Source organism: Amborella trichopoda, chromosome 12 (genome assembly GCF_054954075.1).
Source record: "Amborella trichopoda isolate Santa Cruz 75 chromosome 12, AtrichopodaSantaCruz75HAP2 v2.0, whole genome shotgun sequence".
In the NCBI taxonomy this organism is placed as follows: Eukaryota; Viridiplantae; Streptophyta; class Magnoliopsida; order Amborellales; family Amborellaceae; genus Amborella; species Amborella trichopoda.
Window position 1 is genome coordinate 34,614,837 of NC_142347.1, and position 54,657 is coordinate 34,669,493.

Below are 54,657 nucleotides of genomic sequence, written 5' to 3' on the forward strand. Positions count from 1 at the left end.
GTGACGGTCCCAACTCTTGCTTATTCTCCATAAAGAAGTTCCCATCAAGCTTGGAGGAGAAAAGAGGTGAAGGCCGATCTACACCCTTCAAAGATCATAATAAGAAGTCGTTTTCTTTTATTGTTGAATCATGGAAGGTATGTTTACATCTACTGTTTTGTTCTTGTTTTTCGGTAATCATGAATAACAAGCCAAAACGATTTAATTGTTTTCAGGTTTGTAAATCTGTAAATCTATAGTTTATTTTTACATCTCGTAGTCACTGCACTCGCATTTCTTTGTGCATTATGTCGCTCTACATTTATAACGATTTGTTTTTTCAGCACATTTTGAAATGGGTTTTTCTAAAAATTTAACGCCCAAACACTTCACTTGTTAAATGTTTGATTAGTTTGATTGTTAGTTTTCTCAATAGCTTTTCTTTTTGCCTTTTGTTTTTGTTTTTTTTTTGTTTTTGCTTGTTTCTTCTTCTTTTTTTTCTCTCACACACACATTATTGTTCATCACTAATGTTAATCTTTTATGATTCAACATAGAAAGTAATAAATCTATGTTGTTTAGTTTCAATAATTTATCTTTAGTGCAAATCTTCAGCTCTTATGATTAATGTTTTTTACAATTGAGATTCAGTGATCATAGTAGGACACTACCAAGTGGGGGCTATCCTGGAGGCCTTGAGGACCTAAGTCTACTGTTACTGCACAAGTAACATTCCTCCTTCAGAATTTTCCAAGGAGAGGTATGTATGCATTTTGTTTCCATGTCAATTGGGGTGACATTTTTTTTATAAGCTCTACTTCGTTTGAATAACATTTAAAATGCTAATTGTTTTTGCTTCTCTCATATTGTCTTTTTGTTGTACTTCGAGAAAAGAGTATCGAAATTGATGAGATGATTAATCAATTGGAAGAGTAGGGCTTAACTGATGATAAAAAATGAGCATTGCCATGTAGCTCTTTTGAGTATTAGAGCCTGATCTTCTTCATCAGTATCTCTGATGTGTGTCAATCAATATTGTCTTGCAGTTCTTTGAGTATGAGAGAGATAGAGATGTTGGTTGGCAAGAGAGAGGGGTGGAGAGAGAGAGGGGGAGAGGCAAGTCAATGTGGTTATCGCAATATTTTTGGGATTTTCAGTAAAGTAACCTCATTGAAAATATTTTTGGAATTCTGTACTCCAAAAAAAATTTAACATCCCAGAAGGGGGTGGGACATTAAAATCCAATTTTTGGTGGTTGAAAGTCTAAATAATTTCGCCCAAGTCATGTATGAGACCATACTCAAAATTGTAAAAGATAGGAGGTTAATTCTAAAGATAAATAGTCTCATAGTATGCAATCCTTTATAAAAATTGTTCGAAATAAATAATAAGTAAAAAATAAAGTAGTTATAAAATACATTAAAAGTCTACATAAAATTTGGAAAAAGTATATCAGAATGTGGATAAAATTGATTTATAAATTAAAACAATTTAGAAAATCCAAAAAAGGAAAAATAAACGATAGAGCACACAATACCAAAAAAACTCAAAAATAAAAAATCACAAGTTAAAAACACAAAAATTACATTGAAACATATTTATGCATCATTTATTAATATTAAAAAAAGGTTTCATTTCTTAGAACGAGGCACAATTATGCAACTGAGTCTGAGTCAACTCAGCTGAGTTTCAAAACTAGCATGGAAAAACTCAGGCGAGCCAACTCAGACGAGCCACCTTGGTGAGTCTGAATATCCTTGAGTTGGGTGATCCAACTTGGGGATTTTTAAAAAAATTCAAAAAGTTATAAAAAAAAATAATAATTCAAAACTAAGAAATTTATTTGTAATACATTTTTTTTATTTTTCTTCACAAATTGATTTTTTTTAAGAATCCATATTTTCACTATTTTTTAAACTCATCTAAATGTATTTTATTGAATTCTACTTCAAACATATTTCCCCTATCTTTTGGAATTTTTATTTTTATTTATTACTCGGCTGGGCCACTGATCTCGTGGCCGAGTCCCAGCCTTCTCCGTGGTTTGGAACACCAGAAACAAGACGATTAGAAACCCTGCCTCTACAAGATAACTCCAAAAAACCACAACTCGGCTGTAAGAGAGAGGAAGCGGCTTGACCTTCAAAGGATCACCAGTAAACAAGAGAGAGAAAGAGAAAGAGAGAGAGAGAGAGGACTGATGAGCAAAAATTTGTTTAATATACATATGATATCCTCCTCTTAAGCAAACTTTAGGGTTTGCTATTGGAAAGTGATGTCATCTCATCCACTTAACCTGATGGATGGTACGTGGTCATTTCCATTCATTTTATGCTTTCGTGGGAGCCTCTCTTCCATTCACTTTTGCATTAAAGTATGTTTCAGTTCACGGAAAAGTACACATCGCAGCCACGATGGCCAGCCTTCAAGTTTCGCCATCCCTCTCCTGGCAGATGGTCCAGATTAATCACAAACTGATGGGATGAGCGTTAGATTCTCAACTACTGTACATCAATTGTGTAGTGTATCATCGTCATCATTCATATGTTATCTCAATTATTTAGAGTTAGTTCAATGATGTATATTATTATTTAAGGTCCGCTACATTAAGTGTATAATGTATTATTGTCATCATCCAAATTTTATTTCAAATATTTAAAATTCGATCAATGATGTATTATATTATTTAGAATCGGTTCAATGAAATAATATTTCAATTATTTTTTTTTGTCATTTAAAATGAAAAAAAAGGGCACAAACACGTTGCATGGTTTCCTTGGTCATAGATTTATACCTCAATTTTATCGAAAAAAAACAATCGCACGGCACTAAGTAATGGAGAAAGTGCTGAAAAAAAAAGGTGGTGGTGAAATTGATATTCCTCGTGGACATCTTTGAATGGTGGTTCCCAAAGTGGACTGGAATACTTTTGGACCGGAAAATAGCTTGCATTTTTTAATAGGATAATTCCCCAGTTAATAAGAGAAATGATGGGATAGACAATGATTCATTAAAAGTTAAAGGTCCATTTGACATTGTTTTGGGAGACAAAACATGATGTTTATTGCTTAAAGTTAAAGGTTGATTTGACGTAACTTTGCGAAGCAAAAATAGGTGTGAATCTGGTGACTTTTTCCCCTAGTGATGCCACCAATGGCGTAGATCGCAATTAGCCTTGCATTTGTTTGTATGGATGGAAAATATCGAAGCTAAGATGGCAATCTAGGAATTAATTTTTCCTTACCCAGGTAATGGAATCATTAACCAAAACTCAACATATTAAGATGGGTGTTTACCGGTGTTCAAAAAATCAACTCGACTAAAGTACTCAGGCTTTGGTCAAGGTGAGTTATTAAAACAAATATGAGTAACTGGTTCGAGTCCAGCTCATATTTTTTTTTCAAAAAAAAATGAAGGTAAAAAATGTTTACATATAATATGAATGCCACTTTTGATCAACTATATAGTAGACTAGCGTGTTGGTTAGTCCCCTATAAATTGACCTCTTTGGGAACTACATTCTTTTGAAACTTTTATCAACCACGTAATAGACTTGCGTGTTGGTTAATCCCCCTATAAATGAATATCTTTGGGAGCTACATTCTTTTGGAACTAACTGTAAAAAAATAACATCTTTAATAGTAATGTACTATAGGGGATTCGAACCTTAATAAAGTTGAAATTTATGTATTAGGACTAACCGAAAAAGGCATTCTATCTCATCTAGCATAAATTTGAGGTATTAAATAATTAAATTGAAAAACGTGTTGTACATCTTACTCGTTCAAAACTCACCTTGCCCATAGGGTGAGGCCGAGTTATTCGGCCAAGTTCGAGTGGCCTTAGTCGAGTCTCAGAACACTGGTATTTAAATTTAACCAAGATGTTAGTAACTTTTGTTTATTTAGTTGCCCATTGGTTTCGGTGGTTTCCTTAAAAACTTATCAATTCCTAGTTTATTAGGGTAATTTCATATCGGAAAAAATTTATATAAATGTGAGGCTCTAAACAATGAAATTGGAGCTCACCTCAAAATTTTCACTAGAAGTAATTGTTTTGATGCTCAAATATTTTCAAATTGATCATCTTGACCTCAAGATGCATAGACATGAGAAAAAAAATGGATTTCAAGTTTTGAAAATAGTAGAACTTGTAATACATTTTTGGACCATCAATTTTCAATATTTTTAAGGTTTCATAGATCTGCTCAATCTACACTATTTTTTAAGCTTTAAATTTTATAATTAGAGATGAAAATATATTTTAAAGCTATCACAAATATTTCCAATATTGAAACCACATTTTTCGGCACTATTTGAAGGTGCGCTTTACTTTGATTGTGTAGAGCCTCGGCTCTATATTAACCGCACCCTTTCATATCTATCTCACCTCTTTGTCGGCCACTACTAGCCTATCTCTTTGATGGCCAGCTTTTTTTTTTTAGATAATTCAGTGGGGAAGACTGGCCCCTACTTTTTTTTTCAAGTAGATTAGGAGTGAGTTTTTTGAAGATGTTACTAGGGTGGAGTTAGTGGTGGGAATGAAACCTATGATGTGGTCTTGGATGGCCAGCTGCGAGGTACAAAGTGCACTTCAAGTTTCCTTGTGCCCCCCACACTCTTTTGACTACATTTGTCATGCTCTGCGTAGGTTTTTTTTTTAGACAATGGAGGAGTATATTCCTATGTATAAGTCCAAGTGGACTGGCTGAGTAGAGTGGATGACCTAAAAGGCCCCAAAATATTAAAAAATAAATATTTTAGCAAAATAAAATTGAGAAATGAAACTAGACAACATAAAAAGTTCAAAAAAGCTATAAAAAAATATAAAAATAGATTTCGAAAAAATTGATTAATGGTTGGATACATTTTACAAAAAACCTATAAAACTTGAATGTTTCATATAGAAGATTCCAACCATTTTTTCCTTGGTTTAATGGAGTTGGAGGAGAAGGGACGTGTGAGGGGCCACTAGAGCTTCCTTTTGATTAATGCGCAAGGCATTTGGTAACTGAAAATGAAAAAATCCAGAGTCACAACAAAGAGAGCCATTGGTGACTAAAAAAGAAAGAAAGAGAAGCAGTAGAATCTAAATCTTTTGAGAGAGAAAAAGAAGATGTAACGAATCTACCCAAGTTGCATTATTTCTACTTTATTATTTTTGTGGGTTGCCTTTTTGGAAAAGTTGTAACACGTTTTAATCATCCAGTAATTGAAATTGGTTCTTAAAGTTTAGGATTGGCACGTCAACCTTCTCTCCCTCTTTCTTCTGTTGCTGTTGTGTTCATTTTCTTCCTCTGGGTCAGATGGTTACACAAGTAAGATCTAAAAAACCAAATTAGAGTAAGACTAAAAAAAAAACAAATTAGAGCGAGGAGAGCGTAGGGGTTGAAAAAAAAGAGCAATTTACATTAGACTCTCAATAATTAAGGAAAATACAAAATGCTTCGCTTATAGCTGGAAATTACAAAAAAAGGTCGATCAACCTGCGATTTTTGTTTTTGCCCAAAATTTCTTTTCAGTCCGAGGATGGTATCCTCAAACCGAATTTGAAATATATTTTTTTAGTATGGCAGTGCCCCAAGTTTTAGGGGGCAGTGCCCAGGCAGTCCAAGGTTAAAATCCTCGAACCACCCACTGGACTAAGGGGCCTAATTATTTGAGGGGTCTGAGATCCCCATCCTTAGACCTCTGGTTTCCTCACAGATTAACAAATAAAGTGTGGTTCGAGGAGGGGGACCTCAGACCGCTGGTTTCCTCAAAGAATAAGAAGTAAAATATTGTCCTAAGATGGAAACGTCGGACCGCCTTACAAATTTTTATTACCCCCAAACATGTTTTATTTCTCCTATTTCTCTCTCGGTCTCTCTCTCAACCCTTTGTCTCTCCAAAACTTCGTGTCCTCGAGTGTTATTGCGGCGAGATTCCGACCATAGAAGAGGCACAACTGGTGTCATTCTGACGAGATTCTAGCCACCAGGTGTGTTTTAATCGGATTTGTCAATATTTGTAAATTTTGTGAAACTTGAATAATAGGTTTTTGAACTTATGTTTTTTGATAGGGAGTTGCATTGTTGTATGTTGGATTTCATTTTAAAGGTGTTTTTCAAAGGTTTCAACATATAATATCACCTCAGAAAATTACCTAAAATGTCTTAAGATTATATGGAAAATGATTTCGTCCATGAAATTTATTTTTTTGGCATATGTAGGTTTTTTTTTTTTTTTTTTTGTTCATAAATCGATCCGAAGATGGATTCCATTTTATATGTAAAATATGCATTTTGAAGCCGATACCCTAGGGTTTCTACAATCTGTAATGACACCTCTAAAAATTATTGAAAATCACCAAAATCATAAGTGAAAATATGAAACAAATGACAAATTCATGGGTGGAATAATTGTTAATGCAATTTTTTTATGACATGGGATATACTAAATTTTGTGCAATAATCGTAAATGCAATTTATTGCAGTTGCACTCTTATATTGGTGTTAGGGTGTTTTTGTTCGAAGGTACATCACATTGACTCTACAAGTCCCTCGTTTGAGTGAAAAGAATGGTCACTAATAGGGTTAGACTTGTGTGTCGTTATGGTTGTATTTTTTAACAAAATGTAAATAATAGAAAAGTTTGTTATAAGCGGGGGAATGTTAAGCCACATTGTATAGGGGAGGTCACTATTGAAGGCACATATGGCGACTATTGTACGCTACGTCCTAAGTAATTTGACAGTTATGGATCAAGAAAACGGCGATTTATTAGAATTAAACGAGGATGAATAGGTGACATATATGCCATTAGTTGCTTCTATTATTCATGTATGTGTTTCAAACCAATCTTGTGAACCAATGCATATGGATCATCAACCAATAGTAGATGACGCAAGTCCATTATGTGGTCCATCAACTAGGATCAGATAATAATTCTGATTTGTATGATTATGTTTGTATTTTATTTTCTGTATTTAATACCAATTGAATTCTTCACTCATAACTTCCTAAACAACCCATTGAACCAGTGCCCATTTCTGTTCACCGAAATGAAGTACATGCATGCGAGCCAGACTAATAGAGACCAGTCCTGACCAGGATGACCAATAGGGACATTCCACGCCCTTCAACGCGGACTCGAGTTGATCTGCTTATCAAGCAATATTATGAGACGATAACACCTGGTTGATTATCTAATATGTCAAAATTTTGTCATGAAGTACAAGAGAGATGACCAAGAGCGCATAGTTGCAATCTATGCTGAAGAAGGGTGCAAATAGGAAGTTCATGTTGCGATATAGAGGGTAGGATGTAATTGAAACAAAATTCAAATAAGATAAAAGAAAGTTTATTAATCTTTCTTTTTGAAAGAAGAATGTAACAAGCTAGGAAAATATATATTGCATGTAACAAGATAGGACGGTGTATATAGTACCATTATATTACTATTATATATTTTATGAAAGAACCACCACAAGAGTTATGTGAGGCATAATTATTTTCTCAAAAAGTTCATCTCTCTCTCTAAAATTCTTCATAGTAAAGTGTATTACTCTTTCTTTTAAAATGAAAATGTAACAAGATAGGAAGGTGTATATTGCATATAACAATATAGGAAATTGTATATTATATCATTGTATTACTATTATACATACAATAAAAGAACCACTACAAGAGTCGTGTGGGGCAGAATTATTTTCTCAAAGAGCTCCTCTCTCTCTCAAATTCTTCGGGATGCTTTTGTATACATACTTGACTTGTGATAAAAGTTTACAATTTCACAACTAATACAAGCACATGCAAGTGCAAATATACACTCACAACTGTTACATCCACAAATTACAACAACTTATGAATCTAATATTGCTTTGAAAAACTCAAAATTACAACTTAATGGTATCCCCAACACAAAAACTCAAATTATGTTACTTTGTACAAGCAGTTTTACATAGATTGTACATGTAACTTTGTTATCACCAAATATAAATCATTATCAACACAAATTCAAAACTCAATGACTCACAATACTTATGAACTCAAAACCACAGTAAATAGAGTGCCAAAAAATGCAAAAAAAACCATTAATTGAACCCTTAATGCCCGGATCACAAATTGGATATTTTAAAAACTTAGTTTTGTCTCATAGATAAAAACATGGATGACTTGAAATACTTAATGGTTTCTCAAACTATGAGAAGCATGCACGGCATATACTTACTGATTTATCACTTAAATAGGTTCAAGTTGAGAGAGGTATATGATGTTTTAAAGATCAAAACAATCGAGAGAGATGGAGACAAATCAGCTTAAAAAAAATTACATGTGAGTCATGGTATAGTATGGGGCAATTTTTTAAACACTTATGCCAACATACTTTGCAATTAATATTTTATACTTAAAAGGGGATAAGATGCTCACTGATATGTCAAATATACTTGCTCCAAATATACTTTCCTCATAAGCCTTTTGATTATTCCATAATTTACTAAAGATCTTTATGAAAATAATAAAACTTCACAAGGGTAGGGGCATGCCCTATGGTAATTTGAAAAAAGTATCCCAACAAGGATAATATACCATAGATTGGCTAATCAAAGTTTCATTCTATAAAGTTCACATGGGCTTATCCCATGAGATAGTGACACACAAGAAGCCACTATAATTTATCACTTTCTTTCATGGATTAGGGTTTGAACTAAAATATCATGGTTAGCCCTATCCCTTGGCACATGTCTCCAAATTCACATATGGGTGAAAATCCCATGTAACAAAATAATTCAATTAAGTTGTAAAATAAACTTTCATTAAAAACCATATAACTTAAATAAACAAACTGAAAAATTTCAAAGAAAGACTAGGCCCCCCTTAATTTGACACAATGGGAGGCCATGGGGCTGCCACGTGACCACCTTATGGCCGCTAGGGTTCCATGTGGACTCCTACCTCTTTGTCCTTATTCGAAATATTCCCCAAATAATTCTCAAAATGGGATTTTTGGCTTCACAAAAATTTCATAAAATTCTCAAAAATACCCAAAAAATCTCGAAATGATTTTTCATCATAAGTACACATTTTTCATCAAAAAAATGGGACAAATCATAAATGAGATCTCTAAACTTAATTCTAGGCATTGGAGTACTCCATTGAGCTAGCCTAGAATGGTGGTCAACTTTATCTCGAGTTGACCCAATGGTCCCATATTCCACAATCTTTGGCAGGGACACATGATTTCGTTTTATCAAAGTCAACCCAATCAAGCTTTCTATCACCTAGTTCTCAATGTCTTTCTAGTGCAACCATGTAGGACATAATAGAGCTCATATATAGGGGTCCTCTCAAAGCACATGTGCACTAGCTCTTCTGAGTTGGATCAAACTTTAGAAGAGTGGCATCCCATGTGATTGTAACTGCACATGTCGTGGACTCATGTCTCATAAGTCATGACCACTCCACACAAGGCCAATACTTAGAAAATTACTCAAGCTCTTTTGTACTCTTTTAGTTCTCCTAACCCTAGCTAAACACACCAACCATGAGACATACTCATCAACATTACCCTAAATCGAAGGTGACCCTCACACCTCTCTGAGAGATATCTCTCTCTCTAAAATCATAAAATACCCATTGCCTCATGCACTCGGGGTATATGAATGTGGATCCCAATGCGCCAAGTACCCAGATTAATTCTCACTCACTCCCATTGAGAGAGAGAATCTTAGCTTTAATGCCTTGGAAGGCTATATATCCAACAGTTAATTGCTCTAGCCGTTCTCCCTCTAAATTTTTAAAGTGAGAAAGATGGAACAAGAGCATACATGTACAGGTCCACGTGGAAGGACTCATTAGCCAATAGCATGTAGCCAGTGGGTTGTCAAAAAAATTAAAGCCTGCCTGACTGAAAAAATGGATCTCGATCCAAAAGATGTTGCTAATGATATTCAATGGGAACATGGTATCCCATTGACGTATATGCAAGCATGGTGGAGAAAAGAAGTCGCGACTGACATGATACATGGGTCACATAGGCAGTTGTATATAGAGCTACCCCTTTACCAAGAGAAGATATGACTCACCATCCCCAATCTATATCGTTTGTTTCTATGCTTTCGTCCGTGCATGTATAGATTTTTGTATGGCTATGGGCCTCTTGTAGTCTTAGATGACACACTCTTGAAGGGAACATATAGGGGGATATTGTTGCCAGCTATTAGCACAGATGTCAGTGGTGGTACGTTCCCCATTGCAATAGCCATTGTGGAGATAGAGGGCACTGAGAGTTGGGTTTGGTTTCTTAACTGTCTACAGAAGTGATTCAATGAAAGGCAAGATTTGTCTCACCGAACAATTATTTCAAACCAACAGAAACAAACTAACACATTTTTTCGGAGTAGGGTAATGTGGGACAGAACTTTAAGAGGTGATGGAAGAATCTTGTATTACTGACATTGTTCAGGAATGCTGCCCGTAGACTGCGGCCAGAAAATTTTAAGGCGAAGGTGTTAAAAATTCAAGAACTTAATGCTGAGGCGTATCAGTAGATAATTATTCATCAATGTAAATTCTTGGCATCTCCTTTAATAAATAAAACACTTTAAAGTATATATAGTTGGCAACAAGATACACATCATGTTAAATTCAATTGTATAAATGATCTAATCTAAAACTGACATAAACAATAATTTTTTTTACCTTTCCTTGCAACATAATTCTGAGACATGTTTGTCTTATAAGTACAATAGGACTTCGTCCTCTGTTCCTACATCACTATTTCCTCCATGCGCCATGATATCTCAAACACTAAATTTCGAATAAAGAAACAGAATTACAATATGCCTGGGTATCATCTATATCCTAAAAAGATAACTTAGAAGCAATACAGACATTTATGAGAAGAGTAAAACAAACAAGGGAAATTTACGTGCGGACCGGTTTATAAACAAAATGGCCTAAAATAAGCTATTATTGAAAGAAAGACCTATGTGATCTTTTGTCGTGGAAATACAAATTTTTTTTTTTAATAGTAATAATAACCCCTTATATTTTTGGCAACAAGATCACTCACAGATGGTCTTATTATAAACATTAGAAATTCCAAAATAAATTACACATCAATAAAATAAATCTCAACTATTTGATGCCATTGATACAACCTAATATTATGCTTGAGAATAAGAAATAAAGATAAATTAAGTGTAAGATAAAGATACCGGAGATTACCTCAACCGGGCTTCTTATACCTCACACCGAGTCATCACATCCAATGGCACGAGATCTGCGGTCTAGCTTCAATCTCGAATTGGGAAAGCTGATTTCGGCCAAACTATGTAACCACCCTTAATTCTTTACAAAACCCTAACCTCCAAAAATAACTTAAGCTTCCCTCTAATTTCTACAACCCTTAGTTTCTTCTTAGGTCTCGAGAGAAAAAGAGTAGTAGCTAGAGTTGGGGTGTGGGCCCCCCTTTGAAACTTTGGGATAGAGAGGGTTAGAGAGAGAAACTCAGAGGAAAGAGAGTGGTTGTATGCCCCTCTAGGAGAGATAGAGGTGAGAGAGGTTGTGTAGAGATTGGGTAAGAGCACCCCTATTTATAGTGAATATTTAAGTTTAGGGTTTCCCATAGTTTGCCTCTTTCATGAGATTGAATCTGTACCGTTGATCAAGGTGACTTGTGGGGTGAGAGATCTAAGTCATCCATTCCATAGATGGATCATCAACATTATGGAAGATGTTTGGACTATTATCCCCTTTTTCTTAAACCATTTTCCCATCAATATATATTTAGACAAAATAGATATCATGCATTCCATAAAAATAGCATGATCATATCACATATTCCATAAGGATATGTCAAACATTATCAAGTAAATAAATACTACCAAAAATTTTAAATAAGATAAGGTCAACGTTTACCATCTATTCAAATTGATCATATCCCTTTTAAAGCATACGTATCATATTACAAAATATGTCATGGCCGCTATATCCTTTCCAAGATTTGACCACATGCCTCACAACAAAATTATCATAATCTAAAAGACCTTGATCACAAAGAATCCAAAGGGTGGGATGTGCCACCCTTTTGTGGCACATGTGAGCCCCCATCCACATGCCACATGATGGGCCCACGTGCACTTTGGGCTCCCATGAAATTTTATAAAAAGTTTTAAAATAAAACGAATTAATATATATATATATATATATATATATATATATATATATATATATATATATATATATATATATATATATATATATATATATATATATATGAATTTTTACAACTTTGTAAAATCTATAACTGTATTTTTATAAGTCCAAAAAAACATAATTAAAATAATGAGAGATTCATAAAAATTCAAATAATAAAACTAAAATCATTTCAATAATAAAATTAACACAATTAAATTAATATGATGGGAAAAGGATCTATATGGTTTTAGGAATTCAATCTATAAATATGGGGTACTCCACCTCCAAATATAGACTACAAACCACACAAGCTTTATCGAACCGATCCAGTGTTTCCCATGACCCACAGTCCACGCAGGGGCTCATTTGCGGGTCACCAAAGTTAGGTCGATGAATCAAGGGGTCGCAATCCCAGTCTGTGGATTACAGGTCCTCCCTTAGAGACGAGTCAAAGTCACCATGACCTGATGCGACCACAGCTCTATGGTGCATAGGGGTATCTCTCGCACATACACACACCTTACCCAAAGGTGGATATTTGGTTTTCCAGAATGATCTATCGATATGCATGCCATGTGATGGAATATGAATGAGGTTTTGACCCCCGTCTCAATAGGCCTATCATCACACACACAGTCTCTCGGCTCTCTCATCTAGGCATAAGCTCCGACCTCATCAAGGGCTAACCCAAAACCCTCATCGGTTAATTCTTTATGCCCAGGTACCTTGGGTTTTCCAATCGACTTGCCTAGATCGATAAATACAGTCCGATATAAGCAAACATCATTCGCTTAGTATAGTCCTCGAAGGACCACACTCCCGCCGAGTTTATGTTTCACTATAATAAAAGTATTTCAATACACACTCATAAGGCCTTTAAATGCCACATAAATCCAACATCTCCCATTTGGCCTTTGAAGGCTTTACATTCTCTCTTCCTCACTTTCTCTCATTCCCATCTCTCTCACATGTCTTACAAAAATATTAGGGACAACTTCTTTAGTCAAAGGGTCTGCAATCATCAAATCTGTAGATATGTAGCTGATCTCGATCTCTCTCAATCTCACTTCATTTCTCAGGTGATAAAAATAAGGCTTAATATGCTTGGAGTTCTCGTGAAACCGAGGCTCCTTAGAAACATAAATAATTGTAGTGTTGTCGCAAAAAATTTGCACTATCTCACAACGTACAGGATGAAAATTAAGTTGATTAAGAAACTTCTTAATCCACACAGCCTCTTTGGCTGCTAGACAGCATGCCACAGACTCGGATTCTATAGTGGACAAGGCCACAATATCTTGTTTCTTTGACTTCCAAGAAACCGCACTCCCTTCAAGCATAAACACATACCCAGATGTTGACTTCGCATCATCTAGATCCGCAAGAGAGCTTCCATCTGAATATCGCTCTATTGATATTTCAATTCTCCCCTTATATGTGAGAGCATAGTTCATAGTCCCCTTTAAATATCTGAGAATTCTTGTAGCTTTCCAATGCTCCTCTCTTAGATTAATTTGAAAACAGCTCACCAAACTCATGACGAACGAGAAATCAGGCCTTGTCCCCGTCATGGCATACATAAAGGACCCAACTGCGCTCCTGTATAGCACTCTCTCCATGGCTCTTATATCCATGTCTTCGGTAGGACACATTTTATTACTAAGCTTCGTCTTTTTGTCAATTGGGGTTGACATGGGCTTACACATACTCATGTCAAAATTTTCTAGTATCCTCTTAAACTAGGTTGTTTGGGAAAGTTGGATAGTCTTCTCTCCCCTGTTTCTCATTATCTTGATGCCCAACACATATGAAACTTCTCCAAGATCCTTCATATCGAAGTGTTGTGCAAGGAAATTTTTTGTCTCTACTATTAGGGCAATTGAGCTACTAACAATTAGCATATCATCCACATATAACGATATAAAGACCATATCACTCCCACTGATCTCTTGATATATGCAATGATCATCATTATTTGTAGATAACCCTGTAAGAGCAATGGTCTCTTGGAATTTTAAATACCACTGTCGCGATGCTTGTTTCAGGCCATAAAGGGATTTATTGGGTTTGCATACTAGGTTCTCTTTCCCTTTCTCCTCAAATCCCTCAGGTTGGGTCATATAAATTTCTTCTTCTAAATCCCCATTTAGAAAGGTTATTTTGACATCCATTTGATGAACATCAAAGTCAAAATGGGCTGCTCTAGCTATAAGGATTCGGATGGATGGAAATTTCGCAGCAGGGAAAAAAGTGTCATCATAATCTATCCCTTATGGCTGGGTGAAACCCTTTGCAACCAACCTAGCTTTGTATTTTTCTATTTTCCCTTCAGAGTTCAATTTTTTCTTGAAAATCTACTTACAACCAATGGCCTTATGTTTTTTAGATAAAGGTACTAATTCCCATACATGGTTTTGGTTAATGGAAGTATGCTCATCTTTCATGGCTTTTACCCAGTATTCTCTTTCAGAACAGGTCAAGGCTTCACGGTGAGTTCTAAGTTATGAATTTGGATCTTCTCCAACCTTATCAAAATGTTCTCCAATATAGAAAAAATGTTCTAGGTAAAGAGGTGGTCTACTGACTCGGTTACTTCGTCTTGACTCAGGTAAAAGTTCACTTTTTATATAGAGTTCTGGATCAGGTTGAGTTGGTTTAGAAGTTTCAGGTTCAGGGTCTGGAACTACATCCTTGATTTGAGCTTCCTCATAAAAGTCGGCTTGTTTTCTACTTACCCTTGCTTCATGGAACTCTTCCTCGAAGACGTGAGCATCGTGGCTTTCAATTACCGCACATATTTCAAGGTTGTAGAATCAATACCCCATCTAGGTAACCAATGAAAATGGATTTGATAGTTTTGGGTTGCAATTTGGTTCTATTGTGATGTGGGATAAGGACATGGGTTGAGCAACCCCAAACTTTCAGGTGTTCAAGGGAGGGAGTACGACCTGTGAAAATTTCGTGAGGATTAAGTGGGGCAGCTTTTGTGAGAATCCGGTTAAGGATGTAACATGTCGTTAATACGGCTTCTCCCCAAAACTTCAATGAGAGATTTGCATGCCCCATCATACTCCTTACCATTTCCATTAAGGTCATATTCCTTCTCTCAGCTACACCATTTTGTTCAAGAGTATAAGGCATGGTGTACTGATGGATTACCCCATTTTCAATACACTATTCTTTGAAAAGGTCAGATGAATATTCTCCCCCTCTATCAGTTCTAAGGACTTTTATTTTCAGGTTGGTTTGATTCTCTACCTAGGCATTATATTCTTTGAATGGCATTATATTCTTTGAATTTTTCTAAGGCTTCTGATTTTGCATGAATAAGGTACACATGGTCGTATCGCAAGTAGTCATCTATAAAAAAGATAAAATATCTTTTTTCACTTTTAGTAATCACATTCATAGGTCCACATATATCACTATGAATGATTTTCAATGCGCTAGTAGCGCTATTTGCCCTAGTGGTATTTTTCCTTATTAGTTTTCCTTGCACACAAGACTCGCACACTTTCGATAAATCTCCCTTATAATTTTGAAGAATCTCGTCCCTTTTTAATCTCTACATTCATTTAATACTAATGTGTCCTAACCTCATATGTCATAGAGTAGCATCGAATTCATTAGGGGACAAGACATAAGCAACGTTCTCTTTTATTTCAATAGTAAATAGCCTGTCTACAAGTTGTCTAAGCATGATCACATCTTTCCTCTTCTTGACCACCACTTTCCCCTTAATAAAAGTAGTTATGAATCCAACCATAGATATCTTAGGAACCGAAACCAAGCACTTCCTCATATCAGGAGCATAAAGTGTTTGCTTTAGGATCAAGGTGCTCCCACTCTTCAGTTTCAACTCAAAATCTCCAACTCCAAGTACATCGGTCTTCTGATTTCCTCCCATTTAAATATGCTGATGTCTTGGCCCCATGGGAGTGAAAGAACGGTAACCTTCCTTGGAGTTAGTGATATGAGCTGTAGTCCCCGAGTCAAGACACCAAGAAGCTCCCTTGGGGTCAGCTAGCATAGACTCGAAAACAACACATGTTAATTCTTTGTTAGTTCCACCAGACTTGTTGAACCGACAACTATTGGCTATGTGGCCCACCTCTCTTTGCTCCCTTAATTCCAAAATCTCTTCTTTTGAAATATCTTTTCTTCTCAAAAGTGTTTCTTCCCTTTCATTTCTTAAATTTAAAAGATGGTTGATATTTTACCATATGCACAGCATCCCTTGAAGTTTGCCTCACTCTGAGATCTTGAAGATCGAAAGGTTTGATGGGACCAACTTTGCTTTATGGAAAAGAAAAATCAAATTTGTACTCTGATACCAATGAAAGAAAGACCTATGTAAACTTTTACCAAGGAAATACAATTTTTTATTTTTTAACAATAATAATAACCCCTTATATTTTTGGCAACAATAGCACTCACAGATGGTCTTATTACAAACAATAGAAATTCCAAAATAAATAACACATCAATAAAATAAATCTCAACTCCTTGATGCCATTGGTACAACCTAATACTATGCTTGAGAATATGAAATACAGAACAAGTAAGGATAAGATAGATATATCGGAGATTACCTCAACCGCATTTCTTACACCCCACACCGAGTCACCACATCCAATGACGCGGGATCTGCGGTCTAGCTTCAATCTCGAATCGGGAAAACTGATTTCGGCCAAAATATGTAACCACCCTTAATTCTTCACAAAACCCTAACGTCAAAAATAACTTAGGCTTCCCTCTAATTTCTACACCCCCTTAGTTTCTTCTTAGGTCTAAGGAGAAAAAGAGTAGTAGCTAAAGTTGGGGCGTGGCCCACCCTTTGAAACTTTGGAAAAGAGAGGGTTAGATAGAGAAACTCATAGGAGAGAGAGTGGTTGTGTGCCCCTCTAGAAGAGGGAGAGGTGAGAGAGATTGTGTAGAGATTGGGGAAGAGCACCCTTATTTATAGTGAATATTTAAGTTTAGGGTTTCCATAGTTTGCCTCTTTCATTAGATTGAATCTGTACTGTTGATCAATGTGATTTGTGGGGTGAGAGATCTGAGCCATCCATTTCATAGATGGGTCATCAACATTATGGAGGGTATTTGGACCACTATCCCCCTTTCCTTAAACTATTTTCCCATCAATATATATTTAGATAAAATAGATATCATGCATTTCATAAAAATAGAATGACATAGCACATATTCCATAAGGATATGTGAAACATTATCAAGTAAATAAATACTACCAAAAATTTTAACAAGTTAAGGTCAATGTTTACCATCTATTCAAATTGACCATATCCCTTTTAAAGCATACTTATCATATTACAAAACATGTCATGGTCGCTATATCCTTTCCAAGATTTGACCACATGCCTCAAATCAAAATTACCATAATCTTAAAGACCTTGATCACAAATAATTCAAAGGGTGGGACGTGCCACCCTTTTGTGGCACATGTGGGCCCCCACCCACATGCCACATGATAGGCCCATGTGCACTTTGGGCCCCCATGGAATTTTATAAACAGTTTTAAAATAAAACGAATTAATATATATATATATTTGAATTTTTACAACTTTGTAAAATCTATAACTGCATTTTGATAAGTCCAAAAAAACATAATTAAAATATTGAAAGATTCATAAAAATTCAAATAATAAAACTAAAATTATTTCAATAATAAAATCAACACAATTAAATTAATATGATGGGAAAATGGTCCATATGGTTTTAGGAATTCAATTTGTAAATATGGGGTACTCGACCTCCAACTGTGGACTACAGACCACACAAGCTTTATCAAACCGACCTAGTGTTTCCCATGACCCACAGTCTAAGCAAGGGCTCATTAGCGGGTCACCAAAGTTAGGTCGATGAATCAAGGGGTCGCAATCCCAGTCTATGTATTACAGGTCCTCCCCTATAGACGAGTCATGGTCGCCATGACCTGATGCGACCACAGCTCTATGTTGCATAGGGGTATCTCTCACACATGCGTACGCTTCATCCAAAAGTGGATATCTGGCTTTTTCGAATGATCTATCGATATACATGTCGTGTAATGGAATATGGATGAGGTTTTGGCCCCCGTCACAGTGGGCCTACTATCACACACAAGGGTCACACAGTCCCTCGGCTCTCTCATCTAAGCATAAGCTCTGACCTCATCAAGGGCTAACCCAAAACCCTCATCGGTTAATTCTTTATGCCCATGTTCCTTGGGTTTTCCAACCGACTGGTCTAAATCGATAAGCACAGTCTGGTATAAGCAAATATCATTCACTTAGTATGGTCTTCGAGGGACCACACTCCCACTGAGTTTATATTTCACTATAATAAAAGTATTTCAATACACACTCATAAGGCCTTTAAAAGGCCACATAAACCCAATAATTATTACTCAAAAGGATGGAATTCGGATTTTTTTTTTTTTTTGCCAAGACCGGTCCGATTTTCAAACCTCGGACCACTTTGTAACCCCGACAATTTTAATTTTTTGTCAAGTTTGCCACCAGTCCGATTTTTCAGAATTTGAACCGCTTGGTAACCCTGATATTTCTCATTTTTTGTCAAGTTTTTCCTCGCATTATTTACTAAAAAATTCGGACCACCTTATGTTCTATTGTTTTAAATAGGCAAACAATCCAATGGTTCGAACACCGGACCGCATTCTGTTCAATTTTTGTTCCTAAACAATGTGGTCCGATGTTTGAACCATCAGACCGCTTGGTTGTCTCAAATATCACTACCTTTGTAATTAATGATCATGTCAAGATCTTTCCACATCTTCTGGTTGTCTTAAATATTTCAAGAACATTTGTCTTATTGTTTTGCCTGATACCTCTCAAAATAATTGTTAGGACATGTTTTTTTTTTCTAATACTTCTCCCTGTGGGGTTTGTTAGGGTATGTTTTTTGCTTTCTAATACTTCTCCCTGTGGGGTTTGTTAGGGTATGTTTTTTTCTTTCTAATACTTCTCCCATAGACCTGCGGGGTTAAATTGTTAGGACATGTTTTTGTTATTTATAATACTTCTCCCATAGCCGTGCGGGGTTAAAGGTCAATTTCTAACTCAAACTTGCATTAGAATATTTGAGATAATCAAGCGGTCCGATGGTTCGAACATCAGACGGCATCGTTTAGTAAAAAAAAATTAAACAGAATGCGGTCCAATGTTCGAACCATCAAACTGCTTGGTCTATTTAAAAAAAGTGAAATTTGAAATATCAGACAACTTAGTCTACTTAAAAAAATGAAACAGAATATGGTCCCATGTTCAAACCATCATATTGCCTTCAGTTGAAATTTTTTGTAATAAATAATGCTAGGGAAAACTTGGCCAAAAATAAGAAATATTGGGGTTACTAAGCAGTTCGAGTTTTGAAAATTCGGACCGAGGGAAAACTTGGTAAAAAAATCTAAATTGTCGGGGTTACAAAGCGGTTCGAAGATTGAAAAATCAGACCGGGGGAAAACTCTGGCAAAAAATAAAAACATCAGGATTTCATCCTTCCGGGTAATAACGGCCTATTTTTTGGCCATTTCGTTATAAGAATATTATAAACCGATCCTCATGTAAATTTCCTATTAAACAATGCAAGCATATCTTGGATTCAAGTACACCAAAAGCAAAAAGAGAAAGGTTAAAAAATAAGAACAACTTGTATTACGCAAAAAGAGAAATCACCTACATAAGAAATGGGAATAGAACATAAATATATGCATTACATACAGAGCAATGATTTCATGCAACCATTGTATAGTAATATGATGCAACAATCTTAAAAAACCATCTTATGGCCATTTGTTTGATCCAAATTTTGAAATATACATTATTTTCATTCTAATGATGAATCATAAAAAAATCAAAAATTGAACACAACCTAGAGAGTTTCTTTTGAGCCCAATTAACATAGGCCGTTCATTTTGGTGAGATGCTTAGATCTAGGCCTTAGAAGGATTTTTGCATTTCTAATTTTTTTGGATGGCTTTATTATCATTAGATGAACAATGTTAAAAAAGAAAAAAATGATTTTGAGTTCATAAAGGCTAAGAACTTGAAATTCACAAAATGAATGGTCTAGATTCGTTTTGGAGAAGACTCATTTTGACCATATCTAAGGTTCAAATTGAACTATTTTTTTTTTTTGGGAGGATTGATTATTGAGATGAATAGAGTGTGTGTACAAAATTTGGGGTCATACAAATACTACAAACATGATTTTCTGGGAGTATCGTTGCATTATACTATGATACAACCGTTGCATTGGATCATTGCTCATACATAAAAGGATTAGAAAGAGCTGAAAGAATCAACAAAAATAATTAGGTCTACACAAAAAGAGAAATCATCTACATAAGAAATGAGAATCAAACATAAATATATGCAATACACAAAAGGATTGGAAAGCAAATGAGCTAAAAGAATCAACAAATAATTCCTAACAATCACACAACTTAGACCATTGAAAGAATTCCATATTGAAAAAATACTGCTAATTACATACGACGTTCTCCTACAAGAGCACCTTCTCATATTTGCCTATTTTTCTATATTTCGAATTATAATCACAAAAGCTTGTAGACTTGGGTTAACAAATTAGAGTAGATTAATTCATGTACTATGAAAAATCAGCCAAATTTCACAACATAAGCAATCACTCACCTCATATTTCAATTTTCTAAAGTTAAAAATCAGCCAAATTTGGCCAAATCCAATCACCCTCGCAATTATAAAGACATAGAAGAAGACTTCACTCCTCTTACAACTCAAACCAATTCACAAGAAGGTGCATGTGCTTTTGCATTATGCAAAGACAATTGTTGAATCAAAAGGCCTTTCTTTTTCATGCCTCTTTAATAATTCCTAACAATCAAAAGATTCAACTAGACACAATACACAATATTTTTTATTTTATTTTTCAAAAAATAAAGCATATATCTTCATACCTATGATAATATTCAATGGAACACAACCCAAGGAGCAGCAACTAAACCCTAAACAAACTATTGATTATAGGTTAGATTTAAAAAAAAAAAATGCCTAATATGTCAACAAACTAATTTCATGGTTTGCATTATATTAACTTACGGTTTTATGGGATTTTCGATAATTTTGTAGAGCTATTACAAATGAAAATATAACGCACAAACCTCAAACAAAAAAGACACTAATATGTCAAAAAAAAGAAATTCATTATTTGGTTGATATTTCCTAACAATTCTTGGTTCTTTTTTGAGGTGATGTTATACAATTTAGAAATCCTAATCATCCCCATTCAATTGCAACCTAAATATAGCGATGCAAGTTCCCATTGGAAAAATCCTATCTTCAATTCTAAGCATCCAAGTTTCTCAAAAAACAAAAAAACTCATCTAATTATCATAATCTCACCATAATCATGGCACCGTGGCCGGAAATCCTCATGTCGATGCTTGGGCCAGTCGATGGTTTAGAGAGAGAGAGAGAGAGAGAGAGAGAAAACGAAAAGAAATTAAAAAAACCTTTGGCTTGTTTGATGCGATCTCAGAGCGGTCCAATGGGGACATCGAACCGCCCTAGATCTAAGTAATGCTTAGTGTAGAGAGCGGTATGAGGTTCTCATTCTCGGACGGCTGTTTTTCCATATAATAAGGGACGGTCAGACAATGGGGACTTCGGACCAACATAAAACTAAGCTCTACTCAGTCCAGGGAGCAGTTCGACGTCTCCATCCTCGGATCGCTGTTTTTTTTAAAAAAAGAGAAGGAGAGGTCTGAGGATTCTAGCCTCAAAACATCTAGGCAATGCCTAAATAAAAAAATAAAAAATAAATTCAGTCCGAGATGCATCCTCAAACTAAGGGGCAATTTTGGAAAAAAATGTCGTGAATTGACCAACCTTCATTGTAATTTCCAGCTACAAACGGAGAATTTTATATTTTCCCTGTTTATTTGGGGATCGAAAGTAAATTGCTCAAGAAAAATAAAATTAAACAATGGGGGGAGGCAACATATTGAGAACAAAAAATAAAAAAAACCTACAATATAGAGGGAAAAAAAGACAACTCTAGAGAGAAACACATAGAAAGGGAGAAGCCAAATGCCCAAAACAGGGGTAATAGGCCAACATAAAAACTAGGCATATCAAAGAAGACAAATGTGGAGAAAGAAAGCAAGAGAAAAGAACTAGGACTAGGGATCTGAGGGGTCCATCATATCGTCGTCGTCGTCAGGGAAATTCATCAAAATATATTTAAGATATGAACTATTTAATATATTATGAATATCTTTTGATTTAATTTCAAGTAGCCCATCAACAAAGACATGATCTTGAGTTAAAATAGTTGAAATGGGTAAAATGTTAAATCTTTGATAAGTTATGTGTATTTTGACACATGCCTCTTATTATTTCTAAGGTATAGTTTCATAAATTTCTCTTGTTCTTATTTCAAAAAGCTAAAAGCTTCCTAGAGTTGGCTAAAACCACAAGAATGTTAATGTTTATGAGAAACCAACGCGCTCCTGAACGGAAATATATCAAGAGCCAAAAAAAATAAAACATAGGGTGCGGTTTCTATAAGGTTGCAATCTTAAACAATCCAATTAAGGCACACGTCCAAATTTTAATATAACATGTAATTTTTGTGTACAAATTTTTTAGGATTATTTCAAAATCTATTTTCATATCTAATTATAAAATTTTAAACTTCAAAAATAGTTAAAATCAAGTAAATCTATAAACATATGATAATCTTGAAAATTGACGATCTAGATAATGTGTTGTAAGATACATTATTTTTTAGACTCAAAATCTTTTTTTTTTATCATATTCATACATCTCGATATCGAGATGATCAATTAAAAGGTTTTTCAACATTAAAATAATTTTTTTCGATGGGTTTTTGAGGTGCATCTGTAGTTCTACATTTTAAAGTTGCAACCTTGATAAACTTTTTCCAAAAAATATATTAAAAATAAATAATTGAGAAATTTATCAAAATACCTATAAGAGCTCAACTATTTAACATTATACATAGTTTCTTGCTAGTATTCCATGCCATAATCATGTGTTTTTTATAGAGGTATTTTGAAATTAAATCAAAAGATACGGGCAAAATATTAAAGAGTTCATTTCTTATGAGTATTCAAATAAATTTCCCTATACAATGAATAAATGTAAAATTATTCATTTGATACAGTGAGAATAATTTTTGATACACTGAGAATAATGGCCTACGAGGCTTATCCCCATCCAATAAAAGCCAAAAGCTATTCTAGTCCTACAAGAGAAAAATGTCCATTTACCACCTCGGGTGAAACCCACTTAGAATTAAGTTTAATATCTCAAAATTTGGGGACGTACCTTCCTCAATCCATAGATTAACATCAATAATACAAATCCTTATTATAGGCTCTACGTAGTATGCATTTGAAAATAATGATATCTCAAGAATGAATAGAGACCATCCAAATTTTAGGTGGTGATATCTAAATCCTAGAAAACACAAATTTCAATTTTTTTTTTCGTTTCTAGAATAATCATCTAGTAGTTCTTAAGCAATGGTAAAAAGATCAGTCGATTAACTCAGGATTAGTCACTGGCCGATCCTGATCTGGCCTAATTCCAGCGGTCATGTATGTAGGAATTTTTTTTTAGTGCACTAATCGGCAATTTATTCTAAAAATCGGCTGACAAGTGCACAATCATAGTGCAAATTCTGCAAAGCAGTCCTAATAACATTCTTTATATATTTCTCTTTTTTTTATTTTTCTTATTCTTCTATGGACACGATTTCTATACTGCCAGCCTGCATATTGTAGAAATGAGAGCTTGGGTATATTTTTTAAATATAATTTGATCCTAATTTTTTATGGAGATAATAAATATGAAAATAATAATAATATAAAAACTAGAAATAATAATTATATTAAGAAAACATTTGGACCGTTAGTTACACTTGTTTTTAGATAGACTGCCTATTTGCATCCATCTTTAAGATGGATGATGTACCTCTAGACTGCATATTGTAAAAATGCGGCCCAGGCCGCATAACACAATTTTCCTTCTTCTATTTCTCTACTTAAAACTTTATATGTTATTATAAATTTTTTATTTGCTAACTGCAAGGTTTGCAGCTTTGGGCGAGTAGACTCATATACACAAGAGTTGGTCGGGCCCGACAAGGTGCCAAGCCTGTAGGTTCCTCAATTCGGGGGATATAAAATTTATTCGTTCATCTGATTTGATCTTCAACCTAATACCAACACCACCAAGCCCTCAAGGGGCACATAGACATAAACGAAAACACAGATGGAAATTTATCAAAATTATCACAAAGATACGAACAATTTTATTTTTACCTACATTTTTAATTGAATTCCAAAATACCCAAAAAACAAACATGGTCTTGAGTTGAAATATTATAATATTTTATAATATTATATTATATATTTATATTTATATTTATTTTATTAATGTAATTTATATTATATAATATATATTGATTACATATTAAATATATACATTATATATAATCTATATTTAATGTATTTTGATCACTGAAAAGTATTGCTACAAGTACCTAATCATTTTCTCCGAAACCCAATTATACATATATATATATATATATATATTGTGACAATATAACTAAATAAAAAATGTAAATTTTACAAAATTTCTAGAATTTTTTACAAGTTATTTGGGATTTTTTTTGGACTTTTTGAATTTCTTAAGATTTTTTACCAAAACTACATTTTTCACCGTGAAGGCTATTAGACGGTGTTGTTTCCATACTAAAATCTTGGTGATGCCCTCAAAATTCATTTTTATCTCTAATTATAAAATTTAAAATTTTAAAATTAGTATAGATCAAGTAGATTTACGAACACTTAAAAAATTGACGGTCCAAAAAATATTGTACAAGATGCATTATTTCCAAGATTTGAACTTCATTTTTTCTCATGTCATACATTTTGAGGTCGAGATGATTGATATGAGAATTTTTGGGCATTAAAACCATCACTTCTAGTGAATTTTGTGGTACGCTTTAATTTGACGCTTCTATAAACCTTTTCTCTTATATAAAATCTAGGCTTTACAATAAAAATTTGAGCCGCCCTTCAAAACCATGTATGGAAAATGCAATGTTAGTGCTAGAAACCCTAGAATGGCTTGTAATACATTTTCGACGCTAATTATGAAATTTGAAGCTTAAAAAATGGTATATATCTAATAAATTTATAAAGACCAAAAAAAGATAGTCAAGATAATGTATTACAAGATACACTTAGTGTTACAAGAATAGTAACATGGGTGTTAGTATGTAGTGTGTGTGCCTATGTAAGGCAAAAATTCTGCAACATGCAGACACGTCTATATAAGTACCACTGAGTAAAATAATGATATATATTAAAAGTTTCCTATATTCATATGTATGCACTAAGTGGCAGACGAACGGAGATGTTGAGTTCAAACATGCTTTTGAGTTTTTGGCAGCTTTTTTTATTTTGAAGAAGATAAGGATCTATTTTATATGTAATATAGTTTTTGTCATATTCAATTAAATCCATATAAGTGGAGTAGAATAGGAGCTTTTTATTCAGGTAGTCCAAGATTTTTTTTATATATATTTTGGGTACTTTATGAAAATATTTTATTTTACTATTAATATCAAAAAAATCAGAATCATAGGGAATCTATTTATGCCACTCAATATTAGCCATCAGATCTGAATGAATGTTTAGGATACCTTCCGTCCTAATGCGACAAGTGAGCCTTGATCGTTTGACCTAGATCTAGTGGTTCAGAGTATTTTATTTTTAATTTTTTTATATGTATCAAATGAAAATGAAATTTTGTGTAAGTGATGGGCGCACCTAAAAGAAATTTATTTTCATGAAAATAAAATGACCAAACTGCCCTTTGAACTTTCAAACGAATTTTGTCCATTTTAGTTTTTCAAAAATATTTTTAAATTTTTTTTGCAGATGTGAGCCTATTAGAGGATTTGACATGCCAAATTTGGTGTCAATCTAATTTGTATAAATAAAAAATTTAACATAAAGTAGTGTTTAGGCGTGTCATTGTGAATGGGACCATCTTAATCGTATATTCAGATTGGATGGCTAGAAGAAGAGTGGCATATAAATTCCCTATACCAAATAGCATATAGAAAGCTTTCCCTTAAAAAATTACCGTGTATATTTTATATTTTATGCTAAGTCCCACTTTTGAGAGTGTGTATTGTAATTTAATTTTAATTTTTTATACATTGAATTAAGTCCAAATTTGGAAATTTCATACTTGTCACCATCTCACACTTATAGAAAAAATACCAAAAAAATAAAATAAATAAAATGATCAAAATAGTACTAAATTTTTTAAATTTGTAGGTATATTTTGGTCATTGTTATTCAACTTGCTCGTAATTTTTAATATTGTTTTTACAAGCATGTTATGGTGAAAAATGTGGGTGCCCAAATTTAGAATTTAATCGGATTATACAGAAAAAAAAAATTTAAACAAAGTATTTACTATATAAAAAATAAGAAAAAAATAAAAATAAAAAGTGGGATATAAAATATACATGACTAGTTTTAAATTTGCAAAATAAATATTAATTTCCCCGCATTATAAAACTACTAAAGGCCAACGAAGAATGCAAGCTGCAAGGGTCAAACCATAAATATGAAAATGAATACCAGGCAGATCGGCCATGTGCACGTTAAAGCGTTTTATTTTTTTTATTTTTTTATTTTTTTATTTTTTTTTTGTGGGTAATTCTCTGCAGTTGACAAATCCCTACCTGTTTTTTAAATTGGTAGTGGTTTTTTAATACGTTAAGTAAAAATGGAAGCCTAGATTTTAATTGGGGCACACGTTGTGCTACCACCACGACGTTGATGATATAAAAGCGTGAATTATTATGTAAAACTTCTAAAAAAAAAAAATTTCAAAGTTTATAACACATCCAAGCTATCAAATTTTACATTATTTGATTGTAAATAATTGTGACCACCTTACATCAAAAGTAAATAATCTCATTACATATAACATCTGAAAGAGGTATCGACATGTTATTAAAACATTATAGCGTCCCTTGATATGTACAGGCAAGTGTCTAGAGAGTGTCAATGTCGACCGTATGTAATTGTTGACACTTTTTAAAAAAATATCGACGCACAACACAATAAATAATAATAAATGTTGGGGTTTCAATGGATACACTATTTTAGGGGTTAAAAACTTGAATTGATATAAAAGGAAATGGATTTCAAGGACTTTCCAACACCAATTTCGATCAGGTTTTTAAGTACAGCTTTACTCGTACGTATTATATTTATATGAATTGTTTCCTTTCAAGGTTGTAGTTCCGTAAGGCCATGATTAAAAGTAAATCCACACATTAATTATTTAATGGAAAATGTTTTTATGTGATTCCAACAACATATAAGGTATATGCGACCTTACTTTTTAACCATTCAATCATAATCGAATGGCTATGATTGTTCACACCACAATGTCATGTCAAACATTGTTTTATTTTTTATTTTTTTATACAAAGCATTTTTTATGAAATTTTGGACATCCCAACAAAAAAATTAGGGTAAACCTAAAAAACATAAAGCACAAATATTTTATGTAAAAATAAATGACCAAAATGCTTCTGCAATTTTCAAAGATATTCTAGTAATTTTTCATCACCAGAAATATTTTTTTAATAGTTTTATCATGTGTGCTCTCTTGTTAGATCTATGCACACCCCAAATTTTACTTCAAAATTACTTGGAGAATAAATTAAAAAAAAACACTATGAACCATATGATCAAGATCTAACAGTTAGATGTTAACTTATGACATTGCGACTCAAACCATCTTAGCCATCTACTCAGATCTAATGGCTGAGACCAAATATCACATGTACCATACAGGTGGGTGGGTCATAGAGAAAGCCCTCCCCCACATTAATACCCTTTAAGAAAATGTAAAACATTCAAATCAATCATCTTGACATCTACCGTCGTGGATTGAAAAAAGCTTTCCCCACAAAGATAGCGTATCTTGTATATTATTTTCTAGACTAACCATTTTTAAATGCTTAAGGAAAGAAAGAGTCTTACTGTAGGTATGGCCTTGATCAAGGAAAACAACATTACAAAATACGTGTAGCCGACTTCAAATAGTTAAGTATAAAATTATGATGATGAAATGAAGGGAAGATAGATTTTTAAATCATCACCAAACTGCATTTTCCAGCGGTGGTTTTGAGGTAGTGCTTTCTTTAATTCTTTTTAACGTGGAGTGAGGCCTTGCTAATTGCGCCCTTTAGTTCCACGAGTTTGATTTGGGGGAAATTCCTTCCATTATCCCCTCTCTCTCTCTCAAATCCCTTCCATTTCCCCTCTCCCTCTCCTGTGTAAATCATCCTCACGACATCTTAAAAAGAAAAAAAATCCCGGCATTCGTAGTTTAACAAATCACTGCCCATTTCCTAATCATTTCATGAGATGCCATGGCAAATACCAAATCTTCACATCGCAAAACCACGTTCAAAAACCATCAGGTCCCTTCTTATTCCGTTGTTTTCAATCAAAACAAAAGAACCCATCAACACAATGCCCACTTACTTACCTGAAGCCATGAACTATGTAGATGAAACAGAGGCACGCAGACTTCAGCGTCGCACAGGGAGCCATGCATCTTCTGAAACTGATGCAACAATTGGGAATAGTCGGTTATATGAATCAGGAAGAGCAGATCATACCCAACAAATGTTTGATAGTATGAACCAGAGATATGAAGCCTCTTGGTCCCTAGAAATTGCAGGCCATGCAGAGGCCGGAAACCCCAATAAAGCCCTTGAGCTTTTCTTCGAGATGAGAAGAGCAAATTTACAACCAACCCATCTCACATTTTCAAAGGTGTTGAAGGTCTGCACCAGTTTAAGGCACCTAAGCTTGGGCATGCAGATCCATGGCTGCACGATAAGAAATGGATTAATCCACCATGTATTTGTTTCCAACTCCACAATCAAGTTGTATTCAGATAGTGGCTTCTTGGCTGAAAGCGTCAGCCTTTTCAAGGAAGCCTCAATCAGGGATCAAGTCACATGGGCCTTAATCATCTCGTCCTGTGCTCGCATTGGAAGCGTGGAAAAATCTCTGAGTCTTTTCAAAGAAATGAATAATGGAGGCCTAAAACCAGACGGGTTTGTCCTTGCCTCTGTTATCAATGCTTGTTCGAGAATCAACGGTCTCGAAAAGGGCAAACAAGTCCATGGGCACATCATTAAAACTGGTTTCGCGTCCAGTTTATCAGTCGGGAATGCAGTGACAAGCTTCTACATGAGAGGCAACATGCTCACCGATGCTTATTTAGTGTTTGATGGCATGGTGCATAAAGATGTCATCTCATGGACAACCATGCTCTCTGGTTTGGTACAATCTGGTTATGGTGATAAGGCCATGGATGTTTTTGACCAGATGCATCATCTTGGGCTTTATAAAGATGGATTCATATTTGCAGGTGCTCTGGGGGCTTGTAGCCTGTTTGGATCCCTTGAAAAAGGTGCACAAATCCATGGCCTCATAACCCGAAATGGGTTCGAATCAGAGGCGTTTATAGGAAACTCTCTGATAGACATGTACTCAAAGTGTGGGAGCATAGAGATGGCACAAAAGGTTTTCAATGGCATGCCATCTCGAAACACAGTTTCATGGACAGCAATTATAATAGGATATGCCCAAAATGGACACGGGAATAAAACTCTAGGGCTCTTTGAGGAGATGCAAGGGTTGGGGATAAAACCAGACCATGTAACTTTTATAGGGGTTCTCTCAGCTTGTAGGCATTCTGGTCTATTAGAAGCTGGCGAAAAATATTTTCGAGACATGGAAAGAATTCATGGAATCAAAGCCAGACTTGAGCATTATGCCTGCATGATCGACCTGCTTGCTCGAAAGGGATGCTTTACCAAAGCTTCAGATCTGCTAAAATCAATGCCCTATGAACCAGACCCAATTATTTGGGGTACTTTATTGGGAGCTTGCAGGGTTCATAATAATACCCAATTGGCTGAAGAAGTAGCAAAGAGGCTACTGGCTATTGACCCAGATTGTGCAGGGACCCATGTCCTGCTCGCAAATATATACTCAGCCGCCGAAAGATGGGAAGATGTGGCTAAGGTTAGGAAATTGATGAGAGAGAAAGGGTTGATGAAAGAGAAAGGAAGAAGTTGGATATCAGTGAGAAACCAAGTTTATTCTTTTGTTATGGAAGATAGATCAAAGCCACAAACACGAATGATATATGAGATGCTTGCAAGGCTCAGAAAAGAGATTGAGCTTGTGGGTTATGTTCCTGATACAGGATTTGCGCTTCATGATGTAGAAGAGGAAGTGAAGAAGCAGGTTCTATGGTATCATAGTGAGAAACTGGCAATAGCTTTTGGGTTCCTAATGACACCTAGTGGGGCAGTGATCAGAGTTTGCAAGAACCTTAGAATTTGTGGGGATTGTCACTCTTCAACTAAGTTTATTTCAAAGGTTACAGGCCGAGAAATTATAGTAAGGGATGCACGCCGTTTCCACCATTTTACGGATGGGCAGTGCTCATGTGGAGATTATTGGTGAATTCCAAGATGGTTTTTGCAACAAATGACAGGGGTATAAGGGAAACAAAAAGGAAGTGCCAAAACAAAAAGAAAGGATGACATACCCTAATCCAATGGATTGTCATAAATTACTAAACAAGGGATTCATCACCTATTACTGACGATGAATGGTGGATATTTATTGAAATGGGATGTACGAGGACATTCAGCTGGATAATTTAGTGGCATCCACCCATATCAGAATTCAGATATAGATGGTAGATGCCCCTTTGGAATAAAGTATGGCATACTCCATCAACCAATGCTATACTTCCCAGAATGAATCAAATGCTCTCAATAACTAGAAAAGGTATCAGCCCATTGATGCTTCAAAAGGCTTTTAAAGTCGAATTTGGGGGATTGTAGCTGATGATAATTGGGGCTTCAGAACCAAAGTTTGGTAGTCAACTGTCTGCATTCCTGCAAGTTGGGATCTGAAAAACTGAAGTGTTAAAGACATCAAAAGAAAATTTAAATAACCATATGCAGGATAAATTCTAGTGCTTTCGATGGTTTTATAGGAACTCAATTTATCTTAGTCAGTTTCAACAAAATAAACCCTTTGATGTCAATAAAAAAATTCAGTACTAATTTACTCATGTTTTGAAAAGAGAGACTTGCAGGCGGTTTGGATTCCTCGCACATACCTAATCTGAAATGTCAACATGGTGGCCAAAATCATTTCAATCAGCCACTTAAAAAAAAATCTCATTTCTTTCCAGGAAAGCAATCTCAGCTGGAATCATGTGTACTTGGTAACATAGACAAAGTTACAATATGTTAACACTTTGGAATCGACTGCTTTCTAAACCAATGCTTTCTTTGGTTATAGTAGAGAGTGAAGAAGCAGTCGCAAGCATTTGATTTCCTTCACAAAACATATGTTACAACACTCGGATCACTCTCTTACCAAGCAGAGAAATCCTTGAATTCGGAGACTGAAGCGCTTACTTTCCTCTTCTTGATGTGGCCACTTTCCTCAGATCCTTTCTCAGCTTCTGGATTGATAGTTTTAGCTTTTAAATACTTGCCCACCCCACTGCCAATTGCAGGGGCTCCTGTTGTTCCTTTAACTGGATTGCTAAACCATGAACCCACTTTATCCTGAAATTGAACATTAGTTATTATCTCAGGACAATATAAAATTTTAAAGAAAAATCATCTACTTGGGAGCTATGATTGTTCAATATCAGAAGCTTAAAACTTACATAGTCGTCATCAACTTTCTCCTCCTCCTTTCCCTTCTCTTCTTCATCTGGTTCGGTGTAAGGATTTACAAATACTGTGACACTTGTTATCTTTATTTCTTCCTACATGCAAGCAGTGCCCAAGAAACTATCAAGCAATGTTCAGAGTTGTTGGATTCTGGCCAGGTTCTAAAAATTTTCTGGATTTGACATTGAAATATGCTCAAACTATCTTTACAGTAATTTGACTTCATATTAAGAAGAAAAAATCAAACTCAAGTTTCAACCTAAATATGAATATTGTCCAATATAGTTATTGCCCCTAAACAAAAACATGCACAAGATAAGATATGGATAGGATGCATAAATGGAATTTTGTGTAGGACAAATTTCTCAGTCAACTTCTCAAGAAACAAAATCAGACCGGACACAAGGAACAGTTACCATATAAAACTTCATGCAAATGGAAAAAAAAAGAAGCATGTATGTAGAACACATATATTCATGTTACGTGAAGACTAAAAGTTTCTTTCAACTATTTTATCCAGATTTAGTTTGAGAAAGCATATAAAACCTTACCAGGAACATTATGTCAGACATGTAATAACAGTGCACATATGAAGCCATTAGACCCTAAAAAATTTATGGCAGTTTATCAGCAGTTAGAGATGAGTCCATTGGTGATCTTGCTCAAATTTGAATAGCATTGGTTAAACATTCGAATATTTTAAATTTGGCCAACATCCTCATGTTTATGTAGTATTTATAAGTTTGATACTCAAGGAAGATAAAAATTATTCCATGTAAATCTGGTGTATCATTCAAATCTAATATGGTTCATCCAAAGGATTTTATTGTTAATGAGATTTAGCAGAAGCTCAGACTTTTGTTTTTCTTTTCTTTGATATAGGGCAATTTTACTCATATTTTTCAAGTTAATTTTTGTGCATGCGTGTGTCGCTAAGGCCTCACCATTTTCATGGCCATAGGATTCTTCATTCGAGAGATTTCAAGATTTCTCTGCTTGTATTTAATATGGTAATAATGCAATAACAATTAATTGATTATAAATACTTCTTAGAATTTCATAGTGACCATTCTCCAAAAAAAAAAGAATACTTCTTAGAATTACAACAAAATTGGGCATGTGCCAAAATAATGATTCCTTTCTACCGCTTTCATAGTTTCCATTATGACAAGTTGCAGCAGAACAATCAGAAGAATAAAGATGTCAAATCAATGATAAGCTGATCACAACAATCTAGAAAATCAAATCCAGTAATGATACGCTGATCACAACAATCTAGAAAATCAAATCTAGTAGCAAACAAATCGAAGTTAACATAAGGCACTTTTTCTAGCATACTATTTGGATATGGACTAAACAACATTTCTTCTGTCTGATACTGCTACATGCATTAACAATTAGATGATGATATAAAGCATTAGGCATCATCATCACATCTTGATTTTTGCTTACCAAAGGGCGATCATCATCATCAACAGGAACCTTCTCCATTAATGCCAGTGTGGTCATTCCACCCACTACTCTACCAAATACAGTATGTTTGAAGTTCAGATGCTTTGCAGACTTGTATAATATGAAAAATTGGGATCCATTCGTATGGCGCCCACTATTTGCCATGCTGACAATTCCCCTCTCTGAGTGAAGCAACTTTGAGTTCAGTTCATCTTGGAAAGGTTTACCCCATATGGACTCTCCACCTTTTCCAGTGCCTGTAGGGTCACCACCTTGAATCATGAAATTCCTGAAAAGAAAAACCAGAGAATACAACTTGAGACAACAACATTGTAGGAAAGAAAAGATATCAGCAAGGGGACAATATTTCAGAAAGAGAATGATAATCCAATGAGCTATGGAAAGCCATAATCCAGTGAAGCCATCACCATCCAATTAAATAGATGACCAGCATAGGACATTAGCCCCGTGATGCTACCACTCTCTCCACTTCATTGTCCATTATGGTTGATTGCTTTCCAAAATCCATAGAATCATAGTATAGTTTTATAACTTCACATAATATAAAATAAAAATGATACATTAGCAGCATACCTGATGCTTCTGTGGAATGCTACACCATTATAATAGCCACATTCACACAATGTAATGAAATTTTCACATGCTCGAGGAGTTATATCACAATGCAACTCAATGTTCAACTCTCCATGTGTTGTGTGCAATTGAACATAGCCTTTCTTAGTTGGGTTCTTCTCAACTTTGATGTATTCAAAATCATTCGTGGTTACAGGGTCATAACTGGTAGAAGTGAAAGATCGTGATGCTGCTCCAGTTGTGAAACGGCTTTTCACCTACAGAAAAGAATGATACCTACACCCTTTAAAGAAGGATAAAAACAAGAAATAATGGAAACCAAAAAACACAATTTCCAAGTTCACCACTGGTTTGTAATATATAGATTATAGAAGGAACACACACAAGAACAAAGTTAAAATGTGCAAACATATTTTGCATAATTTTCAAATAAAGAAAAGAACATTTAACCCAAAATCATTTCAAGAACAAAATTTTTCGACTTGCATGTAATAATGTAATTCCCCACAAAAAGAAAAACAAGACAACAACCATCATTCATGCAATGGAAGAAGATTCCTTAAGTCTAATTTCAAAGCCTGGAGTCGCCAACACTTTGGCGACTCCAGGTGAGGAAGAAGCTCCCCTCAGTGAGATCAATGTGCTCAATTTCCCGAAGTCAAGAGACCTGCTGCCTCAAAAAGGGATGAGGAAGTCTGACACCAAGGTCAAATACTAACCACTCTTCAAAAAAGAGGAAATTTTTTGGCACCAGAGATCTAGAATTAAGTGGTTTAGGAAGGCATAATATGGCACTTTTCCATAAGATCGTGAGCTGACGAAGAAAAACAAATACTATTGAAGATTAGAGACAGAGGCCTAGTCGAGGACAAGCCACCAGAAGTCAATTCAGTTAAAAGCAACATTTTTAGAGCCTGTTTTGGAGCCGATATCAGGTTAGACCAGGATGCTGAACTGGAATTTCCTAACTATTCCCAAGGAGAAGGCGGATTGGTTAGAGTGCCCTTCTAAAGAATATGAGATCCATAAGGATGTAGCTGACTTAGGCATGATAAGGTGAAAGGACCGGATGGCTTTCTGGATGCTTGTTCCATAATTTCTGCAATACCCTAACCCCAGGCTAGCTGCTTACCCAAAAAAAAAAACAAGGCTAGCTGGTCCTTTTTGAGAATTCTAAAATAGGGGGTATTAACCAGCAGATGAATTGCCCAAATTCCTAAAGTCGGGGGGGGGCTGAAGAGCCAAAAACTTTTAGTTGCAGAAGCCTCCTCAACAGCTTTTATAAGATTCTTTCCAAACTGTTGGCCTCTTGTTTGCAGTAGGTGCTGAGTTGTCATGTTCCCCTACCTAGGGCACTTCTGTAAACGATTGCCAAATTTTGGATGTTGCCTTGATGGAACAAGAATGCGTCCATGCCAGGAATGTCTGAATCAACTGAACTGGACCTCAATTAGGATTGGGAGGTGTATGACCAAGTAGAGTGGAATATATAGTCAAACAGGTTTTGGTCGAAAATTGAGAAATTAGATTTCGGAATGCATCGCTTCCCATACTTCTCAATACTAATAAATGGCTGTCCCCAACGTTTATTCCCTTTGTTGAGGGTCTCTACCAAGGTAACCACTCTCCCCTTGTTTGCTATAGTAGGAGATTCAACAGGTGCATTTCAAACCTCTACAATCAAAACTTGAGATTCAACAGGTGCATTTCAAACCCCTACAATCAAAACTTTCTTCAAGGATTCCCCTCTTGGGATTCTCGTATATCCCATGATTCAGTATGCAAATGATCCTTTAACCTCTTTTGAACACTCAGCAAGTAGACAATTTAGTATAGTTGCAGGATCTCCCAACTAAGGTGGTGATCCCGCTCTAGGATCACTCTCCGGCATTCTTTTGTCAGGATCACCATCATCATCAGAGCCTCTTCCCAACTATTTGGGGTCGGCTACATGAATCCTGGTCTATTATTCTGCTCTATCAAGGGTCATACTTTTAGTGAAGTCATAAATCTTAATATCTTTTCTCACTACTTCCAACCATATCCTTTTGGCCTACCCCCAAACCTTTTTAAGCCTTCCACTTGAACCAACTCGCACCTCCTAACAAGTGATGTATTAGGTCTGACTTGTACATGGCCAGCCCGCCTAAGTCTACTTCCTCTCATCTTATCACCTATTGGAGCCACACTTAAGTTCTCTCGAATGTACTCATTTCGAATTCTATCCCTTCTTATCTTGCCATTCATCCATCTCAACATCATCATCTCAGCCAAACTCATCATATGGGGTATGTTGTTCCTTGACCACCCAACATTTTGCCCTATAAAGCAAAGCTGGTCTCACAATTATCCTATAGAACTTCCCCTTCAGCTTCAGTAGTAATGCGGCAATCACATAAAACTCCAATTGCACATCTCCACTTTGCCCACCTAGCTCTAATTCTATGGGCGACATCTTCCTCAATCTCTCCATGTTTCTAGATTATTGACCTAAGACACTAAAAGTGCACTCTTTTTGGTATTTCTTGGCCGACAATGTTAACTACTTCCTCTACTCCTATTATTGCTTAACTTGCATTCTATATACTCTGTCTTAATCCGGCTAATTTTAAAATATTTAGATTCTAAAGCATCCTTCCAAAGTTCTAACTTTGTATTGATGCTGCTTCGAGTCTCATCAATCAAAACTATGTCATTCGCAAATAACATACACCACAATACCTCATCTTTTAGGTGCCTAGTTAAATCGTCTATAACTAAGACTAAGACGTATGGGCTCAACACTGACCCCTGATGTACTAAAAACTCATTTGTCTCCACTAGTTATTCTCACACTAGTTAGCACAACATCGTACATATCTCTCACCAAGTCTTTATAATATCTGGAGACTATTTTCTTTTTCAACACCCACCAAATTTAATCTCTAGGTACCCTATCATAAGTTTTCTCTAAATCAATAAAAACCATGTGGAGGTCTTTTTCTTTTGTCCTAAACTTCTCAATCAGTTACCTAAATAGGAAAATAGCCTCAGTTGTTGACCTTCCCAACAGTGTTTCAAAAAGTGCTAGGCGGCACCTAGGCGGTCAGGGTGGTCCAAGCTGCCCAACACCTAGGCGGCGGCCCAAAACCTGGGCGGCCCAGCAAAAACAAATTTTGTTTTGGAGTTTTCTCTCTCTAAAATAGCCTCTAATGGGTTTTAGGTTTCAAATGAACCTAAAACCCACAATTTTCCCTTTAGTATTAAAAAAAATGACCCAACAATACCCTTAAGGAGCCGCATTTCCACCCCTAGGCGGGGCGCAGGCCCTGGGCGGCCGCCTAGGAGAGGCTAGCGCCTAGGCGGGTTCTCGAGCACCTAGGCGAGTTCCCAGGCGCCTAGGGATATCCGCCTAGTTTGGCCGCGTAGGCCTAGGCAATGCGCTCAGGCCTTCTGAACCGCCTAGGCGGCCGCCCAAGCGCTGGGCAGTCCGCTTTTTAAAACAATGCTTCCTAGCATTCCTTTGCCAGGATCCCATTCCCTAACATTAGGCATCTTGTGCCAGACTTACTAAATCATAATCCACACCATATTGATTGCATAAAGCCATAATCACATCATAATTATAATTGCATCAATCTGTGCCTTATCAAAATATTATTGAAAGCTAATGAAATACCATTTGACGGCATTTTCTAATTTTTAATATAAACTGTACTTAATACTTTTCTATTTACTAATACTGATACAATATATCTAAAACCTTTTTATTAAAATTTCTATATTTAAAAACAGATGTATTAAATAATAAATTGTATATAATGCACTCTTGACCTAGAGAGCTTCTTGCATGTGGCGTTCCATTGCTCTTGCTCCAGCTCCCACTCCCACTCTCACTCCAAGCGACTATCATATATAGTTGTTCCTCAGGTGCTAAGTGCTTTACGACAATCCATCCCAAGACAAAACTTATTGGAGTTTGTGCTAGCCACAATACCAAACACTTGTTGGCAAAGAGGCTGGTATGTGGGACTGAGTCCTCACCCAACGAGTACCGCTGCCTTCTCTTATGCATCGGCAAACCTAGAAAGGCACAATGAGAGGGCCAATCAAAAAATTTGAGAGAAGGTGGCAAAGTTCAGGAGGGGGTTGGTGGCATCCAGCTTTCAACTGGCATAGAAAGTTACATTTCTAATGCCAAGTGGTAAATAGACGTTATAGAAGCCATCCTATCCAACATCTTGGTGTTTCAACTATTTCTCTTCAGGATGCCAATGGTCACTCTCAATAGGCTAGAGGACATGATGAGAGATTTCCTTTGGTTAGATCGGGGGAAGGTGGGGCACACATAATTTTTTTTCTTTTTTTTTTTAAGAATTGCTTACATTATAATTACTTACAAAAGGGCGGCACACATGAATTTCATTTGGCAAGATGGGATTCGGTGTTTAAACCTAAACAGGCAAGCAAATTAGGAATTTGGAAACTCAAAGATTATAATAATGCCCTTCAGAGTAAATGGTGATGGCACTTTGCAAGTCATAGTGGTCACTAGTAACAGCCTGCAATCCAGGAGTATGGGCTATATCAGTCTGGTTGGCTGCCTAAGAGCCTGCCAAATGCGCACACCTCTGGCGATGAGATAGGAATTGTCACCGTCCACTTTGACTTTAGCAATAGGACTTGGTTTGTGGTGAAAACTAGGAAGTGCATAGGCTATTGGTGGGATTTATGGACTGGGACTCCACTATCGAAATCCTTTTCCATAGACTATTCACCTAAATCAAAGACCAAAATGCTTCAATTGCAGAGTCTTACAAGGTGATTAGGGGCAACTGGTATGAACAACACGTTTCAGGAAAAAAACCTCGTAATTCAGAGATCCACATCCATGTTGCTCTGACGGATCTTATAGAGATTCAGTTCATCCCACATGTGTGAAGGGATAAATCGATTTGGAACCCAGCCTCCTCAGGTATCTTCTCCATCTCTTCTATGTAAAATACTGTGAACCCCAGCAACAATCTGTCACAGCAAACAAAGCCTGGTGTTCCCCCATCCCACCTAAGATCCAGGCATTCAATTTGCTGGTTGTTTCTAAGGAGGCCTTGAACATAGAACAGATTCAAAGGATAGGGATTCAAACCCAACCATTGTGTTGTGTAAAGATGAGGAGGAAAACATAGATAACTAGCTTATCCATTGCACTGTTCATTGCCCAAATCAGGGCTTTTATTCTCTGCCTTTTTGAATTGGTGTCAGTTTTTCCCAAAAATGTAAAATAGCTCTTTTGAGTCTACTTTCTCCACCACTTCTGCCATAGATCTGTTCCTTCGGTGAGCCTCTTTGTTGCCTTCAAATTGGTCTATATGGATGGAGCACATAGGAACATATTCGAGAGTAAGGAAATGCAGTTTGGTACTTTGAGAGACATTATCAATCCACCGTTAGTCTGTTACCTATTGGGCCCAGAACTGAAAGGACTTCTCGGATTGTTCAATGGCAGATGTTATACAAAACCGATGAATCAATTTAAGGGCGATGCTGATCACTGTTTTCGCGTCGAACTTGTGGTCCCCACTGCCTTCTCATCAAACTTAACTTTGCTGGATGCCATCTTTTGTAACCTGCTCTGGCAGGCATTGGAAGTATATGTAAAAGCAATTCAGCTGATTTATAACTGTCCTATTCAGGCTCCATTGGTACAATGAATTCCAAAGAAGGTACGTACGTTTCTGGAGGGCCTGAAATTGTATGATTATATAGATGGGATCCCCCCCTTCAGGTGGAAAGGGACTCATTGAATGTCTCTAGATGGGCCTCAAGGGATGCCACTTGTCCCCAGTCCTAATCAGGGCACAAATTATATCTTTTTGCCTCTGTCCATCTTGAACAGATACCACTACATGCATCCATGTCAATTTCTTTGCTATCAATATTAAAAGTCATCTTGCATAACAAAAAAGGAAATGGAAGAAGAGTTTGTAACTTATGAAAACTGAAACTAACCATTTTGGCATTCACAGGTTGTCGCTCACCAGCCATGTGCACAGCGATGTGTGCAGCTGTCTTATCGTCCGATGCTGCTTTGGCAGCTGCTGCACTTCTCCCATTTACTGAAGCTGATGCAGCATCTACTATGCTAAAAGACTGCGCATTTTTTTTCTCCCCATTTGCTTTCAAGTTTGAATTCTCTTTAATTTCTGACCTAGAATCTAAAATGGCAGCAAGGGCAGCAGCTCTTTCATGTTGGGCTTTATTACCACCTCCACCATGCAAGGCAGTTTGCCTTCCCTTCTCAGTTCCAAGTTCTTTCAACATCTGCTTGATATCACCAGATGCATTGATGTTATAGAATGGGTCCTCTTGCATCTTCCTTAGTTCTGGCAGAATATTGATAGATATATTTAGCAATATACTAACAAGCCGATTAATGCATATTGATGCTTGAAAATATAGGTGGGTAAAAATAACGAAGAAATTGCTCACCTTCATCATCAACTTTCAAGCCATTTTTAACATGATCAAAATCTGTGAGGACCTTTGCATCAAGGGCATTTGGGTTCTGCAATGAAAATATTAAAACCCAGTTGAAGACAACATATCCTGACAGTGAAAATGAAGGAAAAGTGCTGCATCACTATTTCATTTTACCTGAATCGTGATTAGATCTTCTCTTGTAAAAGGTTCATCTGTGAGTAACTCCTTCCAGTTCTTGGATTTCAGATTCAGTTCTTTGACTGCCTGAAATTAAATTATTAAAATAGTCAACTAAAAGAGTTTCAAGGTCAGTGCCCAGATTTCGTACCTGACAGCATACTAACTGCAGTATCCAACAAAGATATCAAACAAGAGAAAAATGATTGAGCCAAAGAAACCAAATTATCAAATGTCAAAACTCTAAACTACAAGAAAAGCAATAGACTACCTCATAAGAGAATACATTTCCTGTTGGTCTAACTGCAACTATGTATGTGAACTCTGTAAAGACTTTATTCAAAACTGGGCAATGGAACTCTCCTACAATGGAAGAAATAATCCAACATTAGACATATATGTAACATGTCTAAGTAAGAACTCTAAGACCAGGATGTATCCTCCAATATTAAGTCGGTAAAATGTTTATCAAGGCATTATGCGAAGGACCAAGAAGAATTTATATACTTAAGATTTACAAAAATGAGAGAAGAAGATCACAAAGATTAGTAGTTATTCCAAGTTCCAAAGCTTAACAAAAATGAGAGAAGAAAATCAAAAAGATTGGTTGTTATTCCAAGTTCCAAAGCTTACTGCTACTGAGACCTCTGATGCACCCTTAGTTGCCAACGAGTATTAAGAATATAAATATGTATATTAATCTGTAACTACAAGCATGTTTTAGTTGTTTCTGCTGTACTTAATAAGAATCAACTATATCAAAATTCTGTCCGCTTTAACATGGGATCAGGTGACACCCTAACTGACTAATACTAATTTTTAAGGCCCAAATTGGATCAGCTTCTAGGGTGGCCAGGGATAAAAGAATGAAGGTTCATAAGCAAGCAGGGGTATGGATCTCTAATTTTTATGGAAAATCACATATGTGGGATACCTAACACTTACTACACCAGTGACGCAAGTTAGTCTAAGAACTTTTTGAGCTCTGCCCTTTAATCGATTTTATGTTTTTAGGAGACATTGAAGCCCATCCAAAACTTCTACAGAAAGTTGCAATTCTTCAGAAGTTTGGGATAATTTATTTGTATTGTTCACTTTCTCTTGTAATTGCACTCAACTGGAGTAAGTTTTCCCAGCCTAGTATGGATGTCTGCATGAGTTTGGGAAGAGTTAGATGGATACTTAACGTTCCTCTTGCCACTCACGCATATAATTAGCGAGTTTTTGAATCAATATGCATGTTTGAGACTCTAAATATAAACGAAACCAAAATCAATAGTTCACCTTCTCTGTACCTCCCTTCAGACAAAGTTTGGTCTTGATTGGATAAGTATCTTCAAAGATATCATATTCACTTGTTTTTACAGCCCTCACAGCAGTACAGACATATTGATTGATTGCAGTTGCACAAATGTTGACACACGTTTGGGTGTGAGACCCTAACAGACTAATATGTCCCGGGGCAAGGCCAACTTTTCACATATTTTGATTAGTGAATTAAATTAATATCATATTCTCTAGTTTTTTTTATAGCCCTCACAGACAGTATAGATATATCGATTGGCTGCATACGTGTTTGGGTGTGAGACTCTAACAGACTAATACATTCACCGTGCAAGGCCTAGTTTTCACATATTTTGATCAGTGGAACAAATTGATGCAACACATGCTGGGGAAATCCCCCATGGACACAATGTCTTCCCTTCAAATCTGTTAGTTTCAGGGATTACAGCCTTATGTAATCTAACAGACCATGTGCCTTTGAAAGTTAGGCCATAGGGTAGTTGTTGCTTCATAGGAATTTAGCAGAGCCCAAAAATAAACCCCTTCCAAGATCCAATTTTAGAAGAGGAAACGGCTTTAGTGGACGCCTTTTAGAACCAGTGACATTCACTTTGGTAGTTCACCTCTAATTCATCCAAGCACTTGCTGATAATATTGGATGGTCGTTTTTAGGTCACATTTGCAAAATCTGCCCCTAGCAAAATAAATGTATAAAACAATTAAAAAAAATGAAAAGAAAAGAGAGATGCAAAATGATTGGACCAGATGGCGAGAATGGAGATTGTCTTTAAACAATGACACTTGGTAGCTCTTTAGGCATATGCCATTGATCTTTTCCTCTATTCTATCTTTCTCTAATTAGCCATCTGATTCAAAGCCACTACAGTTGGTTGTTACCAATGGCTCTTCATGCTGCTATAACAAGGCCTATCATCAAAGTTTTTCTAAAATGTGAGTTACTTCCTAAATGAGAGATTCTGTAATTTTTTTATGGAAAAGGTTTATATAAGGTTGCAACCTTATAATATAGAAGTAAGGTGCACCTCAAAATCCAGCACAAAAGAGTGTTCCCACATTGGAAAACTGTCCAATTGATCATCTCAACCTCAAGATGTATGGGTATAAAGAATAAAAAATGAAAGATAGAAAGAATTTCACGTCCTAAAATTAGTGTATCTTGTCACAAGTTATCTAGACTGCCTATTTTCAAGATTTTCAAGTGTTCACAAATCTGCTCTATCTAAACCTTTTTGAAATTTGGATTTCATACTTAGGGTTGAACATTTATTTTTCTTCCAATACCACAAGTACATCTTCTAACAAAATTTAGAGGTGCCCCTTGTATAGTATAAGGTAGCACCTTATACAAACCTCACCGTTTTTTAATCACTAATGATTCATTGAAGGGTAGGAAGGCACTAGTAAATGAGATTCATAAGCAAGAGCTGAAAAAAGCTTCAAATCAGGAGGGCCACCCTTAGTATGAGGATCATATAACTAAGGTTCACACTTCACACAAGTATAGAAGTATGAGATAATAATTAATCCTTAACAAATAGGAACCCAATAGACATAGATTCTCTTGCAACATCCCAACGTATTATGCAACCACAGCAAGGACCACACTGCATATAGCTCACTATTTGGGCTACCTAGATAAATCTCCATAGGCAGCGCATTCATATGAGAGTGCAAACACAATGTGATGCACCCGCTCATGCAGCCCCTGCATGTTGATGGAAAATTTCCACGAGTAAGGGTAAAAAGTTTAAGTTCCCCTCGGAAAGTAGGGAAATGGATTTTTTCCCTTTTTCTTTTTGCCCTTGGGGGGGGGTTAGCCCTACGAACCAATATTTGTTGGTTGTCAAAGGATTAAACTCAGAAAAAGAAAATGGAATATTTTTTATTTAAAAATGTTCAAAACACGTTGGGGATTTTGTAGGTGAAACCGATTTGAATTTGAGCTATATTTTAAAGGATTTTGAGCAAAGATTTATTGGGCAATTGGGGGTTTCCAGGAGCAAGGAGATTAAAACTATAAATTAATGTTTCTTTCAATTCAGATTTGTTATTGAAACCAAGAGCAATTTTTCGATAAGTTTCATTGCGCATTGCCTATTTATTTTTTTCTTAACAATATCTCCATATTCTTTGAGTAACAAAGATCTGGAGCATAGTGTGGAAATATGCAAAACTAACCCACCCCAAAGATAGAAATGGTTTTACTGTACACAATGGGGGAAACCTTATGACAGGTTTTCTGGCAAAAGGAATATCTTGTTGATACTCTGAGAAATATAAGGGAATGTGCAAAAGCAACCATTGAAACTAAATTAGAGGATACATTGATAGCTAAAAATAAACAAACGATAGAACTGGAGCATCAAAAATTCTTGAATAAGGTTTGAACATAGCTGCGGGAACCTTGGGGGTAAGGCCAAGGTCCCACCTTAGGAACTCTATCTGCAGTTCCTCTGAGGGATCTCAAAGGAGAAATAGGGATCTCGCTTCCTATAAAAAGGGATCTCGGTCTAAATGCTTGTAGGATCCCTCCAAGGAGAGGAGCTATACTATTAATTGATTTCCTACAGCTCCTCTCCTTAGTATCATATGTTTATTTCTTTAGAATAAAATAAACCATGGTGCATACCACATCTTAGTACACTAAAATTATGGTATTAAAAAGCTACATGTTAATATCATTATATTAAATTGGAGTACTATAACAATGGCATTGGTACTAAGCTAAGTTGTATGATGATAGATCAAGCAGGCATTGATTCAATCTTAATTCTATCATATACTATTAATTGATCCCATTTTGTACATAATTGAGCTTAGATTCCTCCAGGCCCAATCCTCGATCCTAGTGGCACGGAATCTTGCTCCCAGCCATCCTAGGATCTAGCTCCTTAACTTGTTGAATGTACCGACGTTGATTCTAACACCAGGGAGTTTCCACCTTATGGTGGTTCGGTGTTCCCTAAACTAATCTTGCTCCTGCCTCCAAAAACTATGGGTTTGCATATATGACGATGAAGCTGAAGATGATAATGAAGTTGGAAGTGGTCGTAGGATTACGGGGGAGATACTCCCAATGTTAGGCAAAAGAGACCACATCCAAAAGGGCCAACGGATTAATTTTGCACACCCATCCCGAGGTTGTGGTAAAGGATAGAAGGAACAAGGGACACTACAATTAAGAAACAATAGAAAAAGAAGAATTATCAAGGTCTGCAAGCACATTGCCAAATGGTTTCAACAATCTGGTGTTCCATCTAATACTACTTACCTTGACATCTTCAAGGTTATGATTGAGGTAATCAAGCAACTTCGCCCATGGCTCAAACCCCCTACAACTCATGAGCTTAGAGAATGATGCCAGAAAAAAAAATCCAGAAAACAATAAAAGATAAAATAAGGGATGAGAGAATATACGCTCTCTCAGGGTCTACAAGGGAGTACGGAATCCCTAAATATCTCTTCCCAAAATCAAAAAAAAACTTTCTTTACTCTATTCACCACCTTCCGCAATAGGGATATATCTCCCTTTTAAATTCAAATTAAAAAAATAAAATAAAAAAACATAAAATAGAACTCCAAAAATATTCTCTCCCCACATTCTCTTTTTCTTTACCCCACTTTTTCCCTCTCCTAGTCTTAGTAAATCTCCCTTTTCCCAATCTCACGTAATCTCTTCATAAGAAAATCTCTTAAGTCAAGTAAATCCCTTAAAACTAGGACTCCCTTATCTACAACCTTTAACAAAATATATCCTACCAAACTCCCATAGAAAACTTCCTATTTTGCCCCTTAAATATCTACAAAGAATAAAAGATAAAAATAACCCTACACATAAAATCTAAAAATAGCAAAATAAAAAAAAACACTATAGTATTGTCTCGAGGTTGGAAGAAGCTCAACCTCAAGCTTGTTGAACTCAAATCTTTTAGAAGCTTTCTCAAAAGTTGATGATGCAATCCCCATATTCTTTTGCGTAATTTTTCTTCTTCAAATAAACAATTGATCCAACACAATATGTAGTGGAACTCTAAAATGCCAAACTCTAGAATACTAGACTGAATCATGATTTTTCTCACAAGGTTGGATTTCACGTACTGCGTTACACATATCTTCTTCTTCATAACTGATGTTCGAAGATTCTTGTGCTTTTGAGTTATTGACATTATCTTTTGCATTGAGATCTCTCTCTTCATGTTCTTGTTCATCTTGTTGTAATCTACTCTCTTCATGTTCTTGTTCATCTTGTTGTAATCTACTCAGCTGATCTTGTAAATATCGTCGTATTACTCCGCCAAGGTATTCCAAGTGTCACTCAAATTTTTATTCCAATTGCTCAAATATTTGATCAAATCAATCCAAATGGTGAATAGATCACTGATCTCAAGGCTCTGATACCAACTGATGCGGGGAAAAAATAATAAGCAAAAAAATAAAAAGTAAAAAATAACAATAAAATGTTGAGAGACAAGGGAGTCCACCCAAACATCTCTTCACAAGATCAAAGAAAACTCTTTCTTTACTCTATTCACCATCTTCCATAATAGGGATGTCTTTCCCTTTTAAATGCAAACTAAAAAAATAGAATAAAATAAAATTCCAAAAGTATTCTCTCTCCCCACATTCTATCTCTCTTTACCCACATTTTTCCCTCTCCTAATCTTAGTAAATCTCCTCTATCCCAATCTCACATTAATATCTTCCTAAGAAAATCTCTAAGTCAACTAAATCCCTTAAAACTAGGATTCCAATGTCTACAACCTTTAACAAAATATATCCTAACTACCATAAAAAATTCCTATTTTGCTCCTTAAATCTCTACAAGGAAGAAAAGACAAAAGTAACACCACACATAAAATCTAAAAATAGGTAGGAGAAGATTTTCAATTCCCATAGAGATGGATAGGAGAAGTACGGCCTCACAATCATGTGTGATGGATGGTCCGATGAAGGACCCATTCAACTGTTAAGTATTTGGTCAATTGTTCCTCATGGACTTTTTTTTCTTTAAGTTTGTCAATGTATTGGACCAACATGATACAAGTTGCTTGTTTGAGTTGTTGAATCAAGTGGTAGACAAGGTTCGGGAACGCATGTGGTACAAGTTACAATGATAATGTTGTCAACTATTTTTCAGTTGCACGCTTGTTGACATTGGAGAAAAAACATGTGTTATGTTTTGGGCTCCTTGTGTAGCACATTGTCTAGACCTCATGCTTAACGAAGTTACTCAGGTTTAAGCAAGCCATACATTGCCAAATGATTTAAAAATTCAGTGTTCCATTTAATACTATTTACCTTGATAGCTTCAAGGTGAGGATATTTTGCCAAGAGCTCAAACTACAATTCATGAGCTTAGGAAGCCCCTATTGAGAGATGCGATGTTAAGAAGATTTTTGAATTCCCATAGAGAGAGGTGGGAGAAGTATGGGGTCACAATCACGTGTAACAGATGGTCCGATGAAGGATCCATTCAATTATTAAATATTAGGTCAATTGTCTCTTGTTTGAGTTTGCTGGATCAAGGTGTTGAATGAGGCTCGCGAAAGCATGTGATACAAGTAATCACAGATAATGCTATCGATTATTCTGCAGTCAGGCATTTGTTGACATTGAAGGCAAAGCATATGTTATGTTTTGGACTCCTTGACACATTGTCTAGGCTAAATGCTTAAGGGCATAGGGAAGTTCCCCAGGTTTGAAGGGGTGATAAAGAAAGCTAAGGCAATCATCGATTCCATTTGTAACCAATAAATTAGTCCTAAGCATGATGAGGGAGTTAATGAATAAGAGAGTGAGACAAGAAATTACTGCATTTGCCAAAACCTACATTCTCCAAAGCATATGCAAGGATAAGATGCTTTAAGAAGCACGTTCACTTCAAAAAAATTGATTAGACATATGTGGTCAAGGCATCCAGATGGGAGAAGGTCTCAGAAAACCATGTTAAATTCACTTTTAAGGGTAACAGTCCACTTCAGATTGGATATTTCTTGTCCTTTCATTGACAGTGCTAAGTTTAATTAATGGTTCTGTGAAGCCCATCATGGGCTTCATACATGAGGCAATGAATCGAGCAAAAGAAGAAATCAAAAGTAGATACAACCTTACAATTGAAATCATAGATTCCATACAGCTGGATATTTTTTCAATTCATCCCTTCATTACAAACATCCAGGCAATAAATTAGGTTATACAATCAACAGAGGCTTCTTGGATGTTTTAACAACATTGGTTCCTGATTCAAGTATACAAGATAAAATCCAAAGTGATGAATTAATAAAATTTCATTTTGCATTAGAGGACTTTGGACGAGATATAGCAATCCAAAACAGGAGCACAACACAACCAAGTAAATTATGAATATGCAAGTTCGAATTCCGCAGACTCAAAAACAGTGAAATTTTTTCCTAACCGCATTGTACCTTTACTAAAATTTTAAATATGCAGCTGAGGGGTGAGCATCTTATGGGAGTGAGATACCAAATCTACAACATCTCCCTATTTGAGTGTTGAATATCACTTACAGTTCATCCGGTTACAAGCAACTAGAGCATATTTGAGCATGCAAGTCTCTTTCTGCTTGGTTGTCAAGAATCTAGATCATCAAAATCTATTAGGCATAGGTTAAGCAACCCTGTTGTTTTCCTTTGCTTGTTGCATTTCTTTCTATTGCAGCTTCATAGTAAAAGAAGGAACAGGATAGAGCATTAAAAAATTAAATGGCCTAGTATATGTCAATACAATAAATGCCTTAGAGAGAGGTACTAGAAGTGCATTCAATGAACATTAACCCTATTGTCTTGGATGAACACAACGACCCAAGTCAATAGATCCTAAATCCAGAACAGGTGTTCTAGTTTGAAGACTTGGGTTGGATGTCAAAAGGGCTTGAAGGGTTGACAAAACCTTAGGCCTACCACTAGACTATAAAAGAAGAGAGTTGGGTCCACATGTACAATGGTTTCAAAGATTGAGGCGGAGGCAGCTGAATCAAAGAAGGCTGAGGAAAGAAACATATGTTAATAAGGGGAGTTTCATGCGGATAGTGATGGCCCAGCTTCGGATGTGGAATAGATAAGAAGAGATGCACACACAGATATGATTTGAAGTTTGATTGGCTTGGAGTTTGATTGAATGTGCACATGATAAATCTTATTGTACGCGTACCACATGACTAGTCCTCAAAAATAGGAATTGTTTGAAGTAGTTCGTCATTGTTAGTATGCGTGTTATGGAAATTGCACTGCAGTTATTACTGGCATCATCATTATTTGATGCTTACAAGTTAACCAAGCTATAAGCAATCGCAAAGCAACAATGCACATTCAATAGAGCAATGAAACAAGAAAAAAACTCAATGGTTGAGAGAAGAAATCAAATCCATGTTTTGAAATAAAGAGCACATGAAAACGCAATGCCAATAAGAAAGCAAAACATGCCAAAGAACAGAAAAAATTTAGGGCCAGTTTGGATCGCGCTTGTAAGCGGTCTCAAAGCGCAACATTATTGCCGATGGGTAAAGAACAGCTTCTTCGATCTTAACCCTATCAGTGATAATTCCCTCGTTACATAAAGGTAGTGCCAATACGCTATGGACAAGCATGCCAGGCCAAAAGCGGCATAATGAGGCTCGCACATATAAGGTGGCACTATTGGCAACTTAAACGCGACCCAGACAGGCCCTCCAAATACAACACTATTACAACAGCAGCGTGAAAAACCTTCAATGTAAGGAACTAGATAGCTTATTACTAATATGTTCAAGCTGTAGTTAACCATTCCTCAAAAAAGGATATGTTCAAGCTGAGTTTCCACACCTTCTGAGTTCTTGTGGAAATGAAGGGGAATGAGGTCAGAAACCTTTAATGACGCCCCACTAACAGGATGCTTCCCAAATTTATTGATGTAAGGAATAATATTCCTGCAAAAAGGAGATAAAATAAAAAGAGAACAAAATTCAACAAACAGAAAACACAGTCGATATGAAAAGCTGCAAAACTAGAATATCCTGCAAACCTAGTATTATGAAAAAAGAAATAGTCTAAAGCGCAGTGAAGATAAACAGAGATGTAAACTTGGCAGAAAGGGGCATGTAAAAACCCACATCGCATCAAATACACTCCCATCAGATGTGCAAACAGCATCCTCGAATGGCGTGAATGAAAGCCTGAAACCCACAGAAAAGGGGAAAAAGCCAGAGAGAGAGCCATCACTCTCATTAGAAGATTAAATTATGCAAGATAATTAAACAGAGAAAGCATAAACAAGAGAGAGAGAGAGACAGAGAGAGACAGAGAGTTACGAGCAACAGTAGAAGGGCAACCGCTTGAAGGGAGTAGTGAGATCTTTGGATTTGGCGCCCCCCCATTCAGTAGCCCACTCTGTTTTCGTGATGAACATCCGGTCCTTGCTGTGCTGCTTCTTCCCCATCTCTCTCTATTCGCTCTCTCTAACTTCTCAGAGATTTAACCCCCTCTCAAGCGTGTATTGTGAGATTGATCACACTCGTTTTCTCTCTCTGCATATCAACCCATGAATTTCCCGCTTCCGGTATTGAAAGCAAAGCCGCCCTTTCAAGGGGGAGGGCACAATTGACCTTTTTCCCTCGCGCCTTCTTCCTCTCATTTACGCGACGCCGGCTGGTCGCGTCGGTACCAGTGATCTTAGTGGAGCGCATTCAACGTAGTTGCGCGGGCGTATACTGTATGCTACGCCCTCCGGCTATAGATGTACTAGGGGGGTGAAGGGGGGTTACTAGTATAGTTAGTAAGCAGATGAATAAATGGGCTCACCCTAAAATCGGACATAAATAATTTTTATTTAAAAAAATCTGATGAAAAAATCGGTTCAAACATACGGATCGGTAAAAATAAGATATCACAAAAAATCAGAGTAAAAAAAATGAATAAGTTTAAAATATTAGAAATTTTGAAATTTTAAAATATAAAAAATATGTGAAAGCCATCAATAACTAATCCATCTATAAAAACTATACTAGACTAATATAATTAAGTCAATTAATTTAGATGTTTCATGACCATCATCCCATCATCTAATATTAAATACAAATTAAGCATAAGGCATAATAAAATCAATAAAAAACTTACGAGTTTGGGAAGTTGCAATCCCGAAGACATGTAGTCATGCATCATCATCATCATATGTGAAGCTATAATCATTTTCTGCCTCTTCAGAAACCTTTTAAGGGAATAAACCAAGTTGTTTAAGATTAATTACATTACAATCACGAATTCCATTTTCACGAGATGCAGCATCATATTCGAGCTCGTTTTTATGGAAACCAAGTCGGTTAACATAGTTGTTGTCAATTTATTCTTTTTTTTTTTTTTTTTGAATCACCTCAAAAGCATTCCAACTTCTTTTTTTCTTTTTGTTTAAGTCACCTCAAAAGCACTCCAATTTCTTTCGCACGTTGATAAGTTACATGGTTGGCCCAAAATCCGAATAGCAATCATTAGAACTACTGGAATGTTTTCTCCATATACTTCCCACCAAACTCCTACATAATGAAAAAATTTTAGCCACATATTCAATACATAATTAAAAGTGAAATAAATTTTATTTTTTTAAAATACTAGAAAAATAAATAATACAAGAAGATACAAAAAACTAATAATCAAGAAGATACTTACGCGGATGAGCCATTGACAATAATTACATCGCAACACCATCAAGTATATTTGAATCCGGCATATGGTAGTTTAACAACTCTGAAAAGGGTACATTTTTTGTTGTCTGAATGATATATCTGAAATAAAAGTAAAGTCAGCCTTCCTTTTAAAATTATCAAGTTTAACAAACCCACCATTCATTAAAGTTAGATTAAGATATGTAGTAGCAGCATGAATGAAGCAGATTATATTTCCATTTCGTTTTTTTTCAAACATCTTCAACAATTCAAGATCTCTAGATTCATTGTCATTACAATTCCTGTTTAGTGCTACCCACGCCCTTTACATTGCATCGTATAAATATCACATGGTTGACCTCTCAGTATTACACAAATGAAGTACCTTGAGAAGAGGTGTAAATAACTGGAGCGAACTATATTTTCTTGTCGTTCCAATAGGAGGAAATCCCAAATATTTATACAAGAGTTGCAATGCATATATACACGATATTGCCTACATAAGAGGGATTTAATACAACTACAACAAAGAGATTTGTTACAACTACAAATAATGAATCTTATCTTTTCATGTTAGGAGTTATCTTATCATATGCAATCTCCTTAAGATTAGGCATAAGTTTATCTTTGATGTATTTTCTTACATTCACCCTCAAATTGATGGGGGTGTAACAATATCAGTTTCCTAATCAAATAGTTGTGGTGCCCTTTAGGTAATGTCTTAGTGAAAATGTTAGCAATTTGATCCTTATAAGGGATTCAAGGAAGTGTTATTTCTCCCCATGCAAATTTTTTCTCGTACAAAATGACAATCTACCTCAATATGTTTTATTCTTTCATGGAAACCAGGATTGCTTGCAATTTTCACTGAACTTTCATTATCACAAAATAGAGAGGTTGGAGAAGCTGAAGCGACCCAAGTTAAATTATATGATCAACCACGGTGTATATAAATTCAATTTTTATTTATTTTTCTTATTATTACATCAGCAAGACCATTCACAATGTCCAATTATAAATAAATAAAAGAAGAAAAACATAGTTCTTACTTGCTACCACTATAGAAAATAATTCCTTAAATCAAAACATTGACTCATTGCTTTATGGGAATAAAAGATCTCAACATAAAAAAAAAAATTTAAATAAGTAAAATTGTCGAATATTATTTCAACCGGGAGTAATACACCCTACTTCGAGTCTCCTTGTTCCAAATGGTGCTTGAGATCAATTATCAATCTATTGATTCTCCTACTTGTGGCAAAACCCTCTCAATGACATATGGATATCGATCTAGAACCTACTACCTAAAGTACCAATGCCTTAGTCTTACTCAAGCCTCTTGGCTTGATCTTTAAAGAGGGAGAGATTTATATGCAAGGGGATGCTCCCCTTGCTACCCACGAATCAAAAATCAATCCCAAATTAGGTTGTGCCCCTTAGAATCCACAAGAGAGATATATCGAAGATAGCTTGGGCGTGCCCTTTTGGGAATAGAGTAGTTTAGGTTGGGGTGTGCCCCCTCTTGAAACTTACGAAGAGGGAGATGAAACTCTAGGTTGGGGCATACCCCCTTTAGAATTATTGGAGAGAAAGAGAGAGATAAAATTCTTAGAGAGAGAAGAGAGAATTGGTGTAGAGATTTTGATAAGGGATGAGAGTCTCTTACATAGATTTTTTATGTCTTAGAGTTTGTGGTCTTTAGTGAGATCAAATATTCACCGTCGATCTAAGGAGACTTGTAAGGTGAGAAATGTAAGTCATCCATTCATTTGATTCATCATCAAGATTCAAATGAAGGTGTTAGAACTTTATCATCCATTTCTTAAACATATTCTCATCAACTATTTAGATAAGGAAAATATTTCACATACTTTTTTTCTAATAAATATACATTCCTTAGTTATTGAATCAAGCAATCTTGATACATAAGACTTTCTAGAATTTCAATATTTGATTTTATTGTGCAAGTTGGCTTTATCCAAAATTAGAAAGTCAACTAGAATGAGATAACCATCAACACATTATGCAACTTGATCAATCCGTATGGATGTGGCGTGCCACCATTTGATGGCCTCTCATGGGCCCCACCCAATTACCAAATGTGTTAAATGGGCCTCCATATTTTGTGGAGGGTCCCATATATTTTTAGAAAATATAAAAATTGATTTTTAGAATTTAAATCTCTTAGTTTATTAAAAACATTAGAAAATGACTTTATCTTATGTTATAAATCCAAATGACAAAAAAATATCAAAAGAAATGTAAAAATTCAAATAAACATTCTAAAAATCATATAACATAAAATTAATTAAAACTAATTAATTTTGATAGGAATCAGATCCGTATAGGTCTAAAATTTTTATCAATGCATTGGAGCCCTCCACATTTAACTGCGGACCACGATCCACCTAGCTTTCTCAAACTGACCCAGCCGTTCTCATGACCCACATTCTACTACAGAGGCTCATGATTGGACCACCAAAGTGAACTAATAGGCTAAGGGATGTAATTTCAGTCTGTGGATTTCAAGTTTTTTCCTAGAGACAAAAACTATGATCCCCCAGACCATGATGTAACCACGACTCTATGATACATAATGGTAATTTCTGGCACATATACATACTTCACCCTCAATGATGGATCACTATCTCAATACGACTATCTATGTACATGTCGTATGATGATACAACGATGATTAACCTTATCTCTAAAGGCTATTCATCACACACAAGGGCCACACAGTCCCTCGACTCTCATCCGAGCATATTTCGACCTCATTAAGGACTAATCCACTAAACCGTTCTCTGTCGAATCTCCATGCTCAGGTATCTTTGGTTTTTCGAACACGGCTGCCTTAGCATGTCGAGCCCAGTTTGAGCATCAACAAATAGCATTTATATGGTATAGTCCATAAGAGGACCACATTCCCACTGAGTTTATGTTTCGCTATATAAAATTATGAACTTTTATTAAGAGGTATGAGAGTAGTGGTGGTAGCAATGAT

General features: G+C 35.7%; 2 protein-coding genes and 1 long non-coding RNA gene across 11 annotated transcripts in view; 2 read left to right on the top strand and 1 right to left on the bottom strand.

Moving 5' to 3' along the window:
• LOC148779543 (uncharacterized) overlaps positions 1–2,698 on the top strand; it is a 2,719-nt gene extending 21 nt beyond the window's left edge. The window contains exons 1-3 of one of the 2 annotated variants that reach the window (XR_016045248.1): positions 1–137; positions 631–739; positions 2,355–2,698. The exon at positions 1–137 is cut by the window's left edge and continues 21 nt beyond it. This is a non-coding gene — a long non-coding RNA (uncharacterized LOC148779543). Of the gene's footprint in view, positions 138–630; positions 740–1,025 lie in introns of both variants that reach the window. The other variant, XR_016045249.1, reaches the window with a different exon arrangement.
• Positions 2,699–28,655: 25,957 nt separating this feature from the next.
• Positions 28,656–31,303, top strand: LOC105420397 (putative pentatricopeptide repeat-containing protein At5g52630). The gene has a single exon (XM_011623854.3). The coding sequence runs from the start codon at positions 28,656–28,658 to the stop codon at positions 30,777–30,779; it is 2,124 nt and encodes a 707-aa protein (XP_011622156.2). The 3' UTR covers positions 30,780–31,303.
• Positions 31,304–31,400: 97 nt separating this feature from the next.
• Positions 31,401–50,531, bottom strand: PUB49 (plant U-box 49). Of its 8 annotated transcripts, none has more exons than XR_016045250.1 (11): positions 50,307–50,531; positions 50,109–50,171; positions 49,822–49,925; positions 40,968–41,059; positions 40,694–40,783; positions 40,529–40,604; positions 40,078–40,422; positions 34,061–34,317; positions 33,467–33,755; positions 32,008–32,109; positions 31,401–31,903 (listed from the first exon to the last, which is right to left on the bottom strand). XR_016045250.1 is itself a non-coding variant. In XM_006841033.4 (11 exons), the coding sequence occupies exons 1-11, from the start codon at positions 50,432–50,434 to the stop codon at positions 31,706–31,708; spliced, it is 1,773 nt and encodes a 590-aa protein (XP_006841096.1). In that variant the 5' UTR covers positions 50,435–50,531; the 3' UTR covers positions 31,401–31,705. The 8 variants fall into 8 exon arrangements, 7 of the variants coding, with proteins under 7 accessions (XP_006841096.1, XP_088708926.1, XP_088708923.1 ...); XM_006841033.4 differs by having other exon boundaries at positions 40,049–40,422; XM_088852800.1 differs by having other exon boundaries at positions 48,529–49,925.
• Between the last annotated feature and the right edge of the window lie 4,126 nt (positions 50,532–54,657).

Coding starts and splice junctions, on each gene's coding strand:
- LOC105420397 (XM_011623854.3), top strand. CDS start 28,656: ATGCCATGGCAAATACCAAATCTTCACATCGCAAAACCACGTTCAAAA.
- PUB49 (XM_006841033.4), bottom strand. CDS start 50,434: ATGGGGAAGAAGCAGCACAGCAAGGACCGGATGTTCATCACGAAAACA. Junction 49,926..50,108: donor GGGAGTGTATTTGATGCGAT/GTGGGTTTTTAC, acceptor TCCTTTTTGCAG/GAATATTATTCCTTACATCA. Junction 34,318..40,048: donor AACCTGTGAATGCCAAAATG/GTTAGTTTCAGT, acceptor TCTTTTCTGTAG/GTGAAAAGCCGTTTCACAAC.